A 72,089-nucleotide genomic window follows, 5' to 3' on the forward strand; every position below is an offset into this window, starting at 1 on the left:
ATGTTGTGTTGTAAACTCGAGGGGAAGGTGTAAGAACTTGGGGAAGGCACAACCGCACAGCTCAAAAATGATCATTTTTGAATTATTGGCAAAAAGGAGAACGGTGAATCGAACTCTAGAATCCAAAATGGGAAAGATTCACAAGACTAATGAACACGTAACCATTCTAACAGTTATTTCAAAAAATAAAGAGAAAATAAATATAGATTTTAATCCGTACACTTTATAACTTGTAATTTAAATAAGGGAAATGTTTTTAGAAACATTTTATGAGAAAATGATAAAGTAATTAATTTTTCTATCGATTTTTTATATTTTTCATAAAAGTTGTGTAATACTTTTCTAATATAGTTTATTAAAAATTGCCCTGAGGGTATCTGTTAACATGATCATTTAAATAAAGAGACTTAAATTTTATATTATTGTTTATTTTTTTATTTTTTTAGTAATTAGATGGCTGTTGATTAAAGATTTATGGTTAAAAAAATCAAATCATTTTACCCATATATATTGGCACAATTTGACAATCACTCTTATTGATTAATTTATTGTCCTGTGTTTGCTGCAAAATATACATAAATATACAGCATGTTCGACCAGTGGACTGTTGTACGGGTTGATCGCCATGTTCATTGGAATACCCTGCATTATGTCATGCACATATCGTACAAAGTTAAGGGGCAGGTTTGGCCTCACTGAGTCCCCAGCGCCGGACTGGATCACCCACTTCTTCTGCGAGCCTTGTGCACTATGCCAAGAGTATAGGGAACTCCAAGCCAGAGGCATAGACCCTTCTCTAGGTAACCATGCTTGCACTTAGATGCAATACAAAATAGATCATTTTTTGATGTGTTACAGTTTAAAGAACTCAAAGAATGATTCTGGGTTTTCTTGGAACCATCTTTAATACTGCAAAAATAAGGAAAATCCAAATTCTTAAGAATTCGAAACTGCAAAAAATAATAATAATAATTTTGCAATGATGATTGATGATATTGCACTTATGTCATCTTTAGAGATGACAGTCATTTTGCCTTCTTTAGAGATGTTTTGAGGGATTGAGATATTACTTCTGATGCAATAGCTTTTATTAGTTGAGATTAAGAGTTAAAATAGTAAATTTTAATTTCAACTATTGAGTAAAAAAAATTTTTAATTTAAATTTAAAAGTAAAAGTGGTAAAAAAAAAAAAATATTTTGCGAGTGGGGTAATTGCGCTAGGTGCACTCAATCTAAATCCATGTTTTGGGTGGAACGTTGAAATTTCAGTTTCATGTCCATTAAAAAAGTAATTTATCTACAATAGCTCAGCCATGTTAGTTTTGGTTACACTGCTAGTAAATGACTTTGCGAGTATCAAAAGGAATAATGTTATTTGCACAAAGCATCATGCATGTGAGTGTGATCTCTTATATCCAGAATTAATTATGATAATAAAGTATAATTTTGACAATTTTGTTTGGATAAGAAGGGCTAGAAAGGTGAATATGTCCAGAAGAATTGTATGATACTTTTGCAAGACTAAATGTCAAAAGAAGTGTTAGAGATATATAGTAGACATATTAGTCCAATGTAATAGGCCCAAGTCCAGTCTTGCTTGTACTAGTAGTTTAGGGTTTAGTCGCCTATATATACTCATGTTATGGTTCATTGTAACACAGATTATTATACTACACTCTTATACACAATAAAGATGTAACCCTTAAGGGATTCCTCCGTGAATGTAGGCCGACAAAGCTGAACCACGTAACTCTCGTGTTCTTGATATTTCTATTCTATGCTTCTTCTTCCACATCCACTCTAGCATACACAACATGGTATAACACATTGCGTCGTTGCTAATAATTACATTTAACATGGTATCAGAGCCAAACTCCGTTCTTGGCATCAAACAAAACATCTCTAGCAAGCAAAGAAGAATATCACATGCACACCACTATCAGAAGTCACGCATGCTTCTCTGCTGGATCTAGACGACACGACATCTCACAGCCACCGTGGCTCAGTGCTGTGTCCAAAATCTCAAGCCCAAGCAATCTGTGCCTCTCCCTAAAAGATCTGTGCACATTAAGCCTTCGCCTGATGAAACCAACAAGACAGAAGTGCTCCATGGCATATCGCAACCAAAACCCAAGAACCCGACCTCCAATGGCAGCCGCACGCGCCACCACGCGCGAACAACGGCTCCTGGAACTCTCACACGCGCCGCCGAAGATTCTCGACTCCCAGCTTGGATCTCAGTCACACGCACCGCCAAGACGGCCTTGTCGTCCCCCAATCCACTTGGCTTGAGAATCTGGTAATCACCTGATGACGTCATCTCTCCACGTCAGCATGACATGTCATCAGACACGCAAGCCCTAGTACACGTCAGCGACACATCAAAGATGACGTCATCGGCTCTACTGCTTAATCCGTGACCCGACCTGGAAACCCGGAACCGACCCAGACTAGTATTTGTTGACTTTACCTGGACTAGTTAACTTTGACTTTTTGCGTTGACCTTTGATCAAAAGTCAAAATTTTCGAAAGGGCCTATCTTGCTCAGTTTTTGGCGTAGATTCCAATTTCAGACTCCATTTCTTCATTTGAAACTCTGAAATTGGTCAATTGGCACATTCTTCATTGTGGTTTCTTCAAAGGCATTCTTCACGGTATCTTCAAGTGATCTTCTCATGCCTATCCAACCTCAAGCCTTCATCGAGCTTCCGCCTTGAGTTTGAGGGAGAGTGTTAGAAATATATAGTAGACATATTAGCCCAATGTAATAGGCCCAAGCCCAGTCTTGCTTGTACTAGTAGTCTAGGGTTTAGTCGTCTATATATACTCATGTTATGGTTCATTATAACACAAGTTATTGTACTACACTCTTATACACAATAAAGATGTAATCCTTAAGGGATTCCTCCGTGGATGTAGGCTGATAAGGCTGAACCATGTAACTCTCATGTTCTCGATGTTCCTATTCTATGCTTCTCCTTTCGCATCCACTCTAGCATACACAACATGGTATAACACATTGCGTTGTTGCTAATAATTACATTTAACAAGAAGCAAAGCATTAACATGCATCATATTTTGTTAAAATTCCCATATTGTTAACAAAGTTGATCGGTTCTTTGGGTTACTCTTTTTTATAGGATGGATGGGAAACGTGACATCGAATCCAACTTACCAGCAGCAACAAGTTTCTATGATGCATCCAATGAATCAAAAAAATGATGGGTTGATTAGAAATCAACTCAAACGAATGGTTGTGAATTGTGACGTGTGCCTTTGAACTTTTACAGTTTTGTTCATCCATTAATGCTCCAATGGCTATTGAAAGAAAGAAAGAAAAAGCTAAACTGTTTTATTTCTTATGACTTTTAATTAAATTTAAAGTATTTTCATTTGCTGAGGTGCAGATGTATGCTCTTGTAATTTGCTCTTTCAAGAAATTATATCAACAGTAAAAAGAATCATTGTATGAAGTTTTTTAAGACCTCACTAATCAGCCTTACACTTTTTAGTTCATAATGAATGAAGTGAACCCCCGGATGAAGAGAAAATCTCCCCTCCCTTTTACTAAACCATGGGGAGCCCCGAGTAGTTTACCGAGCAAATTTGGTTGTCGTGACGATACCTTTCTTAGTGGAAGATCGGAAAAGACTTCTCTTCATCACGAGACTGATAGGGTCTGCCGTAGACACCCGAGAGACCTTCCTTTCTTGAAGGGTGATATTAGAGATTGATAATTAGCTTCCTTCACATAGGATGGCAAGTACATGTGATGTCGTATTACATATGAGAAAAGCAATAAAGAAACAAGAATGATGAAGAAACTCAAGAAAGTATACCGCAAGACATAATAACAGTACAATTTAATAATCTAAAAACTTACTTGAAGCTATCTTGATTATTATTTCAAACTATGAAATTCATTTAAATATTTCAAAATATTACAATGGAAGATTGAGGTTAGGGATACAAAGAATGAAAGAAAGATTTAGGTTACAGAAGATGATTGCATAGGAAAAAGTTTTGAAACTAAGGAAAACTTTGAGCTGAAATTAAATTAGGCGATGCTTAATACAAATGGGGAGAGACCTTATATAGCCTTCAAAAGCAGGGATACAATAACAATAAAGATTTCTGATATTGTCAAAAACAGAGTGAAACACTCCGTGTGACCAGCAAAATAATTCAGATTTCTCTAACAAATATCAGAAATCTTTATTGTTATTGTATAGTGAAAGTCTTAACAAATTTTGGATGCTTTAACAAAAGAGTCATATTCATTTTCACATGTTGTTGGATTTCAAAAGATTCTGATAATTCAATAATTCAGCCGAAATGATATCCTTAATATGAATTGAGAGAATCTTGAAAGTAACGCGAAAGAAGGGAGCCAGTTTGATCTTTCTCTTCTTCATATGACAGTTGTGTAGCTGAATCTAACAATAGTTTTGCCACTATTTCTAAATTCTAGCAAATTAAAACCCTACGTTGCAACAATGGTATTTGTTTGACAAAAACTTTTAGCTTTTAGCTTTCTCTCTTTTTAAAATTTTAAATGTAAAAAATCTGAAAACTCAGAAATGAAGTAGCGCTAAACAAAAAAACTTAAAATACTAATTTTATGTGATGAATTTATTTTTAAAAGTAAATACAATTCATTATGTTTTCTACCCATTAATATAATTGTTTTGTGTAATTAATTATATTAATGATGGGTCTGGCTTCAAAAAAAAAAAAAAAAAATTGATGGCGTTAACCTCCATTTATCTTGGAGATAAGATTTTATTTACTCCGGTTAGAATTAGAGTAGAAAGCAAAAAGTTAGGCTTTCTAATGTGGAAAAGTTCATAAGAACAAGTAGGCTTTTATTTTTTATCTAAAACATTGCAGCAATTTTAACTAAGCCTAATTTTTATTATATGGTATATGAATTTGTTAAAATTTTGGGTTACTCTTTTTATAGGAGGGATGGCAACATGACGTCAAATCCAACTTCATAGGAGAAGAAATTTGGTTTGGTGCACCAAATGAATCAAACTAGAATTTATTGTACTGCTTAATGTTTCATTCTTGAAGGGTGATCAGCATTAGAGATAGATAATTAGCTTGATTCACGAGGGATGACAAGTAAATCTGTAAATGTGATGTTGTATTACATATGGGAAATGTTGATGAAGATAAGAAACTTCACCATTCGCTTTTAAGAGATCTTATAATGGTATACATGATAAGATGTCTTTACAATCTCATTTTACCAAATAATATATATAATTAATGTAGTGACAACATTAGGAATATGTCTTTGGGACCAAACGAAATAAAAATATGATAATTAAGTTTTTTTTTTTTTTTTTTTTCGTTGTGTATACTATACTCATATTATACATACTAGTATAATAAATTACTATAAAACAATTTAAAATGTAAAGTAAGCATTTTATAATGTACTACAAAACATATATTTACAAAGTTTGTCAAATTTTCTTGATATGGACTAAAAGATTTGATATTTTTAGGAAAAATTACACTTGACCACCATAAACTATACCTCATATTACACTTTGCATCTAAAACTTTTTGAATACATGTTTTGCATCCTAAATTATAACTATGTTACACTTTGTACCCCAATGTTAAGTTTGCTGTTAATTTGAATGAAAATTTAAAATTTAGAGTACAAAGTGTAATTAAGGTATAGTTTAAAATAATAAAGTGTAATTTCCCCATATTATTAACTTATCTTTAATAAAATTTTAAGCACTAAATAAGATAAAAAAAAATCAGCAATAATATAAAATCTAAGCATATCTTTATTTAAATTATAAGTCATAACTCGTACTTTCTTTTCTCTATTTCTTATGAAAATTCCAAACAAGCCCTTAATCCTCTATAGGCTGCCTACTAGAGCTCAAATAAAATGCAATGATAATTCAAACATCGCTAAAATAGACAATTTGTAAATATAACTATATAAGTCTCAAAAATATAAATATAAAAATTAAATAGTTAATGTTCAAGTCCTTGTCCTTTTTTGGTTAATCACGTTGTATCATGTCATTTGCTCAAAAAATAAAATAAAAATTGTATCAGATCAACTGCTATTAGGCTTGGGCCAATCCAAAGTCTACCCAAAAATAATTATGGGCCTTCAAGCATCATAGTGAATCCAGCATAACTATAACATGGGGTTGAGGTAGCTCAATTAATCTATACAACCAAAGCAACGCGAAAAAGAACACTTTCTTTTTTGTTTTTTTAGTTAAATTATATATTAATTTGATTCATCAACTATTAATTGTTTTGATTTAGTTTCTTAAACATTAATTTTGTTAATTTAGGTTGCATTTGTTTTGATGTAGAATGCTTTTTGAATGGAAAATATTTTATGTAGAACAATTTTATTTTTCCCAATGTTTGGTTGGGTTCCTAAAAATGTTTTCGAAAATATTTTCAGGTGTTTGATTAGTACAAAAAACGAATTTAGATAATCTCAAAAATCTAACATAATGAATTCAAAATACACAACACTAACAACAATCTAACCAACACCAGATCCAATTTGTCACTCCAAAAAACAAAATATTAAAATAATTTTTATATTTTACATATCTAAATGTCAGTGTCACAAGATCCAATGAATCCAATCGACACCATATCCACATTTTCAAAACCAAAATTTTCCAAATCTAATACAAACTTGCAAGAATTAAAAAAATAAAATAAAACATTGATTGTCTAGGAGAAGATGATCATTTGCATGAGAGAGAGAGAGAGAGAGAGAGAGAGAGAAATGTTTGTGTGAGGATGGAGGGGCGATGGTGGCATGAGTTGTTCAAAGGAGGATGGGCAATAGTAATGCTTCGAGGTTTTTTTGGGTTGTGATGATAACAATGGTATTATGTAGTGGACAATCATGAATACAAAATTAAATTTGGTTCCTGATAATGAGAGATCGCATAGGTGGGGGGTGATGGGTGGGTGTATTAATTTGTTTTAGTGTAAATTGTTTTACAACCTTTGAGATATGTAAATCAATTTATACCTTAGGGGCTCATGTTTCCAACATTTTCAATTGGCCCAAACACCTAAAAATACGAAAAATTTTATTTGGAAAATATTTTACGTCAAAATAAATGCAACCTTGAATTCAACAAGCACTAGCTAACCTTATTGGTCTTTTGCAACAAACCTAATTGACAAAAAAAGGCAAAAAATATATGCAATATTTATGGTTTTTTGTGTGGAGAGACAAGCTAGCACATAACTTTAGTTGTTATATGTGGCATGCTAATTGTGGTGAGAGAGAGCTCTTAAGGTGTATTTAAGATTGAATTTATGAGTGTGTCTCTATGCCACTTTTGTAATTTCTCTATTTTCTTAGTGAAACATTATTCTAGATGCACTCTTGAACAAAGGAATAAGTTCAAACCTTGAAATTCCTAGAGTTTCTAGTTTGATTGTTCTTCTATTTTTCTCTTTCTATTTTGCATAAACCTAATATCATTGGATACACTCACAACACCTAGGCATTTAATTTTTCTGCTAAGCTTACTCACATCACATGTACACTGGTGGAGACTAGAGTAAGAAGTTTTTAAAATGTTGGGTACAAATTTGTTTTTTGTTAGTTTAATTTGTTTAAAATGTTTATAGTGTAAAAATATAGCTACAGGTAAAAGAAATGAGACTTGGTGTCTATTTGGAAACAACTTATATAGTTTTTTGCTAAAAAATATACTTTTACTATGAAAAAGTAAAAAAATATGAGAAAAAGTAAAGTTTTAAAAAGTTATACATAATAGCTAAAAACTGAGCTTATAAGCTCAAGCCAAATGGACACTTAAAATTTTACCTCAAAAAAATAAAGTAGTCGGTGGGACTGGGTTGAGCTGGAGATGACAAATTTGTGGATGGTGGAGCTCGTGGGTTGACTTGGTTCTTGTGGTGGAGCTTGTGAGTTTTGTTGGTAGAGCTCGGACCACTGTGTAGATTTTGATTTTGATATTGATTTTTTTATGAGGTTATTTGGCAAAGAGAGAAACAAGAAAGAAAGAAAATAATATTTGAATGGATCATAGATAGATTATAAAAACTGATGTAGTTGTGTGTAAATAGTAGATTAGTTAAAGTAACAAAAATGACCAAATTTGACTAAAATTGACTAAAATTGTAGTGAGTCTGTGAATGCTCTAAGAAATCTAATTCAGAGCATGGACTGCATTATGTCAATGGACTGTTGTACGAGTTGATCTCCATCATCATTAGAATGGCCTGCATTATGTCAGGCACATATCGTACAAAGTTAATGGCAGGTTTGGCCTTACTGAGTCCCCAGCACCGGACTGGATCACCCACTTCTTCCGCGAGCCTTGTGCACTATGCCAAGAGTACAGGGAACTCCAAGCCTGAGGCATAGACCCTTCTCTAGGTAACCATGCATGCACATAGATGCAATATAAAATAGATCACTTCTTGATGTGTTACAGTTTAAAGAACTCAAAGCATGATTCTGACTCTTCTTGGAACCATCTTTATACTTGCATTATATGATCATGCATAAATAGTGCAATATCTTGTTCTAATCAGATACAAATTCTTTAAATTCATGATTTTTTTTTTTTTTTTTTTTGAAATCTACTAGAAATAAAGAATTTGAAATTCTCAGGAATTTAATTGATGAATGTTGTTTTCATCTCCATAAAACCAAATACCAAAAAAAAAAATTCTAAATACTTTCTATTTAATAAACTACCATCAAATGACTCTTATTAAATAGGAAAGTTAAAACTTTAAAGTGCCTAAAATATAAGGAAAATCCAAATTCTTAAGTATTTGAAACTGCATCAATATGGATCTTTACTTAATGGAAAAGTAATCTCCTTTTGATTTTAACAATTTAGTGATCTTTACTTCAGCAGTCATTTTGCCATCTTTTGAGATGTTTTGGGTTAATGATGAAGCCATTTCCATAATGAAAGGAATGTTGAAATTTCAGTTTTACGTCCATTAAAAAGTTTTTTTTTTCTACAATATAATAGCTAATCCCATGCAGCCATGTTAGTTTTGGTTGCACTAGTAAATGACTTTGCGAGTAACAAAAGGAATAATGTTATTTGCACAAAGCATTATGCATGTGAATGTGATCTCTTATATCCAAAATTAATTTTGATACTAAAGTATAATTTTGACAATATTGATTAGATAAGAAAGGAGATTTTGTACAGAAGTACTGTGTGATACTTTTGCAAGACTACATGTCAAAAAAAGCAAAACATTAACGTCAAATTTTGTAAAAATTCCCATATTGTTAACAAAGTTGATCGGTTCTTTGGGTTACTCTTTTTTATAGGATGGATGGGAAACGTGACATTGAATCCAACTTTAATTCCAGCCGCAGCAGCAAGTTGCTATGATGCATCCAATGAATCAAGAAATGAGGGGTTGATTAGAAATCAACTCATACGAATGGTTGTGAATTGTGATGTGTGACTTTGAACTTTTCACATTTTTGTTCATCTCCAATGCCTATTGAAAGATAAAATAATAAGCTAAACTGTTTTTATTTTTATGACTTATATTAAATTTAAAGTATTTTCATTTGCTGAGGTGCAGATGTGCTCATGTAATTTGTTCTTTCAAGAAATGATATCAATGGTGAAAAGAATAAATTGTGCTGCCTAATGTTTCTTTCTTGAAGAGTGAAAGTGCATTAGAGTTGATAATTAGCTTCCTTCACGAGGGATGGCAATTGGCAAGTACATGTGATATTGTATTACATATGTGAAAAGCAATAAAGAGGATTTCAAAAGAAATAAGATTGATGAAGAAAGTATGCGGAGAAAGAATAAAAGTGATCTCCAACTTTACAATATTTTTATAATGATTTTGCCCAAACTTTACTTTTATTATATAGTGATTTTGCATTTTTTTTTATATATATATAGTATATAATTCTGTTAAAATTCCCATCATCTTGTTACTAAATTTGATAGGTTCTTTGGGTTACTCTTTTTTATAGGATGGATGGGAAATGTGACCTCGAATCCAACTTTCCAGGAGCAGCAAGTTGATCTGATGCATCCAGATCGAACCGGACAATCAAATCGGGTTAATCGGAAACCGATCACTAATCCGGTTTTTTAAACACAAATAACCGAAAATTTCACTTTTGTAGGAAACTGCTCGAACCGCGATCTACCCGTCCGGTTTGATAGACCATGCACGGGTTTTCCGATCAAACCTGGGCTTTTTGTTTGAAAATATTCACTGAAAACTTGCCTGAAGTTTTGAATCTTTCATCGTCGAGAGGGTCATCTTGTTCGCTAGAAGCCAAAAGTAGCAGATCTTGTTCACTAAATTGATATTTTAGGGGAGATTTTGCTCAGATCTGTTTTGGGAGGGGGAAGAGTTTACTTAGATTAGTTCTGGAAGAGAGAGGGGCAAGAGAGAAACAAAACAAGAAGCGTGTGAGGAAAAGAAAGAAAAGACTAACTTAGTGGTAGTGTTCTAGTGGGCAAGGGTCTGATAGTTTTATGAGGATGGGAAATACTAACGCATGGGGAAGACAGTTTGTTTGGGAGAAGGGTAAATTAAATGCATGAGTGGACATTTTCTTTAATGCATTTATTTTTATATTTAATTTTAAATGTTAAAATTTTTAAACGTTAAATTTTTTAAACGTTAAACTTTTTAATTTAATATATTAAGATAAACTTTAAAGTAATATTTTAAACTTGAAAGTGCTGCATCTATATATTTATTTGTACTATTTTAATAAAATACTCTATTTGTAATAATTTTATATTTATTTATATTTAAAATAATTAATAATTTAATTATGATACCATCACAATTTGACTCCAGTCAACCTCGGTTCGACCTCAAAAACCTTAAACCTCTCCTTTTTATGGTTCAATGAACGGTCCGGGTTTTAAAACTATGGATGCATCCAATGAATCAAAATAGAATTTATTGTGCTACTTAATGTCTCGTTTCTTGAAGGGTGATCTGCATTAGAGATAGACAATTAGCTTAATTCACGATCTATGCCAAGTAAATGTGATTTTGTATTACATATGGGATATGTTGATGAAGATAAGAAACTTCACCATTCGCTTTTAAGATCAACAGACACGGTGGAGATTTATAATGGTATACCGTATACTTGATAAGATGTCTTTAATGTAGCGACAACGTTGGGAATGTCTTTGGGACCAAATGAAATAAAAATTTGACAATTAAGCCTTTTTTTTTTCTTTTCTTTTTTTCTTTTTGTAAAATAGCTTCTTCTTTTTTCTTTTTTCTTTTTCATTGTATATACTATTCTAATATTATATATAATAGTATAAGAAATTACTATAAAACAATTTAAAATGTGAAGTATTTTATAATGTACCACAAAACATATATTTATTTTGTCAAATTGTCCTGATATGAACAAAAAATATTTGATATTTTTAACTTATCTTTAATCAATGTTTAGGCACAAAATAAGAACAAAAATAAACAATCTAAGCATCTTTATTTAAATTATAAGTCATAACTCGTACTTGTTTTTTCTCTATTTCTTACAACAAAATTTCAAACAAGCCCTTAATCCTCTACACCTCCACTTAGCTTCTTGGGATTTTGTTTATTTATTTTTAAAGGACAATAGCTTAATGGGGGCTAACTAGAAATAACTCCACCAATAGCCATAAACCACCACGTTGCTACCCTCACTTTTGACTTGTACTGAACCACATATCATGTTTAAGTTAGCTGTATTAAGTGAATCGTCCATTTAAGCCATGGAAGTATAAAAAAAAAGAATGAAGAAGACAATCTCTTATTAAATGATACACTCGACTACATCATATTTTATTTCACTTCCTGAAGTTTTTATATTACAATACAAACACTTGTATAGATTGATGAACCAAACAAATAAAAACAGTAGGGTGAAAGCACAGCCAGCAAGCAAAATTAGGATTTAGCCATCTTACATATTTCACAGAAACACCAGGCAAAAAATAGACAATCGCCATCACAACCCTTACCCCTTAACCTTTTGAACTACATCGCAGAAAATGTACATAAAATACAACAAAAACTTAGATGTTGATAGTGGCTTCCCATAGTCTAAGAAGTCCATTACGACCACCACTGCATATCCTTTTCCTCTCAAGGTCCGAAGCTACACATCTTACCTGGATACCACAGAAGAGGCCAAAGTCAAACAGTGAATCAAGTAACCATGAATCTGTATGTAAGGCATCACACATTGTAAGATTTCAATTTGTGACATTTATTGCTTTAATTTTAGCATTTGTATCTTTTGTGTCATGCATAAACCATGTATTAAGAGAAACCAATCACTATGATCATATTAAATCTGCATCCCTTGTTTATGCCCATGCATATTCTCGCTCTATGCTTTATTTAGCAAATAGCTTACAAAATGACTTGTCATCAAGCAAGCTCCATTTATGTTAGTTTGATTTTTGTTCTAATTGAGTTAATTCTCAACAACTAGAAGAATAACCACCACCAGTTGGGTGAGTTGGTAAGCAGGGGGGGTGACAGTTTGAGCTGTCAGGTTCGCAGCATATACACAACTAGATGAATAAGATAAATACACAAATTACAATAATAAAATAAAAAACAAAAATTTGTAATTGGAGCAATATGATCCCACACCAGAAGTAATGAACTTCCTGAGATAAATATGTGCTCTAGGTTTAATAAGTTTCTCAAACGTTAACTTGCACACATATATTACATATTCATATACATATAGGGAATAAAGGAAAACTTGAATTTACAAGGACAATCCAAACATGAATTCCCCTTCCCCCTCCACTCAGGGCCAAATCTTATCCAACCCCCCCCCCCCCCCCCCCCCCCCAAAAAAAAAAAAAAAAAAATAAGAAGAAGAAGAAGACAATCTAAGCATAAAAAAGGGCTGGGGGAGAGTCTAACAGAACGGCTGAGAAATATGAGATAAACTATGTACGATTACACCAGCATACAACACAATTTTGGATAAGAGCAGAGCCAAGATTTGAATCTACATACCACATGAACAGTATCATGCATCACTAGATGTACTCTAATAAAACATATATACTATATTCAGTTGCCTTTTAGCATTTTTAAGTAGATAAAAGAAGCTTCGCATTTATTGATTGTGTATATAAAACAACAAAAATTCATCCATTTCTTGATTAAAATATCTTTTTGAAACTTTGAAATACTAAAATTTTGAGTAATGAAATCTCAAAATATTATGACACAACTTTAGTGTGGCTCCACCCCTGAATGAGGGATCAAATAGCCATAATACAAGCAGAAAGTAAAGACATACAACACATACCATGGCAACCGTCCTTGGTGGGGTTCGATAGAGTTGCCAACCAGCAATTTTTGAACCTGTACTAGAGAAGCCACCAAGTCTCTCTTGAGGCCGTTGAAAGAGAGACATAGAATTATCAGCTGCTCCAATACCTAACCAGTGTTCCCCAGCACTGATAGATAATATAGCAGCATTATGAATGGTAACATTCTTCATGCACCTTATACCACCTGCACAAATTGCAAAGTTAATCTTAATGAAAGAAGAAACATCTAAATCTTGGCTCTTACCCTCATCTTGTGATGCATGATACTGTTCATTTGGTATGTAGATTCAAATCTTGGCTAGATAAAGTCAAGCACTAAAAAAGTACTATAATGAACAGTGTCATGCATCTGTTTAGATAAGGTCAAGCACTAAAAGAAGCTGATCATCCAAGGAATGGAAAGAAAGAATTTTCACTAATAAAGAGATCATCAATGCTCTTACCCTCCTCATTTTCCCAAAACCGCAACAGTCCATCAGTTGAACCTGAAAAAGGACATCATATTTAATTTCACAAAAGCATTGCTACCCTAAAATTCTTGGAGTAACCAAGGAAGACATGGAAAGAACATGGCATACAGAATGGGTGATGAGGTTCAACCTGTTATTATTCCTTTGTCCAATGGGGAATACTCAACACATAATATTGGACCAGCATGGCATGCCAAAACAGCATCACAAGTTCCCCGTGAAACAGACCATGCTCTTGCTGTCCAATCATCACTACCAGTAATTAGAGTATCTTCAACCATTCTTATTGACCTGCATATTTTACACACAAAATCGTGGAGTCTTTAAACCCATCCCTAGAAAATATAAAAGCAACAAAAAAAATATTATATGATCCTTTCTCTTACCGAATCCATTTTGTATGCCCTAACAGCTTGTGCATCTGCCTACCTGCACGGATGTCCCAAATATTGGCAACCCTGTAACGCAAGTATTACCAAGTTGGCTTCCAGGTAACAAGCCAGATATGAATATCCAAATTTGATAATAATTGTGACTTTCAATAAACATACGCATCTCTGCCAGCAGCAGCAAGGATTCCTGTTGAGTCATCGTACTCCATGCATAGAACTGCACTAGAACAACGACCTACTGTTGCCACACACATATCAGTTCTAACATCCCACATCTTTACAGTACCATCATGGGCTGCAGTGAGGACACGTTCACCAGACAGCATGCGCACACAGCTAACCTACAAAGACAGACATACACATTAATTCAGTTACAATCATCAACTAGATATATCGTTACTACTGCTCTCCATAATGTCTTCATTGCTTAGCAGGAAAGAAAAGGAAGAAAAAGAAGCTAGCAATTTTGCATATAAGATGTTATCATATATTTATACACATGTATGGGTCAGATTCAAGTTACACCAAGTACAACTCTTTTACTGTTACATTGCATTGGTTGTTCTTCCACTTATACCCTCTGCACACACCTTTCTAGTTCCATAACCAGTCATTTATCAAAGAAAAGATGTGTTGAGCACACAAACCTGTCCATCATGGCCTTTTAGCTCTTCTAGAAGCTGAGTTGTTTGTTTGTCCCATACTAAAACAGACTGATCATCTGATCCTGATACCACCTTTCCTCGATCAGAACTTATTGCACGGACAGTCCTTCATATGAAGCAAGAAAGGAAAGACATTAATTGAAGGTGAATCAAAGAGACAAAGGGAGTACTGCAGATTGGCTTCAATAAATCCACCAAAAAGGAAAAAGGGAAAAGAAAACCTGGTATGTCCTTTCAGAGTTGCCCGCAGTTCAGAACCACGAAGACTAGGATCCCAGATCTTAACCTGCATGATTGTAGAAAAAGAATATACATTGCATCTTTAAAACCTTCACAACATAATACAAAGCCACTCCAGTGAAGAAACTGTAAGATAGAAGAAAACACCTAAATATGTACACTTACACAGCAGTCTGTGCTTCCACTGATAAAGAAACCTGCATCTTCACGGTCACCCACCAAATCCCAAACTTCTCTTCTTGTCACACAATGTAGAGCAGTAATGGCACCGCTATGACCCCTAAGTATGCGAACGTTGGTTTGAATATTTTTCTGACCAGCAGCAGATACATCTTGTTTGCGAGGAGTCCCATTCTCATTTGTGGCTGAACTCAGAAGACAGCAAATCACATTGATACGGTGATAGATTAACTGAAAACAACAAATAATAATACAAGTGTGTAATGTTAATAAAAGGGCTACCTGAACTGCTGCCGTCAGAAGCCCATTTACGAACACGACTAAAAGAGTTTGTTCTGGTTGCTGTATCCCTGCTGAACATGCTCTGAACCCAGTTCCTTCCAATACCAGAAGCCTCGGCAGGCTGCTGATACTCATCTGTGGCATCTTTTGAACGTGGGGATGGCAATCCAGGAGACAACATGGATTGGGCCTTAATAGAAGTGATTCCCCAGTAACCAACACGGAGTTGCTGAATATGTGATAAGAATCCTCTGAGTTTTATCTGCAACAAACAGGTGATAGAAAACTTTTAGCAACAGTACCCATAATCAGAGCAAAACTTCGGTTTAATAAAATCAACAGGAAAGGGGAAGAAAAAATCAAAACACAAAATAAACAATGAGATGAAAAGAAAGTCGAAAAACAAATATTAACCTTCCAGCTCAACACAAAATGACCAATGAGATGAAAATGTGAGAAAAATTAATTACTCCTTATGAATTTGATTTAATGACCATCAACCCAAGAACTGGTGAAATGAAAAAACAAAAAATCATTAAGACAAACATTGGATTGCAGAAAACGGAAGCATCATTAGACAATGCATTAACCAAAACAAGAGTAACAGATTGTTTTAGAAGACCCCCACCTACCCCACTCCCCTCAACCACTCAAACTCAAGATCTCCCCCCCCCCCCCCCTTGGCTAGCCATAGGCCCACTCTCTCTTTTCTTTTCTTTCACACAAACAAAAAAAATGCACACACCCCCTCAATCTCTCTCAAACTCCCACTGGTGCACCACTCCACCACCACCTCCAACATCATTTTTCCAGCGGGATGCACTGGAAAAATCCATTGGAACTTCTTGGGCTCTTTCATCTCAAAATTTTAAGGTAAAACTCTAAACTTTTGGTAGATTTTCATGTTATTGCTAGACTTACTTCTAATCTAAGCTTTTTGAGTGATATTCATGTAAGTATATGATTTTTGATTTGGTGGAATTGTTTGATTAATGGTTTATGGTTTTTATGCAAATGATGGCCATTTGAGGTTTCTGCTTAGCTAAAATTTGGGGGTTTTGGGTTTCTAATATGAAATAGTTGGTAAATCTAATTTTTCATTGCTATTGAGTTTATTTGGAGCTAGTTAAGGGTTTAGATTGGTTATTGTCTTGGTGGATATTGTGATATATCTTGTTTCATGAGTCTCTCTTGAAAATGTTGTATAAATCTTGTGGAAACAACTTATAAAGTTTAGGATCTTAAGGCCAAAAAGGAATTTAAACAAAAACAAATAGGAAAGGCTTTGAATGGCTTATAATTATAAGTTGGAGTTTATGACTAGCAAATCTATTGTTTAGTGGCTTTGTAAGTCAAATACATGTGAGATTAAGATCTTTGGGCATGACTAAAGGGAATTCTATGAATGTGGGAGAATTTGCTTAAGGGGCTTAATCTTTTCAACTTAAATTATCGTGTGGATCTAATGACTTTTGACTCATTTTGATGAGATTTTTTTAAGCTAGGCCTTGCCAACTTGATGGAAGACTTATAGCTAACTGGGTAGAACGATGTCCACTGAGGATTTTTGGAAGAGTTTGGGTATAGCTGATTTATCCATGCGAATAAGAGTTTTGTCTTAAAATGAGGTGGGTAGGATGACACCCAAATTCTAAATATTTAAGTTTGCCTAAATTAGTCACTTGTTTAGCAATTTTCTATTTCATAGGTAGGTGCAATTTCAAGCTTTATATGTATCTTGGTAGGTTTGCTTGGCATTCTTTAGGTTTTAGCTAACCACTTTTGGAGCTTTGGAAATTAGGCTTTTTGCAGGTTGCAAGGTAAGTAGCTTCTTAATAGGATTTTAGAAAAATAATCATATTGCATGAAATGTTGTTTTGAGGTTGAACACATTTTTGGAAAATTGATTGTGGAACTATATTTTCCTAGAAAGTTTTGTTCTGTAACCCTTAATATATATATATATATATATATATATATGTGTGTGTGTGATTATATATGAAAAGTGCATCTTATTTGATATTGCATATGGGGAAATGCATGAATTGTTGGTATAGAAAATAATATGAGCATCTTTGATTTAATCCTTTGATTATGGATTTTATGAATTTATGGTATTATTTGGAAATTCTAAAGAGTAATGATGCTTATCTTGACATGTGTTATTGGGGAAATTAATGCAAACACTTTTGACAAGGAATGATTTTGAAGACTTCAAGAACTTTGTGGATATCTTGGGCATTTAAAGATTTTATGAAACTACTTGGAAATAAACTATGTATTTTGAGTACATGTAATTTGTGAGCTCTTTATGTCGTTTTTCCCTTGTTGCGTGACATGCCTTTGTGACGACGTTTCTGTGATGACTCATCATGTGGCATTGGGTGAGGTTTTCTAGCTTTAAAATGATATTGAACATAGTTATAACTCACAGTGATATTATGTAGATTTATGTAGTTTGATGGTGGTTATTTTGAGAAACTTTGTGTTGCATTATTTCAATCATTCTTGTCATATTATTACTGAAAAGGATTTTGCAGAATTCAAATAGAAATTCTCAAATTATAACATGTTTTGTAATATTATCATCATTATGAAACTTGCATTTTCCCCACCAATTAATTATGCTACTAATTGGACTTTGTCTCATTCCATTCTTTTTGAAGCAGGTTTTGTTACTAGCAATAGTTAGGCAACTACAATTGGAGGCTGGACTTTTGAGGTGGGACTCAAGAATTTCCATCAGCGTTGTACATCCCAGAGGAGACTTGACTCATTTATTTTGTATCTAACAATGTTGATAACATTTATCCCCATTGGACAAGTTATTGATATATAATTATTATTCAGATGGCATGCCCAATCATTAACACAGACGTTTCCTGCCTAAGCCTCAACCACTTCCCAATTTTGAAGTCTCCGTGAAACACAGCCCCGAGTCTAGCAATGAGTATCAAACTCACCAGAAAATCTATCCTCTGGAAATCTATTTATCATCAATTATGTTAGTGTAAAGAGCATGCTTCAGTATTCCATCAATCAACATAAAAATAACTGGAGAGAGAAGGCATTCTTTAAAGAAAATTGGAGCTAGTCAAAAATACTGGTTTTCATTTCCTCCTTTACATCGGTATGGGTGGATTTCGCAGTTTTTTTATTGAGTCTAAGTTGTTTCAATTGGTAGTTGAGGAGGGAGGGAACTTTTTCTCCCTTTAGATTTTTGATTGGGGAAAATATTTCATGCAATCAGTTTGTATGGGTAAGAATGCACTTTGGTTAATGCATAACATAGAACATACTGTGATTGGGGCCAATCCTAAGCATTTTTTCACGATTAGAGAAGGAGATAGTGCTTACACTTTGCAAAGGGGTTCCAATTCGTTTGGTCAGTACTTAACAGTGACAGAACTAAAAGTATGAGGCCTTAGGAGATCTATCATTATTCGAGCAGGCAAGGTACAACATGGTTGGGGGGCTTTTGGGATTGAATTAAGAAGAATGTTGGAACCTACCCATTATGCGTTGGGTGGTGCGAAATTTATACCTCATAGGCCTAAGCAATTTTCAGAGATTCAATTTTCTCGGACCTTTGTAGAAACTGTGAAAGGTCCTATACAGGAAAGGGACATGAAGCAATTTCAGCAGCCCATCATCAAAGAGAAGGGGAGGAATAGATTAGCGGAGAAAAAAGCAGAGTATCCAAGAGACAAACCATGTGCACAGGTTGTGGTTTTTGAATCTCAAGCTGGAAAATCTTTACCAACTGCCGTGGATGGTGTTGAGGGGAGAGATCGTTGTATTAATGTGGAGCATAAATTCGAGGCGAAAAATCTGGAAGGAAATAAACACAGATTTCCCTTGAGGTTTAATTTGAATTCAAAATATGGTGTTGTTGGGAAAGAGCGTGAAATTAGGACTTCATGTTGGTTACGGAAGGGGCTGATTGTGGAGTTGAATGAGAATGGAAAGAGGAAGGTTATGTGGGAGCATAATAAAGGGGCTGATAAATCTGCCAGTTGGGTAGCAAAGGGGAACAAGGATTCTGTTTTAGTTGCTGAGGGATTGGGCCCATATATTTCACAAGCCCACCCATTAATGGGCAGTACAAAAAGCATATTAGGCCCGTGTGGTTTTGAGGATGGGGAATGTTCCAAATCTTCCCAAGCTAACTGTGGCCCAAATACAATAGTGGGACTGGGCCCATACAAGCAAACTGCTCAAGATCTGTTGGGTAATAAAAACTTTAAGGCTAGCGAGAGTTCCATTAGTGGAATAAATGCTCTGGAGCCTTCTATTCAGAATGGTATCTCTATTCAGAGTTCAGGTAGGAGTGAACTCACTGCCACGAAGGAGCTTGAGAGCTCAATGGCATCGGCTAACACAACAGAGCAACCAGCGATGTCGCCGAAGGTACAGCACAGCCCGACGCCACTCACTCAGCCACCCACTGTGCCGACAGGAGCATTGGTGGTGGCCCAAGCCTCCCACGTACCATTATTGGCGATCAATGCTCCAAGTGGGTCGAGGTTGGTGCCGGTGGTGTCCTCGGCCATGATTTCGGAACCAGTAATGACCTTTATTGACCCGATAGTGTCGGCGCTGGTGTCTTTGAATTCTCAAGTGGCATCTGATGATGGGGATGAGGATTTTGTGGGTTCAGAAGGATCGGCTCCTACTAATAGTGATTCTAATTTTGAGGGAGCTCATCTACCTGGTCCAACTATTAAGGAATTGGTCGGAGATTTGGATAAGTCTTGGGGTAATTCCAAAGACTGAATACTACAATTGCATGATGCAAGGCAAATAGTGCTTCCATTGTCACTATATCGATCTCCAGATTGTATGTCGGTCTGCTTAAGCTTGGAGGGAGACGGTGTACCAGGTAATGTTTCTACCATTAATGAAGGGCAAAGGGGTAGTTGGGCAAATGAGGGTGAGGGGCTAGTAGAATCTTCATCCATGGTTCCTAGGTTAGAGAATGAGATGTGGGAATCTGATGAAAGGTTGAGGTTTTGTGAGAAAGGTGATGAGCCATTGGTTGTGGTACCTTTGGCCACTGAAGGTCCTTTGGAGTTGGTGTCTAGTCATGTGAAAGAGTTTGGATGTAAGGAGAGTGGGGATAATTGTCAGATATCACAATGGATAACCAATAGGATAAAGGCTTTCAAGAAATCTGTGGGCACTTCGTTGGAAGGTTTTGAGTAGCAAATTACGGGATTGTTATTAGCTATAGAGGCCAAAAAAAATATAAACAGAAAATTGTGGTGGGTGATCAGACGAAGATGGTAAAGTCAGGCCAAAAAGGTCAACGGGAGTTGAAAAATTTGTTGTCATCTTTGAATGTTGAGCATGATCCAAGTAAACCAAGGAGTGCAAGTATTGAGCGGGCTACTGTGCCTTATTAATGAGTGTGAAGATTATTTCTTGGAACGTTAGAGGGTTGAATGAGCAGGATAAGAGGCTCAGGGTTAGAAATTTGATTGGGAAATGAGAGCTAGATGTGGTTTGTCTTCAAGAAACCAAAATGGGGCTGATTAATAGAGCGGTAATTCGTAGCTTGTGGGGTGGCCAACATGTAGACTAGTCGGTCTTAGGTTCTTGTGAAGCTTCTGGAGGGGTGTTAGTGATGTGGGACACTCAGGTAGTGAATAAAATGGAGGAAGCAGTGGGGAGATTTTCGGTCTCTTGTAAGTTTACAAGTGTGTCAAATCAGTTTGTTTAGGTGTTTACTGGTATTTATGGTCCTAATTTACACCGTGATAGGAGGTTTTTATGGGAAGAACTCCGTGGCTTGAATAGCTAGTGTGTGGGTAGTGACTTTAATGTGGTTAGGTTCCCTTCCGAACGATTGGAGTCTAATTCTTTCACTGCTACCATGCGGGAGTTTTCCAATTTTATTTCGAAACAGGGTCTCATTGATCTGCCATTGCAAGGGGGTACTTTTAGTTGGTCAAATTCTCGAGAAGTTGCTTCAAAGGCTAAGCTGGATAGATTCTTGTTTTCTGCAGATTGGGAGGATAAGTTTTCTACAGTTTCTCAAAGACGAATGTCTAGGTTGTGCTCGGATCATTTTCCAATTGTCCTTAAGAGTGGATCTTTCTAGAGAGGGAGTAGGCCATTTAGATTTGAGAATATGTGGCTTAAGGATGAGGGTTTTGTGGATAGGGTTCGGTCTTGGTAGGAATCCTATCAATTTCATGGTGCACCGAGTTTTGTTCTAGCCAATAAATTAAAGCTCTTAAAAAATGATTTGAATAGATGGAATGTGGAGGTGTTTGGATTAAAAAATTGTGGAAGGAACTAAGTGTTCTAAAGAATAAGGAGGATAGTCGAAGTTTGTCAGTGGAGGAAATGGTAGAAGTGGGAAGAATTCGTGATGAGTTAGAAAAAGCTACTCTGTTGGAAGAAATATGCTGGAGGCAGAAATCTAGAGTTTTCTGTGTTAGGAAAGGAGACAAGGATACTAAAATTTTCCACCGTATAGCTAACTCTCACAGGAGGGTTAATTCTACTGATAGACTTATGGTGGATAGGGAGTTGTCTTCGGACCCGATAGCCATAGCATATTGTATCTCTCAGTTCTATAGGTAACTTTATTTTGAGGATGTGGCTCATAGACCTGTTTTAGATGATGTGGATTTTTCTAGTATTTCGATGGAAGATGCAAGTTGGCTAGATAGGCCTTTTGAGGAGGAAGAGGTTTGGGGTGATCAATGATTTTAATGGTGAGAAGGCACCTAGCTCGGATGGCTTTTCCATGGCATTCTTCCAGTCTTGTTGGTGTGTTTTGAAAACAGAAATTATGGTTGTATTCCACAATTTTCATACTCAGGCAGTATTTGAGAAGAGTCTTAATGCTTCATTTCTTGCCCTTATTCCCAAGAAAGTGGATGCTGTGGAGGTAAAGGACTTTCGGCCTATTAGATTAGTTGGTGGGATTTATAAGATTATTTCTGAGGTGTTGACAAATCGGCTACGTAGGGTGGCACATGGGCTTATTTCGGATTCACAAAATGCCTTTGTGAAGGGTAGACAAATTTTGGATTCCGTCTTGATTGTTTCTGAATATATTGATAGTAGAGTAAAAAGGTCAGGAGTTCCAGGTGTGTTGTGTAAATTGGATGTGGAGAAGGCGTATGATCATGTGAGTTAAGACTTTTTAATGTACATCCTTCAGCGTTGTGGTGTCTCAGAGAAATGGAGAAATTGGATAAGGTATTGCATTTCAACTGTAAAGTTTTCCATTCTGATCAATGGTTGTCCGTCTGATTTCTTTGGAAGTTCTAAGGGGCTGCAACAAGGGGACCCATTATCTCCATTGTTGTTTGATATTGTGATGGAGGCATTAAGTCGTATGTTAGATGTGGCTGCCTCCGCTGGGCAATTCTCAATCTTTTCTGTGGGTAGTACAACTAATCCATCAATGATGGTGTCTCATCTTTTATTTGCAGATGACACTCTGATTTTTTGTGATGCTGAACCTTATCAGATTGCTAATTTAAGGGCGATTCTTGCTAGATTTGAGGAGGTGTTAGGGCTTCGTATTAATTTGGGGAAATCTGAGTTGGTACCTGATGGTGAGGTGCACAATTTGGAGGCTTTGGTGGGTCTGTTGGGGTGTGGGCAATCTTCTCTACCTTTGAAATATTTGGGTTTCCATTAGGTGCTAAGTTTAAGGACTTATATGTTTGGAATCCTATCCTAGAGAGAATGGAGAGGAGATTAGCAGGTTGGAAGAGAATGTATTTATCTAAAAGGGGTAAGGTGACACTCATTAAAAGCTCACTCTCGTCTTTACCTACATATTTCCTTTCCCTCCTTCCTTTATCGGGTAAGATGGCAAAGCGCATGGAGAAATTACAGAGAGATTTTCTGTGGAATGGGATTGGTGGTGAACCTAAAATTCATTCAATTAATTAGGCCAAGGTCTGTAAGCCTTTGCAGGCTGGGGGGCTGGGTATAAGACATTTGGGAAACTTTAATTCTGCCTTGTTAGGAAAATAGTTGTGGAGGTATGGCATGGAGACTAATGTTTTATGGAGGAGGGTTATAAAGGCAAAATATGGGAATAGTTGGGGTGGTTGGTGTACGAAAAAGGTGACAAGTCCCTATGGGGTCAACCTGTGGAGATACATTAGAAGTGGCTAGTTGAACTTCTCTAAACTCCTAGTATATGATGTGGGGGATGGTACTAGAGTGAAATTTTAGAAGCATGTGTGGTGCAGGGATTGTACTCTCCAAGAGGCCTTTCCGGAGCTTTATTGTATTAGTAGGTCGAAGGATTCCTCAGTGGCTGAAATTATGAGTTGGTCTACCGGGAGGTTTCACTGGAATGTGCAATTTCGTCGTCCACCACAAGATTGGGAAGAAGAAGCCTTTGATCAGTTTATGGGGTTGGTCTATTCTTCGACAGTACAAGGGTTTGGCCCAAATAAGGTTTGTTGGAAGCCTGCAAGGAATAGAAGTTTTGAGGTTAGAGGATATTATAGCTCCTTCTATCCTCCTATTGTTGTTTCCTTCCCATGGAGAATGATATGGCAATCGAAAGTTCCTCCACGGGTGGCTTTCTTTTCTTGGTCTGCTTCTTTAGGTAAGATCTTAACAACAGACAACCTTCATAAAAGATGTGTGATAGTGCTTGATTGGTGTTATATGTGTAAGAGATGTGGGGAGTCAGTGGATCATCTTCTACTTCATTGCTCCATAGCTTGGGAGTTGTGGTCTTTGGCTTTTTGCTTGTTTGGTATTCAATGGGTTATGCCTCATATTGTTCTTGAGTTATTTGAGGCTTGGCAAGAAAAGTTTGTGCGACATCGTCACATTGATAGAGATTAAGTCTTTTTTCTTGCACACTCTCTTTGAATGGAGTGGTATTTTCTCATTTTTCTTGTTCTTCTTTTCCTATTTTTCTTAATCGTTGTACTTTTGTTTCCTAATTTGTGCCCCCATAGTACATCTCCAATGTACTCGGCTTGGCACTTTTTCTTTTATTAATAATATTCTTACGTTACTTATCAAAAAAAAATTATTATTATTATTATTCAGACCTCCATTCTTTTGTGGCCAATGGTCCATGTAATTATTTATAGAGTTCTGACTTACTTTGGGAGCATATGGGGGGTTTAATGTACAAACTTTGTCGATCAATGTTAACACTTGATGTTTGGGAATCATTGAAAGGAATTGTCATAGAAAAAAAAAAAATTTGTAGGTGCTTTTATGTTGTGGATTTCTCCTGCACTAGACCTTCACCGGGTTTGGGGCATGACAAAAATAAGTACATGAAGACAACAAAATAATTTTTTTTTTTTTTTTTTGATAGGTAGAAAAAATTTTATTAAGAAAAAAATAATCAACCCGAGTACATTGGGGATGTACTGTGGGGGAAGAAAGCAAGAACCAAAATTACAATGATCAAGTAAAGCAAGAAGAGAAAAACAAGAACAATGCGACAAAGCCACACTCCAAATAGGGAGAGTATGCAAGAAGAAAGACTTGATCTCTAGTAAGGAGCACTCACATCCCTCAAAGCATCTAGCATTCCTCTCTCTCCAAATATACCACATCAAGCAATGCGGCACACGTCTCCAAAAAACTATATTGCGATGTCGTCTGAATTTACCTTGCCAAGGCTCAAACACCTCAAGTACCTTAAGTGGCATAACACAATGGAGTCCAAACAAACAAAACACCAAAGACCACAACTCAGAAGCTATGGAGCAATGAAGTAGAAGATGATCCACCGACTCCCCACACCTCTTACACAAATAGCACTAGTCAAGAACAATAATACTCCTTTTGAGAAGATTATCAGTTATAAGAATCTTACCTAATTAGGTTGACCATAAAAAGAAAGCCACCCTTGGAAGGACCTTCGATTGCCACACCAACCTCCAAGGGAAGGAGATAGTAGGGGGGGTAGAAAGAAAGATAGAAACTTCTAACCTCAAAACCTCTACTCCTTGTTAGCTTCCAATTGCCATAAACCGATCAAAAGAGACTTTCTCCCAATCCTACGGCGAACGAGAAAATTGAAAATTCCAATGAATTCTCCCAATAGTCCAACACATAACCTCAGCCACTAAAGAATCCCTTGCCCTACTAAGGCAGTAAAGATCTAGAAAGTCTCTTTAAGGGTACAATCCCCACACCACACATGCTTCCAAAACTTCACCCTAGTACCATCCCATACATCAAACCATCGGAGTTCAGAGAAGTTCAGCCAGCCACTTCTAATAAACCTCCAAAGGCTAACACCATACACTCTTGTCACCTTTTTTGTGCACCAACCACCCCATTCATTCCCATATTTCGCCTTTATAACCCTCCTCCATAACACATCTGTCTCTAACCCATATATCCACAACCACTTGCCCAACAAGGCAGAGTTAAAGCTTCTCAACCGTCTTATGCCTAGCCCTCCAACTTGAATTAGCTTACAAACTTTAGCCCATTTCACCAGGTGTAACTTAGAATCATCACTAATTCCACTCCAAAGAAAATCTATTTGTAATTTCTCCATGCGATTGGCAACCTTCCTAGGTATAGGAAGAATGGAAAGGAAATAAGTAGGTCAGGAGGAAAGTGTATTTTTATTAAGAGTTACCTTCCCCCCTTTAGATAAATAAAGCCTTTTCCACCCTGCTAGTCTTCGTTCCACCTTCTCTAATATTGGATTCCAGATTGATGACTCTTTGAATTTAGCTCTCAAAGGAAGTCCCAAATATTTCAAAGGAAGGGAAAAATGCCTACAACCAAACAGCCCCACCAACACATCCAGATTACATACCTCACCAACTAGTACCAACTCTAATTTCCCCAAATTAATTCTTAACCTTGAAACCTCCTCAAATCTATTCAGAATCTCCCTCAAAGTAACCAATTGATTAGGGTTAGCATTACAAAAAAAAAGGGTGTCATCTGCAAATAAAAGATCAGACACCATCATCGAAGTACTAGGTGCAGAATCTACAGAGAAGCCCGAAAACTATCCCTGAAAACTGTCCAGCAGCTGTAGCCATATCCAACATACGGCTCAAAGCCTCCATAACAATATCAAAGAGCAACGAAGATAGAGGATCCCCTTGCCTAATCCCCCTAGAGCTTCCAAAAAAATCCGAAGGACTCCCATTAATCAAAATGGAAAATTTAATAGTAGAAATGCAACACAAAATCCATTTCCTCCACTTTTCTGAAAACCCACAACGCTGCAACATATAAATTAGAAAGCCCCAATTCACATGATCATACGCCTTCTCCACACCCAACTTACACAACACCCCTGAAATCCCTGTCTTCAATTTACTATCAATACATTCAGAAGAAATTAACACAGAGTCCAAAACTTGTCTACCTTTAACAAATGCATTCTGAGAATCTGAAATAAGCTCATGTGCCACCCTTCGAAACCAATTAGCCATTACCTTCAAAATAATCTTGTATATCCCACCAACTAAATTGATTGGCCTGAAATCCTTGATCTCCCCAACATCTGCCTTTTTAGGAGTAAGGGTAAGAAATGCAGTATTAAGACTCTTCTCAAATACAACTTGAGTATGAAAGTTCAAAAAAACTTCTATAATTTCTTTTTTCAACACTCCAACAAGATTGAAAAACAAACCATAGAAAATTCATCCGGGCCAGGAGTCTTATCGCCATTAAAACCATGGATCACCCCATACACCTCATCCTTATCAAATGGCCTATCTAACCAAATAGCATCCTCCTCAAAAATCCTAGAGAATTCCACGTCATCAAGGACAGGTCTATTAACCACATCTTCGGAATAAAGCTACCTATAGAAGAAAGAAATACACTCAGCTATGATCTTTGGAACTGATGACAACTCTCCATCCACCATAAGCCTATCTATGGAGTTAAATCTTTTGTGGGAATTGGCTATATGATGGAAGAATTTAGTATTCCTATCTCCTTCTCTAATACAAAGTACTCTAGAGAAGCCTTTTCAAGCTCCACCTGAATTCTTTCCAAGTCTAGCTTCTCCTCCATTAAATCACAACTCTCCTCAATAGTTTCAAACTTACTAAGATCCTTCCACAACTGTTTTTCTCATTCTTCTACATTTCCAAAACACCTCCCCATTCCAATTTTTCAAATCATTTTTCCACAGCTTCAATTTATTTGCCAACAAAAAACTCGGAACACCTTGAAAATAATAGGAATCCCACCAAGAACGCACCCTTTCCACAAAGCCTTCATCCTTAAGCCACATGTTCTCAAATCTAAACAACCTCCTACCCCTATGCTAGAAGGATCCACCCTCTAAGACAATTGGAACGTGGTCTGATAAAAGCCTAGACATTCTTCTCTGACACATAGTAGGAAACTTAGCCCCCTAGTCTGCAATGAACAAAAATCTGTCCAATCGTGCCTTCGACTCAACTTACCTAGAATTAGAACAAGTAAAGTTTCCTCCTTCCATGTGTAAAGTTTCCTCCTTCCTGGTAAAGTATCTTTGTCAGTGAAGTAAATCATTGGATTACAAAGTCTAATCTAGTTCCATGGAAGATGGAAACATTTTTAGGAAAAGAATTGGAAAACTATTCATAAATTATTTCCACCAATCTTCTTCTCTATAAGCATATGCCAGAGATTTAGAAACATTAGTGATCACTTCTACAATTTAGGTCAGCACCTTCTCTTTGTTATCATCATAAAGAATAGGAATATAAGTGATAAATTACCAAATGCCCCAAAAGTTTAAGCTATTAGGGAATAGTAAATTTAATCATTTAACCATAATTCTGACCCTCCCCTTCACTTGTGAGCCTAAACTTACTCTTAATAATGGAGGCCTAACATGTTAGATTTTTAACATTTTAAATGAGAGGTAGTGTGGAGATAAGGATCGAATTTAGAATCTCTTACTCTGATACCATGATAAATTATCAAATGTCCTAAAAGCTTAAGCTATTAGGAAATGGTGTATTTAATCGTTTAACCATAATTCTAACAATCAGTAGGAGTGTCAAATGGGTGAGTTTGGGTGAGTTTGGGGTGAGCATAATTGGGTTGGGTATATAAAACTCAGTTACTCATTAAAAACCATTTAACTAATTGCTTCTAACCCAAACCCAACCCAACTCAATTATTATGAGTAAACCCCAACCCACCCAATTATCAAAATTACCAAAATGCCCTTAATTGAAAAACTCAAATCTCACAGCTCCACCCAGCCTTATCCTTCTCTGCTTCAAAAATTATTCACAATTAAACAAAAAAAAGCATGAATTGTAAACTCGTAAAGTTTTAATTTTTAGCTTCCGTTATGACCAATCGACCTAAAACGTTATACTACCGTACTTTTTTTTCTCAGCAACCAAACAAAGGAATAACAAATTCTCTTCAAGGATACCACTTTCTCTTCCACCAAAAAAAAAAAAAACTTTTTACACATTGTGGAAAACAAAACAATTGCCTAAGAGAATCCCTTTACTAAGGTAGGGAAGCAGATACTTTTCATTCCAACTTCCGAGCTATTTCCTCAACTGCCAAAAAGAGCATTAAACCAATTGAAATAGGAAGAAGAAAAATAAAAGGGACATTGTTAAAAGAAAATTTTAACCTTTTACCCTCAGATCTTCAAGAAGCTTATACACACACACACACAAATAGAGAATGAATGAAACGGTGTCATTTTAAGGCGCTTAGAGCAGAAGGAAAACCTAGAAAAAACAAATTGAAGAAGAAAGAGTGTGGGTAAGAGAAAACGTCTTCTTCGATGGTTCCGACTCCGACTCCCAACTCTCCTCCAACCTCGCTGTCCTCCGCCTCCGCTTCATCACCACCAGCCATGCGCAGGAGTTGGAAGAACCCATGGACCCCACTCTTGGTCGCGCCTGCATAGCCGAGCCATGGCAGCTCTTGTTAGTCACTAACTCCGCCATTGTTGAGAGAGTGAAGCAAGATTTTGGTGTTTCTGGGTTGGTTGCTTAGGTGGGTTTAGGAATTTGAATATGTGATTGGAGGCTGAGAAAATGAAAGAAAATTTTAAAATTTGAAAAACCTAGTGACATGATTAGAGAGGCTGAAAGAGGGGTAGGGCTGAGTTTTTTTTTTTTTTTTTAATTTTTATTTTGGATGGAAAGGGCTGTGTTGGATTTGGGTTAATTGTTTTTGGGTTAAATGGGTCTCAATGGGTTTTTAGTTAAAACCCAATAATTATTGGGTCTAATTGGGTTGATGTCCATTTAACCCAAATAATAATCAAGTGGGTTTGGGTTCAATTAGAGTGGGTGAGTTTAGGCGGGCAAATGGGTTTGGGCTTATTTTGCCACCCCTAACAATCAGCATCCTACATTTCAATTTTTGACTAAAATACAATGCATTATGTTGCATCTCCAGACATTCCCTACACCACATCTATTCTTCCTGCAGAAACATCTTAATTCTTATAGAATTGAGTAAAACAACAAAGATAAAATCACACAATACAAGAAATCCCAAGTACATAAAGGTGTCTGGCCATGATGAATACCTCATCACAAACACATACGCTCAGGGGAAAGGGAAATCAGTACGCCACAAATATCAGAAAATTTAACATTCAAATGTAACCCAGCCTCCAAAAGAAATGTAACTTACAAACTGCTTATATCCAATGTTGTTCTTCTCTGCTATTGTTTCAATCATGTACCAAGCATTAGTATCAGGAAGTCCCAGCCCAGCCTTTATGAAGAAATAAAAGAAATTCAGAACTCAAAAGAAGTCACTCATGTATATGTATATGGTGAGGGTATGGAAAAAGGTAAAAAGGAATAAAATAAGTGAATAAAGAGAATGCACTACCATGTGTGATGCCACCATAATTAGCTGCACTGCCACAATAGATGCATAATTCGCTGACCTGAGATAAAATCAGATAAAAGCAATATCAAGGAATTACATCACACAATCACTATTTTGTGGGTAAAATCAAATTCGAAAGAAAGAAAGAATTTCAGTGGATAGTATTTGGAATTTTAGTAATACTCTTTCCATCGTTGTCTTGAAAGGATTTGATTCTTGAATCCACCTATATCTTAAGCAGGGTGTGGCTTGGACGCAGCTGCACACGCGTCCCACAATTTTTTTTTTTTTTTTTTTTTAAAAAAGCCTGAACCTGTAAAAGAGGTACGAAATCCTTACTTGTTTGAAGACTGCTCCATTAGATATTCAAAGTATCCTTCCCAGAACCTGTAAAAGAATTATAAATGCCATGAAAATTCCAAATTTAAATTAGTAAAAAACTCATTAGACCCCAAAACATTTTAAGGTTATTTAATGTGAAAGAAGGTTTAACTCTATTTTTAACCATGATCAATCCTGATAATAAAAATTCCTGACTATGGAAAATCAGAGGAGGAAAACATTGGGTAGTGAAGAGAAGTGGACACTATCTCCTTTTCTCACACAAGTTCAACATCTCATTTCACAAACAAGTAAACAAGAGTACTTTAAGGAGTTAATTATAGACAAAGATTGACCCATAGCCTTTCCTACTTCCTAAGCATAATGAGTCTTCCCACATGTCAAAGCACAAGAACTAATACAGTCCCAAAGATAGCACTTCATTACAAACTTAAGCTCCCTAAGACTCCAACCTGAATTGGCAAAGCTGAAGTTCTTATTCCTAAAAACTTTATGATTGCACCTCGATTCCTTATACATTCTAAAGTACCCGGACACCCTAAGCTCCAATTAATCATTTTTACTACTTTCATTTATTATGCCTTCTCTTTTTTTATTTTTTTGGGCATTCCTTTGTATACCCCTTGTGTACTAGTGTTGCGCCCCTTTTTTTGAGGAATCATATTACCTTTTTGAGTTTCGATTTTAATAAATCATATTACTTTCAAGAAAAAAGAAAAAAGAAAAGAAAAAAAAAACTACCTAACACTCCCACCATTTAGAACAATCTGTGACTAAGGAAACAATGATCTCTACTATCAACAGTGAACAAGTTAGGTTCAAGGCAGTAGCTAGCAAAAAACAAAGCACAATAGAAGTTTTATGAAGTTAAATTAAATAATAAATCAGCCAAAGGGATTTAATAAGAAATAATATGTATTGAAAGCCAGATAAGAAATAGAGATTTCAGGTTCATGGTTACTATCGTCTTTTGATTGGTCCTAGTGATCAGTCATTCCCTTGGAAAAGCATTCGGAAACCAAAAGTTCCTCCTAGAGTTGCTTTCTTTATATGAACAGCAGCTTTGGGATAAAATTTGATGATTGATAATTTAAGGAAAAAGGTTTGGATTTTAGATTGGTATTATACGTGCCAATGTGATGGGGAATCAATCGATCAGTTGTTACTTCATTGCTCTATTGCCACTGATTTTTGGTCCATGGTAGTGGGTTTGTTTTGGAGTGTGTTGGGTTATGCCGAGGTCTGTTATTGAGTTGTTAGCTGGTTGGCAGGGTTGATTTGGTTGCTGTAGAAAAGGTGATATATGGATGGTTGTACCCCATTGTTTGATGTGGTGTCTTTGGAGGGAAAGATATAATGGAAGCTTTGAAGATACAATAAGAACTATCCTTGATCTTAAGTTATTCTGTTTTAGAACCCTATTGGATTGGTTGTCAGCTAGATCGAGTCACTCTTTAATTTCTGTTGCAGACTTAATAGATTTATGTAATTTATGTGATAGATTGTATAATCCCTCTATAGTTGGGTGACCCCCTTTTGGTATCAATAATACTTTATTACTTATCCCAAAAAAAAAAAAAAGATATTAGGCTGAACAGGAATTTCCACTACATTGGTTAATCAGTAACAGGATACATTCTCAGGCTTCAAACTTATTATATACTTTGTTTATTTTTATATATTCAATCCGCATCATCAAAATTTCTTAATATCATGATTGGATGGCTGCTATATGTGGTCATTCATTCTCTAATTTGCTTGAGTTTCTGGGTGGTTGTAATTTTCGTTGATTTGTAGTGCTATTTGCACAATATTTCATCTCCATTTAATTTTTAAAATATTACATGGGGAAAAAAGTAAATTCACACATCCAATTGAATTGCGCACTGTGTGGATAAGATTTTGCAAATAGCATCAATATTGTTAGTATGTCAAAGTCCTACTTGTAAACAGGCAAAAAGGTGGGAAGTGTGATGAATAAATTACTCTAAAAATATGGTCTGCAACACTTACCGTAACTCCTCCCAGATTGACAGAGATATAAGGTGGCGTTGGATATAATCTGAAACATTATTAGCATCTTTCTTATACATTTCTGCAGAGACTTCAAGGGCATCTCTAATGGTCATCACATCATTTTGAGATGTTGCACGACTGATTGCCGTTTTGAGCTGAATTAACATATTAATTAAATTTAGGAAAAAATTTTACTATCACAAACATTTAGATTCCATGGAAAGTGTATAGAGGAAACCAGAAGTAAAGGAAAACAAGACAGAGAGAGAGAGAGAGAGAGAGAGAGAGAGAGAGAACTGGTGCATAAGCATAATGTAAATTTGGGGATGCATCTGGATAATTTACCTTTTCATAAGATTTTTTTATTAGTGTAATTTACCTTTTCAAAATTAAAAAAATTATCAAAAATTAAATTAAAGAAAAAAATCGGAGGAATTTGATTGCTTGTACTCTGAAAACTTGATATAATCATAATTGAGAGGATATCAAAAAACTAATTGAAAAAAATCAAATGATGAAACATCATCATAAAAGCATAAAGTAAAATCAATGCAACATGGAGCTTTCTAACTCTTAAAATTTATAACCGATGATGCTTGCTCGGGTACATACCAATTCTTTCACTGCAATAAACTGTTCCTCAGTCAGCTGACAATTCCACCCCTGAGAGCATAAATCCAGTGCATAGGTTAGCTTATGCTGCAAAATAGTAATAGTAGTGGCAGTGGTAATTGAAATAGCAATAATAATAACAATGCATTTTAAAGCTACATACTGAATGTATATGCTCCCTAATACATTCAACAAACCCGCTACCGCCAATTCCCTCTGCATCAGATTCAATCAAAGCTACAAAAAGCCAACAAATAGACATTGTCATGGGATGAAAGCAGATTGAATTAGTGAGTGATAGAAGTAAAATTTTTTCCTAAAAATGTCAATGAGAGAGTAGAACTCTACTAGATGCATACCAAGAATTGTGCCATATTCAAAAGACGCAAGAGGGTCTTCAGTTGCTCCCAATTTCAGAAGACGAAGCCACAAACCCTATTTAAAGAAAACCACAATACTTAAAACAAGAAGTGTGAAGGACAATGAAAACAACAATAGCTAAAATTCCACCAAAATATATCATTTAACTTAAATAGAAAGGAATTAATATGCATTTTATGCCTATGTAGACGAACTAGACTAGCAGTATAAATACTTCACATTAGCAATGTAGTTTGTCACATTTCTTTCAGACCCATGTATTCAATTGGTTTCACTTAGATCACTTGTAACACATGGGTGCACACACATTCATACAGAAAAGCAAAGTAAAAATGGGAAAAAAAATTCAAAGGTTCTGCTTGTTTACCAGAAAAATTATTTGAAAGGGGGAGAGGGGAGGGAATCATGAAGCTGGATATCATCTCAAAAAAATCAGAGGAAGTTCATTTCCTTAAAACCTATCCATTTATTATATGGTTGTAGGGAGTAGGGACAGCAATTTGTATCCACCCCATGGATTCCCAACCTGACAAAGGGATGGGGCAGCAATTTGAAATACGGTTTTTTTTTTTTTTTTTTCTGATAAGTAAAGAAAATTTTATTCAATGACATAATAATGAGTCGCCCAAGCATACAGGAAGTATACAACAAGGGAACAAAATAATCAAATACATAAATTACAAGCATCCATCAATTCATAGACCGAAAAAATAGAATGACTTCCTATGATAGACATCCAATCCAATAGAGTTTTAAAGAAGAAAATTTTTAAATCAATTATAGTCCTTTCAGAATTTCAAAACACTGGTTGTTTCTCTCCCGCCAAATGCACCACACCAAATAATGAGAGACAACCATCCAAATAACACCATTATGATGATGACCAAAATTTCCTTGCCAGCATGCAAGGAGCTTAACCATAGTCTTCGGCATCGCCCAATAGATACCAAACAAGGTGAACACCATAAACCACAACTCATAAACAATAGGACAATGTAGTAAAAGATGGTCTACCAATTCTCCATTCCTCTTGCACATATAACACCAATATAGAATTAACACCTTCTTCTTATGTAAATTATCAATAGTCATGATAGTTCCTAAAGCTACAATCCAAACAAAAAACGCAACTCTAGAAGGAACCTTCTGCTTCCAAATACTTCTCCAAGGGAAGGACTAAGTACATACACCCAACAAAGCCTGATAATAACTGCTTATCTCAAAACCCTTGCTATTAGCAGGTGTCCAACACATCTTATTCTCACCAATAACACTCAAAGAGACTCCATAGTCCATATATAACATCCCAAAAAACATACAAAGAATCCGATTTCCTTTCATGAATTTCTCGCAAGAATTCCAAGTCCCAACAAAGAACGCTATGAAGCACGGACGCTGCTGGGAGGGTGCCGCACCGGAGTCCGATGTGGCCCAACGTAAGGTGTGGTGTCCGACGCGGCTACTCGCACGTCAGTGCTACGTCTAAGCTTTTTTTTTTTTTTTTTTTTCCACAGATTCATGCCGACCCCGCTTTATCAGCACTAACTCGGCATCGATTCACACCGAATCAGGTCGTACCGGCCGGCAATCGAAACGGCCGAAACGGACTAAAATGACCGAAACAAGTCGAAATCAGCCTTGAATCATGCCGGAACAGCCAAAATCGGCTTTGAATGAGGCCCAAACATCCTAAATCTGTCCTTCCTCAATTTTATTGATTTGTTGCTTCTTTTGTGTTTTCTTTTTTGTTTTGTGTTTCTTGTCTTCTTTTTTCTTTGTTTTGTGAATCAAGGCATAGTAATGTGTTTTTTAAGAATATTTTAATAGTAAAAATATATAGAAAATATAAATATTTTTAATAATTTTTTAATCACCGCACCCCGCTGCACCCGCACCTTACTTTTTCAAAAATTGCCGAGTCCCGCACCCACACCCGAATCCAGAAACGCACCCGTGCTTCATAGAAAGAACCCCGTTAGGAAACTGCATGAGATCAGCCACATAAGCCTCCTTATCATTACTGATTCTAAATAAATCTGGAAAACACATACTCAAATGATTATCCCCACACCAAACATCATGCCAGAATTTCACTCTAGTCCCATCTCCAATCTGAAACTAAATATAGCAAGAAAAAGTAGACCAACCACTACTAATAGTTTTCCATAAACTCACCCCATAGGTGCTTGGATCAGAATTAGAGCACCAATCTCCCTCCTCAACTCCATATTTAACCCTTATAACCCGTCTTCATAAAACTTCTCTCATGATCAAATCTCCACAACCATTTTCCCAATAGCGCTTCATTAAAGAATCTCAAATTTCAAATTGATAAGACCCCCAGACTAGATAGGAGAGCATACCTTGAACCAATTCACCAAGTGACATTTAGAGTCATCTCCCAAACCACCCCAAAGAAAATTTCATTGAAGTTGTTCTATACGGTATCTACTGAAATGGGGAAAAGGGAGAGGAGATAAGTAGGTAAATTGGATAAAGTACTTTTTATGAGAGTAAGTCTCCCCCCTTTGGATAGATACAATTTTTCCCATCCCACTAACCTCCTTTCCATCTTCTCAATGATGGGATTCCAAACTGCTCTATCTTCCATTTTGCACCTAATGGAAGGCCTAAATATTTCATAGGAAGTGAGCCCCGCTTACAACCTAATGCATCTACTAGCATCTCAACATTTGGAACCACTCCCACACGAACTAGTTTAGACTTATCCAAATTAATTTTCAATCCTGATACATTCTCAAGCCATGACAAAATTAGGCACAAAAACAACATCTAGTCGATATTAGCATTGCACGTAACCAATGTGTATCATCTGCAAAGAGAAGATGAGTTACCCGTAAGTGATTACCTATGGAGGTACCCACACTAAATCCAGAAAATCGACCTTCCGTCACTACCTTATCCATCATTTTGCTAACTGCCTCCATAACAACAAAAAATAACAATGAAGACAAAGGGTCACCTTGTTGTAAGCCTCTATAATTCTCAAAAAAACCACATGGAGCTCCATTAATCAAAACTGAAAATTTAACTATAGAAATACAGTAATAAAACTATTTTCTCCATTTTTTGGGAAACCAAACCGCTCAAGCATATACATTAGAAAACCCCATTTCACATATGATCATAAGCCTTCTCTACATCCAACTTGCACAACACCCCTAGAACTCCTAATCTCAGCCTACTGTACAAACACTCATTTGCAATGAGACATGAGTCTAGAATCTACCTATTTTTAATGAAGGCATTTTGAGAATCCGAAATAACATCCTCAATCACCTCTTTCAACCTATTAGCCCATACTTTAGCGATAATTTTCTAAACCCCCCCCCCCCCCCAATCAAACTAACAGGTCAAAAATCTTTCACCTCTACTGCATCTGACTTTTTGGGAATCAAGGAGAAAAATGTTGCATTTAAACTTTTCTCGAACTGACCTCTCTTAAAAAAAAAAAAAAAAACCTGAAAAATCTCCATGAGATCTGCTTTGATAACATCCCAGCAAGTTTGGAAAAATGCCATAGGGAAACCATCTGGGCCAGGAGCTTTATCCCCCTCAAAATCTTTAACTACCCCAAAAACTTCTGCTTCATCAAAAGGCCTCACCAACCAGCCAGCCTTGTCATCAAAGATTTTAGGAAAATTCAACACATCCGGATGTGGGTGATAAACTCTATGTTCCGTAAATAAATTTTTATAAAACTGAATAATACAATCCTCTATACTTTTTTGATCAGAAGTCAGGACCCCGTCAACCTTGAGATTAGTAATTTTATTGTTCCTTCCATGTGAGTTACCCATCTGATGAAAGAACTTTGTGTTGCTATCCCCCTCCTTCAAGTAGAGCATTCTTGATTTTTGCCTCCAACTAATCTCTTCCAAAAGACTGATTTTTTTAAATTCTGTTTGAAGCCTTGCCTTCTCTAACTTCTCCTTTTCTGATAAAACTATTGCTTCCTCTTTTGCATCCGAAGCGTTCAAATCACTCCAAAGTTGTATTTTTTTTACAACCACATTTCCAAACTCCAATTCGTTCCTCTTCTTCAAGTCTACCTTCAGGGCTTTTAATTTCATAGCCATTCTATAGCTAGGTGTACCTTGGAATTGATAAGAATCCCACCAATCTTCCACCTTCCCCACAAAACCTTCCACCTGAAGCCACATATTCTCAAAACGAAAAGGTCTTCGTCCCTTCTAAATTGCACCACCCTCTATGTTTTTAAATTTTTATAAACATAATAAAATACGTATTAAAGCTATATATATGCATAATAGTAAAACCTTAATCCCCTTATCTTTTGAACTGCCGCCACCCCTGCTCTCTCTCTCTCTCTCTCTCTCTCTCTCTCTCTCTCTCTCTCTCTCTCTCTCTCTCTCTCTCTCAATTGAACATATTACATACATTCTAATAGGCAGACCATCAAGGTGGTGGTGCACTGTTGGGATTTGTTGTGGCTGACTGGTGAGATCTTCTAAGGATTCATGGATTGGCTATGATTGGTAGTGTGGGTGTGTATTTAGTGGTGTTTTGAAGTTGTTGCTTGCTTTAAATGAAATTTATAGTGGGTTTCAACAGAATTTTTGGGTTATTTGTCCATATGGCTGGTGTACAAAAGAGGTGTTGGAACCAATGGTGTTAAGTCTTTAGAGAACCATAAGACAAGGTTGGCCTACTTTCTCTAAATTCATCCAATTTGATGTAGGGGTTGGTAATAGAGTAAAATTTTGGCATGATCTGCGGTGTGGTGATTGTACCCTTCAAGAAACCTTCCTAGAACTTTATTGGTTAGTTTGAGGGAGGCACCAATTTCCAACCAACTCTACTTTACTACCCCTCCCCCTCAATCCAAACTAACCCTATAGCATTAGTCATAATAAGGAGTCTTCTATAGCAAAAGTCATGCATTTTCCTAACCAGATGCAGCATTGGGATATTCTTTTTTCTACAGCAATCCAAGATTGGGAGTTGGAACCTTTGACTGTCTTTATGGACCTAATATATTCTATGCCACATACGGGTGAGGGACATGACAAACTTTGTTGGAAGTCAGCAAAGACTAAGGGTTGTAAGGTGCGTGAGTACTATTTCTCCCTTTCCTTGACTCCTAGCATTCTTTTTCAATGGAATCCTATATGGTGTTCAAAGATTCCTCCTAGGGTAGCTTTCTTTTCTTGGACTACAACCTTAGGAAAAATTTTGACCATTGCAACTTATGGAATAAAGGTGTTAATGTTGTGGATTGGTGCTATATGTGCAAAAGAAGTGGGGAGTTAGTGGATCATCTTTTTCTTCATTATCCCGTAGCTTTTGAGTTATGGACAATGGTGTGGAATTTGTTTGGTCTTCTATGGGTTATGCCACAGAGTGTCACTGATTTATTCTCAGCTTGGCAAGGTCCTTTGGGCAAACATCGAAATATAGTTTTCTGGAGTGTTGTGCCGCATTGCCTTGTGGTGTCTTTGGTGGGAACGGAATGTGAGATGCTTTGAGGGAAATGAATTGTCCATACTCAAGATTAAATCTCTTCTTCACCCTTTTCTGGATTGGAATACTGCTTTTAACTCTCTTCCCTGTTCTAATTTATTTGATATGTTAGAGCATTGTAATTTGAGAGATTGATGTACTGCTACTCAAGGACACCGTGTACCTGGGTATTCTCTTTTTTTATTAACAAACTTTCGTTACTCATAAAATAAAATAAAGACGACGGGTTTCTTGACGTACGTTGTGGAGTGGAGATTCATTCTGTAAATTTGAGGATGTGGGCTTGTGAAGTTCAGGTCCGGGTTTGGAAACATGAGACATTGATGCCTGCTAGGGTTTGCCATGGGTCAAGGCCAGTGGTCTTTGGGGTTTGACATGTGGATGGTGATTCAAATGACCCACCCACACCATCAAGGTGGCAAGCCCCCAAACGAATGTGCAGCAGCAGATTCTTCAAAAAAAAGGGATAAGATATGATCAGCACCAATGGTTCGATATTATGAGCATGAGGCAGTGGGGAATGGGGCCAGTGCAAGGGAGATAAAGGATGGGACGTGGGACTGCATGAGTGGTGGTGATCAAAACAAAATGATAGTGGGAGGGATAGCATAATCCAACTTATATTCATCTTGCTTCAAGAGTCAAGCATCATTAGCTAGTCAATGCTCCCCCATTATTAGATATCTAAACATGCATGATATTAAATCCTCATTATAAATTTAACAAATAGAACAAATAGCAGCTCAAAGCTAGATGTAAAATCTCATTTACACTGGTGAAAATGAGCAATACCATTATGACTGAGAAAGGTAGACTTTCAAAGCCCAGCATATGAACATTTTAAACAGTAAGTGTCAAGTTCAGAAATAAGATAACTGGGCAAGTTAGCGATTAAACGCTTATGGGATAAAAATATGTTTAATTCTGAGCATCAACCAACAATTGCTGCATGTTTATCAATCAATACACACAGTGAATTCAAAGTACCAGTAACATATGAAATTAACATGGAAAATCTCCAATATAAATACTACTGAAAATGTGGATTTGTCAAACTATATAGAGAAACATGACAAAGTAGACAAAACAAATGATAAAAAGATCTCACCTGCAGCTTAACTTTTATGTCCAAAACCATGAGTTCCCTTTCTGCCTGAAATAATAAATAAATAAATAGTCAGTTTAGTTCAAGACAATTTGAAAGTTCAAACAGAAAAAACAATCAGGGCATCTTGGTGATGGTGTAAAGAACTTACAGCCCTCTCCATTGGACTGAGACTTCCTGCTTTGGAATCCTTACCCACTATCATAGAAGGTGAACTGATAAAAAGAAAGACAAAATGAGGGGTGCACTAACTCTCTAACAGGCATGACAATAAGTATACAACACTGGAACCAACAGAACATTTTAAAGTTGTCACAAATAAATATATACCTAGCAGTATGCTTTTCAGAGATATCAAAAGCTCCACTTGCTGCTGCAAGAATCTGCCTCCTCTTTTCCTCTTGCTCCTCTGTTCTAATGTTTGAAGGAAACCTGTCATAAGTATATTTGGCACCTGATCCAGGAGAACCAAAGAAAATGAAAAAAATGAATTTTTTTTTTTTTTTTGTTGATAAATAACGTGGAAATATTATTAATAATAAAAAGATTGCCAAACCAAGTACATTGAGGATCTACTATGGGGGCACAAATCAAGAAACAAAAGAACAACGGTCAAGAAAAAAAGAAAAGGAAGAACAAGAAAAATGAGAAAAGACCACACTCCATTCAAAGAGAGTGTTTAAGAAAAAAGACTTAATCTCCAGCAAAGAACATTCACAACCCTCAAAGTTTCTAGCATTCCTTTCACACCAAATGCACCAAAACAAGCAATGAGGCACTAATCTCCAATTTGAAATATCTTTGTCTTTTTATAATTGATGTATATAACTGGCAATCTCAAAAAAGAGAAACATCAAATATACCTGATATTCCTACATCAGGATCTGATATTGTTATAATCTCGGGCTCTACCAAAGATGAGGGAAGTATTGAAGTAGGATTCTGACCCCTTCCAATTGCATCTTGTAACTTGTCAAGGAGATTGTTATTATTATTTTCACCAGAACCCAGACCTCTCTCCAGATAATCCAAGAAACCATGCGAGTCTAGAAACTGTGCTATCTGTAAAAACCAACAAAGAGAAAAGTACAGTCAAGGGCACTAAATTTTAAAGTGGAATGAGGAATAATTTCAAATCAAAAGAGAAAATTCACGTCATTTATACAAAGTCCAAAAATAATGATGATGATAATAACAGTAGTAATTTTTAACATCATTCATAATTAACCAAAAAAAAAAAGCAATGAAATGAATTGGAAAATGTAATATAAAGATGAGTGGAATGACATAACATCACCATGGGCTCAGGTGGTTGGTTGGTTGACCGAGAGCGCTTCTTTAGAAATGCTTGAGTGTTGAAGGCATTGTTTGCTGAATTTTCCTGAAAGAGATAATTTTACTCCCCAAAAAAAAAAAAAAAAAAAAAAAAAAAAAAAAAAAAAAAAAAAAAAAAAAGAGGGGAAATGACTATGAATGATTAAAAACTAAATCCATATTAAAAGATATAAGATAAAAGTTCATACAATGAAATTACGGTAGCCACTTAAAAGTGAAGCAAAGAACTTTAGGAATATTAGCCTGCACATAAACATTCACAGAATATAAAATCAGATTTTTCATGTAGTAATGCAGGCTTTTACATGATCAAGCAATTCACATTGGCATATTAAAGCATCACTGGTCATACAAGATAAGCATACTTAGTAACGTTAAAATGAAAAGTAAGCATAATAGATCTTAAAAAAGACAAACTACTTAGAGAGTTTTATAATGTAAAATTCAACCACAAAAGGCATTGCTTTAGAACTCACACTATGGATCAGTTTGTAGATTCAGAATATCTAGTGCGCACATGCAAGTTGCCTAGAAGATCCACTCATACTCAAATAGGAATATCAAAAAAGAAAAATCAAATAATTCTTTTAATAAGTAGACAAGTACAAAACAAAAACATTGACTCACAAGTGAGAACAAACAGACAAGTGTTTGAGATTGGGAACTGAGTCAAGAATCAATAAAGCATACATTTAATATAATATCCAAGAAATTAATGCTAACTGCGGAGTTCCCGTATCATCTGCTAACAATCACTAAGCCTATAGAGTAATGGATCCAATATATAAAAACATGCAACAATCCAATTCTCATATAGATCATATCTTAAAAATGCAAATGGTGAGGTTAGCCTTATGCAACATAGCTGCATGTGTACATAAGATTGATAGTTTAACATTAGAAAATGCATATTCTCTACTTGCTCACACAGTAGAATTGTCAAGAAATTTACCACTTCAACCACAAAATAGTGTTGGAAGAATTAAGAGTTAAACCAGGAATAGAAATGAGTAACTTGACAGCCTCCTAAACTAGAGTTAGGCTTCAAGAACAACCATCACGCTAGAATTTCGGCGGCAGGCATAGATCCAAAACAGGAATATGGTGACTCAATTAAGGTAATTGTTACACAATCTCCCTTTTCTCTGCTGAATAAATAAGCATGAAAAACTTTAAATCATGTTCCGTTGAAAACTAGGACACAAAGCACCCTCTAGAATTGAAGTGTACCACATATCATAATTTTCTAAAGACAGGAATGCAAAAGCCATCCAAAACAGTATATTTATTTAAATGCAGTAAACTGAATTGGCTCTAGGAAAGCAAGAGTACTTCATAAATATTTCACATGACGTCCAAGTATCACCTAAGTTGAAGGTCATGATCCTCTCCCCAAGGCTTGTTGCCCCATATAGTTTGCTCAGATAAATTGCAAAAATCAGCCTTCATCTGATCTAGACCCACAACATTGGGATACAATAACTTCATGATTTCACCACGCAAAGAGCTTAATTCTGGCCCTGGAATAGGGGGAATGTCCTCTGTTGTAGTAATACGATTATACTCAAGGTCTACCACAACCACCTATAAAGGGAAACATATAACAGTATGTCAAGTGCAACCAACAAAAGACCATGAGCAGCAATAGGTAATATCTTCATTCATAGTAATGAAGAAAAAAATATTCTAACAAGAAAAATATTAAGCAAGAACTCACATATTATGTTGTTTAGCAATGCCTCACTAACAATTGCGAAAGCTATCCTAGGTAATACTAGAAACCACCAGTCCCAAAAATTTAATCCATCAAACACAAGTCAGTAATATAGTGTCCGTTTGGGAACAACTTATCTAGCTTTTTGTTGAAAACTTTTTGCTAAAAGTATGCTAAACTATACTTGTACTTTGAATTGGCACCAATCCATTAGAAAATTTTCAATAGAAAATTTTATTAATCAAGCAAACTCATTTCCATTGGAGTACAATGGTGCACTTATATAGACTACTAGAATAACAAAACTCTAATCCTAATTGACTTGGGTCAAAGACCAATTTTTGAATTACAAAAAACTCGCACTTGACTTTATGAAATTAAATAATAATAAAAACTATTAACCTAATTAGATAATAAGACCTAGAATAACATTCATTTCAATAATTCAATAGTTAGGGGAGGAGGGATTTGAACCCTAGACATCTCATTTGGAAACACCAAGACGTGCTAATTGAGTTACAATGCTCTTGGCAAGACCTAGAATAACATTCAATGGACCAATAGTAAAACACAATTGACTTCTAAGATTAGACAAAACTAGATTAAAATAAAATTGTCTTCATGCTTCCGTCATCAATTTCTTAAACAACTCCTTATAGGAAATTTTGAAATGTTATACCAAAACGGGTAGTATAGATCACTTATGAGAGCTAGTTGTGGTAATTCATACATTGAAATGTGTGCTTCCTTGAAAAATGGGAACCCCTATAACGGACCAACAAAATGGTATAGGAGTATATAAAACACACAAAAAGACAGTAACAACTGTCCCCCTCATGCAAGACCAAAACTGCATGTAAACCCAAAAAGGAAACAGAAATAGAAAACACCAAAGCAGAAACTGAAATAGGTAAAGGTTCTTAAAACAAGAGAACAATACCTTTTAGACCAACTCACCCCCCCCCCCCCCCCAAAAAAAGGCCTCTCTCCATTTAAAATTTTTTTCCCTTCTCTATTTTATTTTATAATGTTATTATCTTATATATATATATATACATATACATACATATATATGCGTGTGTGTGTGTTTTTCTTTTTTTATTTATCATTTTGCACACACATTTGCATGCACAATGACTAGTTTGAAAAATAAAAAACATGGATTAACAAACAATAGTCTGAAAGCATATGTCAGGGCGTATCATTGCCAAAAAAGAGGCTGAAGGATATAGAAAGACACTTGTCATTGACCCTCATCTATCTAGAGAATGGATTGACAAAATAATAACACTCTCCACCAACTAAACTAGAGAACCAAGGGCAGAGATTGAAGTAATGAACTACTACAAAACGCTTCAAATTTTGGAAGTTGGAATTTGGAACTAGACCAACATCTATATGTTTGAACCCCACTTTCCCTCCCCATTATCTACCAATCAAAAAAAAAAAAAAAAAAAAAAAAACACAAATTCTTAGTGTGTTAGAAACGGTAATTTACCATTTCCTAATAACTTAAATTTTTGGGACAATCAGTAATTTATCATAGTATTAGAGGAAGGGGGCTTGAGTTTGATCCCTGACTCCATTCTACCTCCCATTTAAAATGTTAAAAATCACACATGTTACGCTCCACTTATTAAGGAGGAGTTTGGGCCCTCACATAAGAAGGAGTGTTAGAATTACGGTTATGAAATTAAATTCACCATTTCCTATTAGTTTAAGCTTTTGAGATAATTAGTAAATTGTTAGCGTCTCAATCCTCTTTTTCTGCTAATCCTAAGGTTGCAATACCTACACTATGGAAGTTCTTTTAAGATATGACAAAATAGACCATTAAATCAATAACACTTAATATGAGAAGTTATTGTTTACAGAATATTCATATAGATGAAACTTCAAAAGGGTACTTGCAGTTTACCCAATGGCACAACTTATTTGGAAAGTAGTGAAAGAACTTAAGTGAAATCTTTCTTTTTCTTTGACTTATCATGTACAATCCATAAGTCCAATGAGAGATTAAATAAGTGTTGCCTACTGCAGCGAAATTAAGTGGGCTGTTTCTTGGGAGGGGATTGGGGAGGGGAAGATATACTGCCACCTTCAAGTAGAACACCAAGTGATAAAAACCAGAAAATGGTAATGAATAAGAAATCACAAGGGTAAATTAAACACTGAAGTTTATATATAACAACTTACGCCATCCATTGCCAAACCAGATGTATCAACACCTGAATGGAGGCCCATCATATACGGCGTAGGAGCATCAATATAGTCGACTCCACTGAAAAATAGTAACGGAATGTAGACATGCTTCAGCACAACAAACATACCAAGATTAGATGAGAATCTTTATAAAAATCACAAAAAAGGTATCAGTATGTTATGTGATTATCTTGTATTAACTGAATAACAGGTTAAAACTGCCATTTCCATCAATAATATAACCATAAAAAATAAAAAATAAAAATGATGCTGGCAGAATTGCAGAAATCTGCAAGGCATATGTAAGGGAAACATTGTTTCCTAATCCAACAAAAGAGAAGTTGACTTTAAAATATGAAACCTTACCTGCCACCGAAATGGATAAATTAAATGACAAATGGCCTCTGATACAAGACTTAAAAGTGAGTACCTGGCAAAGACAGGAGGACAACTTATTGACATAGGTATGATAACAACAATCTAATTTTTTATTAATGAAATTGGTCAAGCTAAGTACAAAATATTATACAATTTGGACATAAAACTGTGCTTTATTAGGTGATGAGAAACAATTATAATCAAAATAGACATTAATTCTATACTGCACAAATAGCTGCTATGATTCAAACACAAGGATACACAAGCATAACATACTTTTTAGGGGGCAAGAAAAAGAGTAGAATACCTGAAAACATGATTTTTTTTTTTTTAATAAGTAACAAAACTTTATTAATTAATAAAAAAAGAACCCAAGTATACAGGAAGTTTACTGAGGGCACACAATCAAGCTTTCAAGGTACAATGATCCATCCTATCTAAGAGATAAGTAAAGGAAAAGGACCCAAAGCTAGCTACCAATCTAACAACGATTTAAAGAAAAACAACTTAAGATCGAGAGTTCACATCCCTTGAAGCTTCTAGCATTTCACTCCCACCAAATGTACCACATGAATGAAAATATTAATTGGTAAAACCATCATTCGCTTGCATATATTGATTAACCATGTTAAACAAACATGGACAAAAGAAAATATTCAACAAAATATGGCGTACACCAAAATTGTATTATAAATACTCTATAGTTTGTAATTGATAAGTTGTATTGCCACTACATATTGGCATCTTCAAGCACAGACAGGCAATATAACCTAACAGGCAAACCCCTTGCTCTTCAAATGAATGCATTCATAATGGATAACTAAACGCATATGGCAATTCACACTATTTTTACAAGATATCAAGGAAAAGCTGATGATCTAAATGCATTTAGTCAATCTTATCAATACATGCCAAAATGGAAAACTGGATTGTACTTGTATGCATGTACCATTTCCTAAAATTGAAAAGAAAGATAAAGGGGACCGGAGTGAACCGGCCAAATACCCTCCAATGACTAAGTTAGTTTCTCACATGAATAGAGTTCCAACTTTATTAAGGAGTAAAATCTCAAAATGCACTTCCCTTGATTTGATTCAGACCGGTCCTTATATAGAGAACCTTGGAGCGGTTATTGGCCTTGTAACTTCCCCAAAATTCGTGGAAATCAGTGAGTCCAAACATAACTTCCTCAACGGCTATAGGAGTTACAACCGCTGGTGGAATTGAAGTACTAATGAGGAATTTGTGGCAACGAACTTGGGTTTGGTAACCGCTCCAAGATTGTAGCTCGAATCCTCCACACACATGAATAAGTCTACACCTGAAGATTTCTCAAGTGTTATGTGATCGTCCTTGTGCTTTGCCCATGGACGACCCTTTTGCTCATAGACAATTTATTTGAACATTTAGCTCAAGGCTCATGGACGAACCATATGGACGAACATGAGATGTAATTTTCACTATCCCATCAGTTGCCCCCTCGTCCAATGGTCGTCCAAAGACATAATTGAGATTTAATGCGCACCTTTGTGGTTCTGACCAAAAAAAATTTTTTTTTTTGAATCTGGGCTATGTGTCACAACTTTGTTGGTTGACCTGTAACGTCGATTGCGTTTTCCAAAGGGACCGCAACGCGTCTTCTTCTGAATGGTTGGTGTCGCTTCATTGACCCCATTTCTGGGCCCTATAAATAAGTACATTCTCTTTCTTGCCCTTCACCTTTTTCATAATCTCCCCTCTACCATCTCGTCCAAAGGCCTCATCTAGCTCTCATCTTAGTTCTGTCAGGTATTTCCTCTTCCTTTTTAGGTTTTTGTCTTAATCTTTCTTTATTTTAGTCATGTCTTCATCTAGTAATAGTTTAGAGAGAGAGATAGAGGAGTACAAAGACGTTTCTTCTAGGAGTTATGAGAGTGGTGAAGGTAGCACGATCTATGGTAGTAGTTCCTCAGACAAGGACTATTTATCTGGGGTTCCTGGTATTCGTTTAGAGGAATTCCAGGAGATGCTATGCAAGATGGCCTCTGGAGCTGGGACTAGCTCGTCCAGAGGACCACCTAGCCCTCAAGATGAGGAGGAAGAAGACGTGATCTATAGCTGTGCCCCCAAGGTAGCGTCCACCTTAGACGCCCTCAAATTGAAAACCCTTGTAGATAGATACCAAATCCCTAGGGAGTTCAACCCTCGTCTACCCATGGAAGGTGAATGGTATTGTTCCCCTTCTTCTGGTTTAGGAGTATATACGTCTTACCTTTTAGCTGGCCTTAGATTTCCCCTAAATTCATTTTGTAGAGGTCTTCTCCATACGAGTTCTAACTCCAATGGCACTTCTTCACCCATTGTAAGAGCAATATGGAGGGCAATTTCATCAAAACCAATCAAGTGCATGTGCAACTTACCAATAAAAAATATTTTAAATCCAGGACCAACGTGATCAGCCTATAATGTACTACATTTTTCCAAACCCCGCCCAAATTTTAAAAATAATAAAATAAAAATAAACTACTGCAGAATATTAGTTTCATATTAATCACAGGTATCATCCATAAATCACTTGTGACCTGAACAAAACCATATGACAGCAGAGGCAACAGCTTATTGCCATCAACAAAAGCAACATTGGATAAAAAAAGAATAATTACAACTTAGCTTTTACTAGAAACAAGATCAAATGTCTTAAGTAAAGAGTGGTACTTGTTTGATCGTAGCAAAATTCTCCTTTCAAGCAACACTGCTGTAAAAAGTTTAATTAAGTTGTCAACATCCAAGCACTGTACCAGTGGCTGAAATGATATCTGCATCCATGAAATAAAGGATGATTAACAAATAAAAAGGTTATTTTTCAACAACTGCTGAATCACACTATCAGCAAAAGGAAGCCCCAAATAGCTAAAGAACCAGAAAGAACTAGAGGATCATACATCAGCATGAGGGAGACCATCCTTGGGTGGAGCCTCCACAGAAAGCAGACAGTTATCTATCGCAAACAAAACTCGATCCCTTCCAGGGGTAGGCAAAGGTACATTGGACACCATATGTGCTATTACATCCCACAATGGCTTGCTGAAATTATTGCAAAGCTAAGAGCATTAAATACACTGGAAAAGAATACCATAGAGTTTCATTTTACAATTGCCAAATTTTCTAACTTAAATTCATAATATATACATGTGTGTGTGATTAAGTTCCCTTCTCCAATGGCTTTCTTTGTATGGACTGCTGTCTTGGGGAAAAGTTGACGATTAACAATTTACAGGAAAAAGAATAGAACAAAAAGGTATGTACTACGGATTAGTGTTATATCTGCAAGTGTAATGGTGAATCAGTTGATTATGCCAAACCTCAAGAGGAATTGTCATTCATCCACAAACCTAAAGGGAGAGGTGTCATGTGCCAAATTAACACTTGGGTGTTAGAATTGACTTTGGAATGCTTTTTATAGGTCTTTAATGGTTACTACCATGGTCCCCCATCATAAAGAGCTGCACCACATATAACTTAAACCCAACCCTTCTAGGTATATATATCATCTAGAGAAACAAAGTTGTAGATAAAACATCTAGATCCCACTTAAATGCCAACTGTAAAACACAACCAAGATTTTAGCACTGAAGGACACATACCTACTTCCATTTGGGGAAAAGCAAAGTGTAAATAGTTCCTCAAGTGCACTTCTAAGAACATGGAAACTGGGCGACCGTGAAACAATACAAATACATTTGTCAGCAAAAGAATTTGCTTGTATATGGTAAGCTTCGGCAATATCTTCATTGACTGGATCTCGAAAAGCAATGCAACTAACGTAAATTTTTGATCCATCTCCCTCTGCAGCAAGTTTAGACAAATAAAAATATAAATAACAATTTCATGATAAGTCTTAATAACATACAATAATAAAAAAGAATTTACACAAAATATTCACAGTTTAATAAACAAATACAATAAATTTAACTCAAATGGATAAATATAAATAAAATTTAAAAAAATAAAAATAAAAAATTATACTAAACCATGTTAACACCAAACAGTAGTCACCATTTAAAATCAGCTTTTAAACATTTCATGACTCATCCCTGAAAGATAAAAGCTCAGCCACTAAAGCATCCCTATTACAAACAATACCTAAAGTTCTAGAAGTTATTCTTTCACGAAAGCCCCCCACACCACAGATCATGTAAACTGCATATTGAGAAGGCATATGATCATGTAAATATTGTATATGTTAGATCATTATGATTTTGGGGAGAGGTGAAGGAAGTCAATAGCCTTCTATGTGTCTATTGTGCATTTTTCAATATCAGTTAACAGTTCTCTATTGGGCAACTCAAGGGCGTTGAGACAAGGGGGTCCATTATCTCTAATCTCCAATACCCTTTTATCTTAGTCATGGAAGCAATTAGTGCCATACTAGCGCGGACCGTGAAGGGTGGGAGTGAATGGGTTCAAAGTGAGAAGAGGTTTCACAAAAAAGATGTGTATCTCGCATATGTTAGTTGAAGATGACACTAGGTTGTTTTGCAAGGCATTTGTTGAGATTTGCCACATATTCGTCTAATCCTTATGTGCTTTGGGGCAATGAAAATCTAAGATGCACATATGCACCAAAAATGGCAAAGTACCTATGTTAGACACGGGTACAAGTCGGATATGAGTACAACTATCTCTAATGCTTACCCGGGCAAGAATAAATAGTTTTTTATAAGGGTACAGCTAGGACAAGGTCTGGGTACAACCGGATATGAGAGAGGGGGAAAAAAAAGAAGGGTTTTTGACCAGAAAATAAAAATCAGGCCGGTACAAATCCATCACCATCTTCCACATCGCAAATCATACCCACCACATCGAAAGCCCACTCGTCGTTTATCATCCTTCTTCAGAGGAAAAAAAAAAAATTGCAGCATAAATAGATTATATGCAGGATATGCACAAATATAGCAACAAACAAAAGGCCATCTACACAAGTCCTACATCAACAATCGAATTCTAAGCTTGGCATAGTGTATGAGGGATATACAAACTTGCACTACCAGATGGCTAGAAAATAATGCTTATAAAGTCAATGGCAAGGCCAACTTGCATTGGGTGGGAAGTTACTTGAGTTTCTAATGATCTAAGTTGTCAAGCAGGACAGACATAGTTACTAGAAACAATGTTATACTTCAAAAAAAATTACAAATATAACCATTTGCACAACTACAGAGAGTTGCTCCTAATATTTAACTCTAGGGCCTAGGCTCCAGCAACTATAATTGCTGGAGCTCTATGTTATTTATGGCTGAAAGAAAAATAAGTCTAACAAGATTAAACAACACTAACGGGAAACAAGAAAAATTTGTCTAGGGAGAGTAATAACCTATCAACTCAAAGAAGTTCAAAGCCATTACAACTTTGGATCTCAACTCAAACATACATGGGCCAAAAGAAGTATTGGAACGAGCACTTCTCACTAGCAAAAAAGACAGAGGAAAAATGATGGTGAAGAAAGACAGGGAATTGGGAAATTTAGTAATGTATGTGAAGTAAATGTGAGGAAAGACACAAAAGAAAGTCCCCTAATGAAAGACTTAGCAAAAAGGGGAAAGGTACCGCATAGAGGGCAAATAAACCGTGCCAAAACAACTATTTTCATTAGAATAGGCTTGATAGCTCTAGCTTAAATTGCACTTCCTCCTTCTACAATTATTAGTGGAAGGTGAGGTGACAAGTTCAAAATCCACAGGATGCGTGTAACTAACCAAAAATAAAATAAAAGAGAGAGAACAAGCATTATAGCCCATAATCCGCTAAGAAATACGGCTAAAGCAAAGCAAACCATGGAACTCATGCACACAGCTAATCAGATTACATTGCCTTCTTCTTCTTCTTTTTAAAATAGTTACAACAAGGGGGGGGATTCGAACCTTGATCGTCCCATTTAGAAACATCAGGAGCTACCAATTGAACTACATGACTCTTGACTAATAGGATCGCATTGTCCTGGTTTCTTCGCTATGCTAATTACAAATATGGGGTCTTACAATTCCAAAAATATAAAATGCACATCAAGCATAAATCACACATTCTAGAATCTAAAATTCATATAAATAAGGTTTAAATAAGTTCTAATAAATAAATGAATAAGATTTGCACTTAGTTCAAACGCACCAGTTAAAACGATCGGATAGGTTTTTGGAAAAGTTGAAGGATCATTGGAATCAAAACCCGATGAGTAAAACTCCACACCAGCCGGTAGAACAACCTGCCAGAAAGCACATTTTCCCGAAACAACTCAAATTTCTCAGCATTGAAAAAGCACAATAAAATTGAACTCAAAACACGAAAAGCAAAATCAGAAAACTGTGGCAGTAACGATAATACTTACGGTGGGGAGCTGAGGCGGTGGAGGAGGGTAGAGAGTGTGGTTAGGCGGAGGGTACTGATCGAGCAAAGAAGGAAGGTACATCACTTCTGTTCCATGGAACCCTTTGATATTGTCTAGGGTTCGAATCTCTGGACCGATTCCACATACCACAAAGTACTCAAAGATCTGAGCCATTGTTGTTGTGCAATGCGAGATCTAGGATTTGTGTGAATTTGAATCCAATGGATTGATTCGCATTTGGTTGTGAAGACCCAGGTGATGGGATTGAAATTTGAATAGGTAGGAAAAAGAATTTTCACTGGGAAAAAAGGAAGTGGAAAATGATTGATGAAGGAAGCTAATGATTTATTATCATTATAACCTACTTTGCAAAATTATGTCATTTTAACACATCAAAAAATTTACTTTATTATTTTACCACATCATTTTACAATATACTATTCATCACATCTTCTATTCTTCAATTCTATACATTAAAATAATATATACAAATATTAAAAAAACCAACAGTATATAAAAATACAAAATAAAAAACCCACAACCTATGATGCACGGACACGGCAAAATGCGCGCCGCACCCGCATCCGACGCTGCTACCTACATGTCGGTGCCGTGTCCAAATTTTTTTTTTTTTCATTTCCCAATACACGCCGATTTGCGCCGACTCAGGCCAAATCAGTCCATACCGGCCGAAACACACCGATTCAGGCCGTACCGGCGCCGAACCAGCCGATTTAGGCCGAAATTCAAAAAAAAAGGGTGTAAAACACACCATTTGAACTTAATAACAAAACCCTAAACTATCTCAGCTCTCAACCCAATTCATTCTTCAATTTTCAGCTCTCTCTCACTCTCTGTGCTCCCCAGTCCCCTCTCAGCTCTCTACTCTCCGTCTCCCCTCTCTCACAGATGCACTCAGTCACTCCCTAAGACACAATATCTCACTCTCCTATTCTTTGCATGACTCTCAATCTCAAGCTCACCTCAAGTCTCAAGTTTCAAGCTCACCTCACCTCACCTTACCTTACCTTACCTTACCAACCCACTTTCAACGTAGGTATCAAACTAATTAAAGCTTTCAATCTTAGTTTTTCAATCTCAAGCTCATTCAACTCAAGTATCAAACTAATTCGAAGTGAAGCTATTGATCTTGATGATGATACTCTTTGATTGTTTTGTTGATTATCTTTTATTTTGTTTTAGTTTCACACTTCTAAGTTGTATTCTTATTTCTGAACATCATGCAATGTTTTAGTTTCAAACTTATGTGTTTTATTTAATTTATAAACATCATATTTTAGTTATTATTTACTATTACTCTTAAATTCGGTATATGTTTATATAATATGAAAAAATATACTTAGCAATATATTAAAAATATAAATAAAAGTATTTTTAGAAATTTTTTAATCCCCGCACCTGTTATCTACTTTTTCAAAAATTGCTGAATCCCATACCCACACCCACACCCAAACCCACACCCGAATCCAAAAACGCACCCGTGTTTTATAGCCCACCACCCCACCGCCCCACATCCCACCTCACCGGTCAACACCATCCATCACCCCCACAACCCACCATCAAAGACACCAAAACGACCGCATCAGAAACCACATAAACACCCAAAAAAAAAAAAAAAACCCCATCTGAACCCACCCACTGCCGAATCCACCATCAAATCACACCACCACAACCATCCATAACCCAAAACTGTCACCACAACAAAGCCAAGAACAAAGCAAGAAAGAAATCCACCTGAATCTGAACCTCCAATCCCTCTAGATAAACCTGAACCTCACAACCTACCGGCAATAACATTAAAAGCCACCACCACAACCCATGAAAATCAACCAATACCCACAACAATAAAACCCACGGCAAAAAAAAAAAAAAAAAAAAAAAACCACCGGAAAACAAATGAAAAGAAATGTCTCACACGGTGAGAGATCGGCGGCGTGGTGTAGCGTGGTGGATGGTACGGCAAGCTCTGCGGTGAGGCGTGGTGGATGGCACGAAGCTCGGCGGCGTGGCGTGGTGGTCAGATGGTACGGCAGTGTTCTCTCCCCTTTCCTAGAAATAAAGATGGGCTAGTGGCAAACGGGTCATCAGAGTCAAAAATGGGCTGGGCCGAAACTAAAGGATTTTTTATCAAGCTTTTATTTTAGGTAAGTATTTTATTGAAGTAAATTTTAAAAATGTAATCGTTATATTGCATGTTTTTATTAAATCTTTCATATTTATAAAATTTAAAAAAATTACGGATCAATAATTATGTCATCAAATTAAATGTTTAAATTTAAATTTTTTGTGGTTTAAAATATGTTTAAAGAGTAAGTTTATTGATTGAATAATAAATAATGTATAATTTATATATTAAGAACATAAAACTAACAGTTAGATTTTCAAAATTCATATTTAATAAAGAGATATATGAAGAGTTTAAGGATTTCTTTCCAAACTAGTTTAAAGATAAACTTTTTTCTACTTTATCATGTAAAACAAAACTTTTTTTTTTTTGTATTTCTTTCCCAACAAATAAAATCTTAAAAAAAATTTAAAAAAAATATTGAATAATACATATAAGTGTATTAATTTATGGGTTTGGTTATCGAATATCCTTAGAATATTTGTTAATAGACTATTTTAGAAAAAATTTGATACTACTTTTATGGGAAATAAAATAAAATAAAATAAAATAAAAAATATCAAAATAATCAATTTTTTTTTTCTTTTACTATAAAATATTTCTTAAACCAATATCTTTAGGTAGTGGTAGAGCCCAGAATTTAGGTCAAGGGGAGGCAAAATTAAAAGACAAGATTAAAAGTAAAAAATTAATCTAAAAAATAGTAATCGATATTAATATATACTAGGGATTATTACAGCAAACTCACTTGTGGTTTGGCTCATTTTCATTTTGTCTACCCGTGGTTTAAAATTTTACACTTTGCCCACCTGAACTTCAATCCGTTACTCATCCGTTACCCACCTTTGGCTTTTCCGTTAGAAGACAACTTTTACAACCAAAACATAATATAACACAAATCAAAAGGTTAGGGTTTGAATTTTTTTGAAAGAGCATGGAGGGTTTTGTGTCTTTATACAAGGACAAAGACAGCAACACATGTTTCCAGAGTTGAGTTCAAGGGTATGGTTTTGTGTAATGATCTATTTCTTTAACAATTAACATTAATCTTTCTTGTAAAATATTTAGCATTGGAAAAAAACAAAATCATGCGATAAAATTATAAATAATAAAGATATTCTTTGAAGTTAGTACTATACTAGTTGAAAGCTAAAAAAAAATTACTAAATTTATTTCTCTGTTGTGAAATAAATTCTAAATTTTTTTTTCCCAAACACATCAATGGCCCCCATAAAAAAAATTTAAAAAAAAAAAAAAAAAAAAAAAAAAAAAACCTCAATGGCCAAACCAAAATAAATAAATAAAAGAGGTATGAACACTCTTCACTCTCCAAACAAGCAGTGGGAGCAAAAGACAAGGTACAGCGAAAGCCATGGCAGCCAATCAAATCTCTCAGGCCGTTCAGTCCTTGTTTTATTTTGTGCACCGCGTGTTGGCAGCAGCGAGCAACAACTCAAACAGAAACACCAACCTAACACCAATGGCCAGACAACAACGACCCAAACAGCAACGACCAAACACCAACAGCCAATTGGACCACCACGTGATGGCAACAACGAGCAACAACAAGAAGGCTCGAGATATATGGGTCTGGGGTTTGGGCGAAGAAATCCATGGCTAATCCACCTTTCTCTGGCCTTTGCTGGAACTCATTTGAAACCCTTTAATTCTCTCCTGCTACTTTCAATCTGTGAATGAGATTGGGTTGTATGTTGGGTTTGGTTTTAGGGGTTTGTTAATGGTGGGTTTGGGTGAATTTTCCAGAGGGTTTTCTTGTGTTGGATAGTGAATTAAGTTTTGGTTTGATAAAGGGGTCTGATTGAAAGGTTGGGGTATAAAAATCTGAAATGGGTACAAAACCCCCCTCTTCGATCTTGTTTGTTTAACTTTTATGTCATTTTTTGTTTTTAGAGAAGAGAGACATAACAGTGAAAGTAAAATACATTTTTACCCCTAGTTTTAACAGAGGTGGGTAACGGATTAAAGTTTAGGTGGGCAAAGTGTAAAGTTTTAAACCACGAGTAGGTAAAGTGAAAACGGGCCATACCATAGGTGGGTTTGCTGTAATTATCCCTATATACTAATATAATTGTCAAACATAATCTAACATAAAATGTAAAGTTTAATTTATTTTTTCATACCTAGCTTAATTTACTTAATTGCCCTTGACGATTTTTCATATTTTGAAACAACTGGATGATTTCTTCATACCCAATAGTCTTGAATATATCTTTCTCGATGTATGTGATTAAGCAATCACTTATCTATTGATCTTCTATTCGACTGTGTAATTGGTTTTTAATTATGTTCATTGATGAAAAAACTCTTTCAATAGTATTTGTTGCAACTGGTAAGATCAATGTCAAAATCACTAATGAGTAAACCAATGGATATAAAACATTATTTTTCATTTCTACCATCTTTTCAACAAGTTGTCTAATTTCTTTAAGCACTAAAAACTCTACAATGGACCGCATGTCATGGATGTATGTCTTAAGTTTAAATATAAATATATATATATATATATATATATATATTTATTTATTTATTTATTTATTTGGTAGAAGGATGTATTTCTCAAGTTGGTTATCCAAAATAATATGTTGAACTGATGAAAAATCACTTAGATAAAACTAAGCAACCTGAATCAATTTCTCCTTGTTGAATGTTGAAAAAAAGTTATTTGAGTTCAAACATGCGACACAAAGTAACAACCCAAAATACACAAAGTATCAACCCAGAATTTTCAAAATGACTATTAAGTTCTCGAAGCTGCATATCTATAATAATAATAATAATAATAATAATAATAATAATAATAATAATAATAATAATAAAGCTCCACAAAATAATGATGTGAATTTTTCATGTTTTGAGTTTTTCGTCATGACAGAGGTTGATATAAATCATCCATATTAGGGACATCAATATTATTTCTCGCAATAAATGCAAAAACCTCTTCAAGTAAAGAGCTTCACCCATCATCTCTCATGGCCTATAAACGTTACTATGAAATGTTAACCAACTTCATAGCATTCATAATATCTTGATCTTTTCGTTGGAATGCCTTTGACAATTCATTACTTATGACAAGCACACCTTTCATCAAATGTAAATCAAACATGATTCGAATATTTGGAGTAAACCAATTAAGATATTTTCATCTACTCTTGGAACAGAATCTAAAGCATCTTCTATAATAGTTTCAATCACATTAATTATAGAAGAAAACATATGAATAAGATTAACAAGTGCACCATAATGGGAACTCCAACATGTATCTCCAGGTCTTTTTAGACTCATTTCTTGATTCAAACCACAACCAATTGAAATTTCATTATTTTTTAGTGCTTCTATAACTTAACACTATGTTTTTCACAAAGAATATCACAACATTTGCATGATTCTTCAATAGGGATGAATCTAGGATTTCAAGCTAAAGGGGATCGAAGTATAAGAAAAAAAAAACTCCAAATAGGCATCCATATAATATTAATAAATTATAAATACACAAAATACATTAAGATGCAATGCAATCATCTACGAACAAAGACAAAAATAAATAAATAAATAAAACAAAACAAAATAATGTTGTTTTTTAATACTAGGTTGGCTAGATTTTTTTTTTTTTTTTTTTTTTTTTTTTTGAAGTTAGACTACTTTATCTATTTTACAGTTTTACCACCGTACTTTACAATACACTTAATATCAAATGTTCTATTTTTTTACCACTTAATATAAATTAATATAAACAACTCATTAAAATATTAAAGGAAGAGAGATAATTTGAGTTTTTTAATCGAATGAGGAGAGATAATCTTAATAAAATATTATATTTTATTTTTGACAACTTACTGCAGCCAATTGGTACTTATACTAGTTTACTGTAGTTGCAAAAAAATTAACTTTAACTTTTTCAAATAACACATGGTTCTTTGGTTCTTTGGTGGTAAAATAGCTTTTTTGCTAAAATAAAATCACTATTGTGAATACTTATATCGTTTTTGTTAAGTTTTTAGGTTGAATAGTTGTTAGTTAGGCTAAGCTAGCTGATTGGGGAGGAAAGGGGCTTAAGATTTTGGAAGGGACGCCCAAAAACAAAAATGAAAAATATAATAAGTAAAATAAAATAATTGGGTTGGGAGGCCCGAGCCCCTACCTGGGTCTATCCTTCCCTATGCTCCGACAATTGTGGATACCTTTTTAACTAATAGGGGTAAACTTCATGATAGATGGATTGAATTAACAGAGCTAGATTTTGGAGACGGTACAGTTGGTCTAACAAAGCTAGTTGATGGATTCATGACCTGGACGAAAAGGTAAGGGACAGATTGACACTTTTAGGTGAACGGATAGAAAGGAACGGTCCATTGAAGCCACGCGTCACCTTATGGCATCTACATGGCACCCACGTGGCATGGGTAGTCTCCAAGGATTCTGGTATGGAAATGTCTTATGCTCCACGCCCCACCATAATTATGGGAATCTCTGTAAGGAAATCATCTCATAAATTGTGAATATTGATGAAGATCTCCCTTATAAGGAAAGACCCTCTCTGCAAAGAAATTAAGGTTAACTCTACAAAATTATAAAAACCTCAAAACTCTCATAAAATCAAGGTAAGTGTAATTATCCCAACTCTGGCACTCTAGAGTTGTAAAAATTCTCTCTAACTTAACCTACGGAGGGTATTTGGCCAGTACCACATTGGTACTCTCTGCAAGGTCTTCTCTGTTTTCTATTTTGTAGGTTCTGTCTAGAGCACGTGAGGACTGTGTGGCTCACTAACGATTTTTGGCATCATCTGTTGGCGTCATCTATGGGAAAGTATAAGAAAGCAATAGTAGCCATATTAATACTTCCTAGACAAAGAGTTGTATGGTACTCACTCGTTCGATGGCAACCAACAACAATAACAGAGATGAACCATTCACAACTGCCCTTGAAAGACAAGTACAGACCCTAGCCGCAGTTGTGGAACACTTTACTAAGCAAAATCACTACCTGGAGGAATAGCTACACCAAAGGGATGCTAGGCCCAACAGTCACAGAAAGAAGCAAGAGGGCAATAGTGCCTAAAGGAGGGACAGAGAAGGACTAGAAGGCAACAATGCCCCAACTACATTGAAGGGTCCTACAAAGGTGTGGTTCAGCAAATTAACGCCCAACTCCATCGGTGCCTTCAAGGAGCTGAGCGCACAGTTTGCCTCGCACTTTATCTAGGGGCACAGGTATAAGAAGTCCACTGCATGCCTAATGAGCATCAAGAAACAAGAGGACAAGATGCTAAGGTCTTACAAAACCCATTTCAACAAGGAAACCCTCTTAATAGACGAAGTTGATGACAAGATACTTGTTGCTGCATTCACCAATGCTTTGCAAAGGGGAGGTTTTTGTTCTCCTTATATAAGAACGACCTAAAGACCATGTCAGATGTACTTTATTGAGCTACTAAGTACATAAATGCAGAGGACGCACTACTAGCCCGAGAGGAGAAACCCAAGAAGAGAGAAAGGCAAGAAGATACATAGTAAGACAGGGGATGAAAGATGGTTAAGACCGGAGACCGACAGAAGGATAGGCGCTCAAGACCCCCTACTAGAAGGTTCACCAGCTTCACCCCGCTAACCACCCCAATTGATCAGGTATTGATGTAGATTAAGGACGATACGACCTTGACGTGGCCTAGCAAATTAAAGGGAGATCCCAGCAAGAGGTCTAGAGAGAAGTATTGTCATTTTTATCGAGATCATGATTGTGACATATCTGAGTGCTATGATTTGAAACAACAGATTAAAGCCCTAATCAGAGAAGGGAAACTACAACGGTTCATCAGCAAAGAAATGACAGACCCACCACAAGAGCAAGGCAAAAAGGGAGAACGAGCGCCTTATGCCATCCCTAGGGGACATAAGGATGATTATAGGGGGTACCACAGCTTCCGGTTCATCTAGAAAGGCACGTAAAACTTACCTAAGGATAGTTCAGAATGTTCAGATAATGGGTTTCGTTCCAAAGATGTCACGGGTCAACAATCCCATAATTGGGTTATTGGAGGAAGATGTTTGACATCACCACTACCCACACAACGATGCACTCGTTGTTAGCATACGGGTAGGGAATTACAACACCCACCGGGTCCTAGTTGATAATGGAAGCTCTGTTGATATCCTCTATTATCTGGCATTCCAGCAGATGAGGATCGAAAGAGAACGGCTTATACTGGCCAATGCACCGTTCGTCGAGTTTGGAGGAACGAGAGTATACTTCCTTGGGGCAGTCATATTGCTTGTGATGGTTGGTGATTACCCTCAACAAATCACTAAACATATTACATTCCTTGTCATCGACTGTTCGTCTACTTACAATGCCATATTGGGCCGTCCTACCCTCAATTCGTGGAATGCCGTAACTTCAACCTATCACCTGATGATCAAGTTCCCCACCAAGTATAGAGTAAGAGAGGTACGGGGAGACCAAGTGGCAACACGCGAGTGCTACATAGTGATGTTAGAAATAGACAACCACTTGTAGACTATGAGCATAGAAAAGCAACGGATGGTTGCAAAGCCCGTTGAGGGGTTGGAGGAGATACTTCTCGATAACTCCAGACTAGAGCAAACAACTAGGATCGGTACCCTCGCCAGTCCACCAGCCCATCAAGCACTCACAACATTCCTGAGAGAAAACCGAGATGTGTTTGCCTGGAGTCATAAAGACATGCCTGAGATCGACCCGTCAATCATGGTTCACAAGTTGAATTTATCATCCTTTTTTCCCCCTATCCGTTAGAAGAAGAGATTGTTTTCCCAAGAATGAGACAATGCTATAGCGGAGGAAGTCCACAAATTGCAGGATGCAAAATTCATTAGGGAGGTATACTATCCCGACTGGTTGGCCAATGTAGTGATGATCAAGAAAGCCAACGAAAAGTAGAGGATGTGTGTAGACTTCACAAAATTAAATAAGGCATGCCCCAAAGATAGCTACCCACTCCTATGGATCGTCGTCCTGGTAGACTCGACAGCAAGACACTAGCTATTGAGATTCATGGATGCATTTTCTGGTTACAACCAAATTAAGCTGGACAAGGCTAATCAGGAGAAGACTTCGTTCGTCACCAGCCAAGGCCTCTTCTGCAACAAAGTAATGCCACTCGGTCTCAAGAATGTGGACGCAACGTATCAGAGGCTAATGAACAAAATGTTTGCACATCAAATTGGGAGGAATGTCCAAGTCTATATGGACGACACACTAGTGAAAAGTCAACGGGAAGACGACCATTTAGACGACCTCAATGAGACCTTTAATACCCTCTGCTCTTATAACATGAAGCTCAATCCAAGCAAATGCACATTTGGGGTAACAGCTGGAAAATTCCTAGGGTTCATGGTGTCTCAAAGAGGCATTGAAGTCAACCCAGACAAGATCCAGGCCATAATGGAGATGGCGCCACCAAGGAACGTCAAAGAAGTGCAAAGCCTCAACGGCAAGGTAGAGACACAGAATAGGTTTGTGTCAAGGGCAACAAACAAATGTCTGCTTTTCTTTCACACATTAAAGAAATCCTTCGAGTGGACGGTAGATTGTCAACAAGCATTCGAGAACTTAAAGGCATACATCTCCTCCCCATTGTTGTTAAGTCATTCCAGACCTGGGGAAGAATTGTTTCTCTACCTGGTCATCTCCCTAGCTTCTATCAACACGGCTTTGGTAAGAGAAGAAGACAAGGTGCAGAAGCCCGTATACTATACTAGCAAAATGCTTCAAGGTGTAGAGGAGAGGTACCCTCCGACGGAGAAGCTGGCCTTCGCCTTGGTGACTGCAGCCCACAAGCTCAAACCATATTTCCAGGCTCACACGGTGATATTTCTGACAAACAAGCCTCTGCAGAGAGCAATGAGTAATCCTGAAGCCGTTGGACGAATGACATTATAGGCAATTGAGTTGAGTGAATTCAATGTACAGTACCGCCCGCGCACTGCCATGAAAGGACAGGTGGTCGCTGACTTCATTGCAAAGTTCACCATTATGAAAGGACAGGGGGCAGAATAGCATCCTCAGTGGAGTATCCACACGGATAGATCGTCCAACAAGCAAGTTGGCGGAGTAGGAATAGGACTCCACTCTCCAGAAGGGGACGAGATTGAATGCATGGTTCGTCTTGACTTCCTTATGACCAACAATGAGTCGAAGTACGAAACTCTAGTGGCAAGACTAGATCTCGTCAAAGTAGTAGGGGCCACAAGTATGGTTGTTTATTGCGACTCTCAAGTAGTCACAAGCTAATGAATAGTGATTACGAATGCAAAAATGTAAGGATGAAGAAGTACCTAGAGCAAGTAAGGAAACATGTGGACGAACTTCAAGCCAAGTTTGTTCAAATCCTAAGAGGAGAGAACGAGCAAGCCGATCGTCTTACCAAGGCCGCATCAACGGAACACATGCTCATTCCTAGTAAGGTACTTTCTTTTGTTCAGCTTTCACCATTAATAGATGACGTCAATATGCAGGAGATAAGTTCTAAAAGCAACAGGACTACACCATTAGTCTCCTACTTGAAAGACGGCACATTACCTGACAGTAAGAAGGCCGCAAGGAAGCTAAAAGTTCAAGTAGCATGATTCGTCCTGATAAAAGAAGTCCTGTACAAAAGAGGCTTCTCCCGACCATACCTAAGATACCTAAGCCCCGAAAAAGCCGATTATGTCGTAAGGGAAGTTCATGAAGGGATCTACAGGAACGATTCGGGGTCATGATCACTAGTACACAAGTTGATTCGAGCAGGATACTATTAGCTTACCATGCAGAAGGATGCCCAAGTCTATGTCAAAGCTTGCGACAAATGCCAAAAGTTCAACAACATCATCAGATAGCCAACGGAAGAGCTCAACCCGATGACGACCCTATGGCCTTTTACTCAATAGGGATTGGAAATCATGGGCCCATTCCCAATAGCGATGAGACAACTGAAGTTCCTAGTGGTCGGCATAGATTACTTTACCAAATTGGTGGAAGCTGAAGCCCTGGCCACTATCACGGAGAAAAACGTATGAAAATTCGTCTAGAGAAACTTTATCTGCAGATACGGGATCCTTAAAGTCTTGGTCTCAGATAACAAAAAGCAGTTCGACAACGACTCATTCAAGGACTTTGCTTATAGTTGGGGATCAAGAATCACTACTCCTTACCTGCTCACCCTCAGGCTAATAGACAAGTTGAGGTCATGAACTGATCTTTGCTCAAAATTATCAAGACTCGACTCGAGGGGACAAAGGGTATATGGCCGAAAGAGTTGCCAAGCATACTACAGGCATACAGGATGATAACTAGAACACTTACAAGAGAGATGCCATTTCGATTAGCATACGGAAGCAAAGTCGTTATCCTAGCTAAGGTCAGACTCATAAGCTACAGAGTGGAGAATCATGAAGAGAGTAGAAACAATGAAGCCATGCACCTACAACTTGAACTAGTAGACGAAGTTAGAGCAATAACTAAACAAAGGTTAGCACGATATTAGAACCTCATGGTCAGCACTACAACACCAGAGTCAAACATAGAGATTTCCAAGTTAGAGACCTCGTACTGAGGAAGTTGACAGGCGCCACAAGAGATCCTTCCGAGGAAATGCTAGGACCTAATTGGAAGGGACCTTACAAAATCACTTCGTGGTAAAGGAAAGACACCTATCATCTGGAGACACTTGATGAACAGAAGTTGCATCATCCGTGGAACACTAAGCACCTAAAGAAATACTACCAGTAGACGATAGCATGCAGACCACTCCTCATTTCCAGTTTATTTCATTCTAATTGTTTTTATTATCTACAGTTCTTTTCAGCCCAAAGGGCAGCTTTTTATTTTCTTTTTCAAGAACAATTTTACTTATTCACACATTAATCATAATAAGAGGAGTTATTCAGAAATATCATGCGCATGTATACATTTCTACAAAACCATGTCAACGACCAAATCCTTAGGTGAACGGATGCGCCATAAGGACATATTAAAATTTATACAAGTCCATAAATGGATGGGTGCATCCAACGGATGCCTTGCAACTTGTTAAATTCCATAAGTGGACGGGTTCATCCTAAAGGGATGCCTTGAAATTACCAAGTGCCTAAGTGGACAGGTTCATCCTAAAGGGATGCCTTCAAATTGCCAAGTCCCTAAGTGGTCGGGTTCATCCTAAAAAGATGCCTTGAAATTACCAAGTCCCTAAGTGGACGGGTTCATCCCGATGATACCTTAAAATTTACTAAGTCCTCAAGGGGACGGGTACACCCAAGTAAACAGGTTCATCCCAAAAAATTCACCAAGTCCTCAAAAGGACAGGTGCATCCTAACATGTATACTAGTCCTTAGGGTGGACAAACAAACGCGCATATCAAAATGAGAATCCAACATAATGACAAAGTATTCAAGTAAAAAATGCAAACAATGGATATAAAAAGATAATAAGATAAAAGCCCATGGAGGGCAAGTGCTTACATCCAAAACCCAAAAACAATGGGTGACGGTAATAATAACATAAATATTGTTCTCACAGGGATTTTTACAATAAAAAGGAAAAAGAATAAAAAAGTTTACGACAATTCAAAAATTTATGGCTAATCGACAGGGGTCTCCTCGTCCTTCTCCTTATCAACTATCTTGGCTTCTTCAAGAGGACGAGTCTCATCTTCGACAAATTTGACCTGGTTGTTCTGAAGAATGGCCCCTCTGTCACCTTGAGCGTAGGAAATGGGGTCATCCCCAAACAACTCGTTGATGCCTTCAGTGTCAACAGGTCGGGCAAGGGCTTAGGCCGTGGCATCAATTGAAATCTGGGACAAGTCCAGATCTAGGAAGGAGGCCTTGACCTAACAGAGGTAGTCGTTGAAGCTGTCAGTAAAACAACCGCCCAACTCGTATAGAAAGGCGTCGAAGTCACGGAACTCCTTTACCACATCCTCCTTGGCATGGCAAACTTGCTTCTTTAGCGAGGAGACCTCCCTCTCCTTGTCCTTAAGCACGTTCGTCAGCACCTCAGTTTTCTCCTCCGACTCTTCAAAAACTTTCTTTGTCAGGTCAAGTTTCTTGATCTGAACCTCCTTCTAGGTCTCAAGCTCACGAAGCCCCGTCTTTATGGTCTCAGCCCTCTCTTTGAGACGATCCACTGCTGCTCTCGGGCCATGCAACAGTCCATTAGGCCCTTCATCATAAGCACCCCCTGTAAAAAACAAATCACCATTAGAAACAAGGTAACAAAGTGACGGGAAGGAAAGAAGGACGAATACACACCTGTGCCAGACTGAAGAGGCCCGTCTCCCTCATGGCCTCGGTTGCATGGTTGCCTAAGTTCTCATAATCATCAACATTGATGATGGATGAGAGCTACCCAATGGCGTACTACGAATCCTCGCGGAGGAGGATGGGGCGCTTCAAAGAAATAAGACCATCGTTCGTCATTAAACCCTTCCCTTTCCCAGAACGGGGTGAAGGAGGTTGCTAGGTGATTGGAGGCATCTCCCCGATAGTTGAACTGGTCACCACCTTTGGTTTCTTAAGGGGACGATCAACCTTGTCCGTCATTTTTCTTTTCAGGAATGGGTTCAATAGGCCTTTTCCCTTGGAGGGCACACCCTCTTCCTACTGTTTCTTTACCCATGTGGTGGCTTACTAACAAATGAAAGCCCTCTTATATCGTCTTCCATTTCTGCACCAAGGGAGACGAGAGAAAAGGCAAAAATTACAAAATAAACTAAAAAGTTTAAGAATAGGCGACGAACTTACGTTGTCATGCTTGTGCGTCGTAGCGACAGGCTGCGGTCATAGGCTTAGGACCCTAACAGTACCAATGCAGGGTGTTCAGGGTGACAAGTTTCTTCCACATCCTCTCTTGTAAAGGAATGTTGAAGATCTTCTCTAAGAAGCTTCATTGTTCAAAGGTCACCTCTGGACGGTCCTGAGTTGCAAATAAGAGACAATTAAACTAACAGAGATGGTTAGACTAACAAATAAAACAGAAAAAATAAAAAACAAGCAAGCTTAAAACAAACGGACGCCTTCTAGACGAGGGCATTATACCCCAAGTTTTATCAACAACAGGCATGTTCTCCCGTTCATCAGGGTGACACATCCAGTTGTCCCCCTGGATAAAGAAGTACCGGTTCTTTCAATTCCAGTTGGAATCAGGGGTCTCGTACACTAGCCTAAATGTCGGTTTCCTAGGTAGAAAGCTATAAATCCCCATAGATTTCACAATCTCAGAAGGACAGTAGCAATGGAAGAACTCTTCTATGGTCAGTTGGCGCCTCCCTTTGGTTAGAACCCTATACAGAACCTTTGCACAAAGGAAAATTCTCCAAGCATTCGAAGCAATATGGGTGACGGCTAGTCCTAAGTACTGGAGTAGGCGACGCTGGAGAGCACTTAAAGGCAGTCTGAATCCCACCTTGAACATTTGCTCGTACACCTCGACGTCGTCAACACCACGATAATAACACTTCTCAAACTTAAAAGGTAGATGGATGGGGATATCGTCGAGTATCTGATATCTCTCCCATAGGGTATTAAAGTGTTTTCTTTGAATAGTTGAGTTGAAATCATTAACCGTCCACATAAGGGGAAGAACGAACTTCTTAAGGCTGTCAAGGCCAATTACAGATCTAATGGGAGATTCAACGTTCTCGACATTCTCCTCATCATTTGAATCTCCACTTGTGTCACTCTCTGACCTGTCCACGCCCGAATCCTCATCCTCCTCCTCAGAAGGTGAGTTGGCAGACGGAACCCTTTCAATATTACAGGCACTAGGGTCGTCTTAACTTGACAAGTACACCTTATCGTAGCCCACTCCTTCACAGAAACACGCTTGCTCACTCGACGCCTTACTAGACATCTATTATGCCTACACATGACGAATAAACTCCTAAGACTCTACAAGTCTGAATATGCGACGGACATATAGTACTTAAAGAAAACTAGAAAAGAAAAAAAGTAAAATATATGTGTATGGGGTGGAGCACTTACAAGTGTATGACACGAAGAAAGGACATAAATAGTGCAGTGAATAAATGCACTTAGGTGACGGATTAATAGCTTCCTGCATGTGACGATGGCTCTCTGACACTAGGAAATGGTTGCAAAGAGTAGAAATGAAGGGGAAAGGCAACATATATATAAAGGAAATGGCGTAGAATATGAAGCAACGCTTTGATCCAAGTAACTAGCCACTTAAGTTTCGCCACGTGTCCCACGACATTTATGACACTCAACACCCTGTCAATCAAAGCATAATTCCTAAGAATTAGTTGAGGCCATCACCCTACATATCCATCTAGTGGATAAAGCGACAGACCCATGGAGTAGGGGGCAACTGATAGGGGTAAATTCCATGGTAGACGGATTGAATTAATGGAGTTAGATTTTAGAGATGGTACAGTTGGTCTAACAAAGCTAGTTGACGAATTCGCGACCTGGACGAAAAGGTAAGGGGAAGGACAAACACTTTTGGGTGAACGGAAGGAACGGTCCATTAAAGCCAAGTGTCACCTTTATGGCATCTACATGGCACCCACGTGGCATGGGTAGTATCCAAGGATTTTGGTTTGGAAATGTCTTACACTCCACACCCCACCATAATTATGGGAATCCTTGTAAGGAAATCATCCCATAAATTGTGAATATTGATAAAGATCTCCCCTACAAGGAAAGACCCTCTTCGCCAAGAAATTAAGGTCGACTCTACACTACTATAAAAATCTCAAAACCCTCACAAATCAAGGTATGTGTAATTCTCCCAACTTTGGTACTCTAGAGTTGTAGAAATTCTCACTAACTTAACTTTCGGAGGGTATTTGACTAGTACCACTCCAATACTCTCTATAAGGTCTTCTCTATTATATGTTTCGCAAGTTCTGTCTAGATCATGTGAAGACTAAGCGGTTCACTGATGATTTTTAGTATCATCAGTAACCAAGCTTAAAAACGTTGCAATCTGGATGTGAGTTTTTGCTACTGCAACTAATGTTAGTTGAATTTTTTTTTTTTTTTTTTTTTTTCCAGAGAGAGATAGTTTCAACATATGACATTCACTCCTAATATATCAATTGATTTTTTAAGGAAGCCAATGTGCTAAGCAATGGACATAACAAGCAGATGGATTATCTTTCAAAATAAGAGTTTTTAGTCCAATTAGGGTGAGTTTGGTTTAGCTTTTTGTAAAAGTGCATAATGAAAATGTGGAGTTTTCAAAAAGTGCATAATAAAAAAGTGGAGTTTCAAAAAACTAAATGTTTGGTAAAAACTGTTAAAAAGTGTTTTTTGAAAAAGTTGAGTATTTGGCTAGCATTTATAAAAGTGACAGTTTGAGGGATAAATTACCAAAAAGGACAATGTATATAAGTGAATTTATTTCATACTTTTTTTTTTTTTTTTTGGATGTGAGTTTATTTCATACTTATTAAATCATCTATTTCATATACTTACTAAATAATAATAATAATAGTAATAATAATAATAATAATAATAAATATATATTATTGGTATTATTTTAATAATGTTTGGGCAATTTTTCTTTTTTAGTGTCATAATTATTTGTTATTACCCTTAATGACTTCTTATTAATATTAATTTAATCTAAATAATTTTCATCATCATGAAACACGAAATAAAAATGCAAAAAGATGATAAAATATACACCAATAATCCAAGTTTAAATTGTACTACATAAAAATGTAAAAAGATATAAACTACATATCAATAACCCAAGTTTAAATTGTACAACACAAAAATGTAAAAAAGATGATAAAATACATAACAATAACCCAAGTTTAAATTGTACTACATGATATTATATATAAATTAAAAAAAAAAAAAAAAAAAAAAAAAAACAACTACTAATTATTATCCCCCCAAATGGAATTAGCAATAGAATCACAAAGAACCACCATCGCAGGGTCTATTAAAGATCCTGAGTTTTGCTCATAACTGCTACCTGCTTCACTATTATGTTCTTTTCTAGAAATTGAATCTCAATTGGCGTTTATGAAGTCTCTATCATCCCTATCATTTAGTCTAACAAAATTATGAAGAGTCATAGTAGTAGATACAATAAGTATTTGGATATGGAATGGAAAAGATGGCATGTTTCTGACAATTCTCCATTTATTCTTCCACACACCAAAAGTGCGCTCAATCGTACATCAAAGAGATGAGTGAGCATGATTAAATTTTTCATGTCTAGTTCTAGGGCTTCCACCTCTCCTTCGAAAGTCTTGAAGATGGTATGATATCCCCTTATATGGTGCCAAATAGCCTTTCATCATTGGGTATCCAGAATCAACTACATAATATTTCCCTAGAAAGAAAAATTCAATTGTATTAACACACTCATACAATATGTCATTATAATGAACAATTGATTAACCAATTACAAACTTGGTGGTGGGTGCAGAAAGTTGTTACTTTGTTTATGAATAGTATCAAGAAAAATGTGAGTGTCATGTGCTGCACCTTCCCATCCAGGCAAAACAAATGTAAATAACATATCAAAGTCACATGCAGCCATCACATTTCGGGTTGGATATCCCTTTCTTCCAAAGTATGGAATGGACTTCTCAGTAGGTACAACCGTTGTCACATATGTGCCATCAATCGCACCAATGCAATCCTAATCTCATTCATGAATCCTCCAGTATAAAGCAAAGTGTGCTTGACAAGTGCAAATAGTAAAAAAGAAAAAAAGAGAAGACTGAAATGGTTGGTAGTTACAATAGAAAAAGGCTTTTCTAACAAAACTTAACTAGAACTCCATTGAGCTCATTGTGAATGCCCTAATATGTAAAATATGAATTTGCATTCACAAATATTCATGTATTTGATTAATTTTATTGTAAGACAAGATTATCATTCAAATTACTAAATAACAATATGAAACTCAACTCCTAGCCACAGCAATAATTGTTCATTCTCTAATACAATCAATTTCAGCCAACTAGGATCCGTATATCAAGTTCCAGCTCAAGTTCCAAACAAATACGAATCTAAAAAGTGCCATAGGACACAGCAATACAATGCAAACTTTATGCACTCAATGTTCCTTCATGAACTACACAATCTACTTAAGCATAAAAGGAATAGCATACTTCAAGGAAAACCAATTATGGTGACTACTAAGACCCCCACAATGTAGTTTGCAGAAAGGACAGCATACTTCATCCATGAAAATTACAGATGGCTGTCTGGATTTAGCAACCATGAATAGAGCCCGTACAAGCTTTTTAGCAACAGAGCCCGTACAAGTGCAATTCATGAATCACCATGTTATTACATCAACAGAGACCCCCACATCAATACTTAGCTTTGCCATCAACAATAATCCTCATATTTAAATTAATATGGTAAATCGAACACTACATTCCTCATTACCATTCAATCGTCAGCTCCAAAAACAAATCTCAACGTTTTTAATTCAATTAGATCACTATTAATAAAAGCCCTATGATCACCTTGACAACAACTACATATTTTCTATTTTTCTCCTCTGATTTTCACACCCCAAACCTAAACTTTTTCTTTTTTTCTATTAGAATTATGAGCTACAAGTCTACAAACCATTCATAGCAAGATTCAAACCACTGTAAATTCCAATCAACAAAACAAATAACTAAACAAGTAAAGGAACAATACCCATTAATCTATTTCTGGGTTGCCGAGAAAACAAATCAAAAACTCGGTAAAAAAAAGCATGTACCCACAAAGCATGTACCCACAAAGTTTTTTAGTACCCGGCAAGAGAACAAATAGATCATTAGCAAGAACAAAGCATGCATGGTCTGAAAATTTTTTTCCCACACTCAGTAAAAAAAAAAAAAAAAATTCAGATCAGTGTTGGTACCTGGTGGTTTTTGGTAGCAGATCAGTGTTGCTTGGTGTTTTGTTGATCAAATCTCTACCTTCAAAATTTATTTCTCAGATTAGATTAGAGAGAAATAAAATTAAAAAAATAAAAAATAAAAAGATCAGTGCGCGTTGAAGAAGAGGAAAGAAAGAAGAAGAAGAGGAAGAAGATTCAATGGATGACAGAGCAAAGAGACTTACCACGGAGAGGGCAGAGCAAAGAGAAGAGATGAGAGGCGTGAGAGTGAGCTTCGTGCAAAGGGAGAGCAGAGAGATGAGATGAGAGGCGTGAGAGTCAACTTCAGGCGTGAGAACCGATGACTTTTTATCAGGGTATTTTCGTAATTGACTATCCAACCCAACGGATAGTTCCAATGTGCATGCGTGTTTTGGTTTATGGACTTCCTGCGGTCCATAAGATTTGCGTGTTCTCAGCGCATTTTTGCCTTGGCCCAAAATGCAACTTTTTCCAAAAAGTTGCTTTTTGGGCTGAGCCAAATGCATAAAACTCTCCAGCTTTTGTAAAAACGTGCATTTCAACTCCTAAAAGCTGAAACAAACGCACACTAACTAACCTCGCATGTTGCTTGCTCCGTCATAGCCTTGTAGTGTCGATGTTGCTGTGTTATTAACATTTGTAATGCCTAAAAAACGCTATTTCACATGTCCCAAATTTGTCTACATAA

The 72,089-nt window shown here is 36.5% G+C and overlaps 2 protein-coding genes across 4 annotated transcripts in view; one reads left to right on the forward strand and one right to left on the reverse strand.

Annotated features, from left to right (window-relative positions):
* The window catches only part of LOC115985377 (protein PLANT CADMIUM RESISTANCE 7-like), a 4,139-nt gene extending 859 nt beyond the window's left edge, over positions 1 to 3,280 (forward strand). Inside the window, exons 3-4 of the mRNA XM_031108318.1 lie at positions 588 to 800; positions 3,141 to 3,280. Of these exons, the coding sequence (XP_030964178.1) occupies positions 588 to 800; positions 3,141 to 3,280 (353 nt within the window). The remainder of the gene's footprint in view (positions 1 to 587; positions 801 to 3,140) is intronic.
* Positions 3,281 to 11,827: 8,547 nt separating this feature from the next.
* Positions 11,828 to 54,537, reverse strand: LOC115986785 (DENN domain and WD repeat-containing protein SCD1-like). Of its 3 annotated transcripts, none has more exons than XM_031110091.1 (32): positions 54,304 to 54,536; positions 52,368 to 52,665; positions 52,151 to 52,244; positions 49,630 to 49,831; positions 48,928 to 49,069; positions 48,701 to 48,801; positions 45,995 to 46,058; positions 45,623 to 45,736; positions 43,079 to 43,296; positions 41,901 to 41,955; positions 41,675 to 41,758; positions 41,241 to 41,439; positions 40,708 to 40,831; positions 40,529 to 40,592; positions 40,381 to 40,425; positions 33,746 to 33,821; positions 33,550 to 33,623; positions 33,387 to 33,437; positions 32,772 to 32,929; positions 30,756 to 30,803; positions 30,417 to 30,474; positions 30,213 to 30,296; positions 15,609 to 15,870; positions 15,312 to 15,511; positions 15,128 to 15,192; positions 14,889 to 15,012; positions 14,401 to 14,582; positions 14,236 to 14,307; positions 13,980 to 14,140; positions 13,823 to 13,864; positions 13,355 to 13,563; positions 11,828 to 12,188 (listed from the first exon to the last, which is right to left on the reverse strand). In XM_031110091.1, the coding sequence occupies exons 2-32, from the start codon at positions 52,539 to 52,541 to the stop codon at positions 12,093 to 12,095; spliced, it is 3,642 nt and encodes a 1,213-aa protein (XP_030965951.1). In that variant the 5' UTR covers positions 52,542 to 52,665; positions 54,304 to 54,536; the 3' UTR covers positions 11,828 to 12,092. The 3 variants fall into 3 exon arrangements, with proteins under 3 accessions (XP_030965951.1, XP_030965950.1, XP_030965952.1); XM_031110090.1 differs by having other exon boundaries at positions 40,708 to 40,837; positions 54,304 to 54,535; XM_031110092.1 differs by lacking the exons at positions 11,828 to 12,188; positions 13,355 to 13,563; positions 13,823 to 13,864 and having other exon boundaries at positions 14,120 to 14,140; positions 14,236 to 14,278; positions 40,708 to 40,837; positions 54,304 to 54,537.
* Between the last annotated feature and the right edge of the window lie 17,552 nt (positions 54,538 to 72,089).

The sequence above is a fragment of the Quercus lobata genome, chromosome 4 (assembly GCF_001633185.2).
Source record: "Quercus lobata isolate SW786 chromosome 4, ValleyOak3.0 Primary Assembly, whole genome shotgun sequence".
Classification (NCBI taxonomy): Eukaryota; Viridiplantae; Streptophyta; class Magnoliopsida; order Fagales; family Fagaceae; genus Quercus; species Quercus lobata.

What these genes read in the sequence shown, in the direction of transcription:
- LOC115986785 (XM_031110090.1), bottom strand. Translation starts at nt 52,541, where the DNA reads ATGGCTCAGATCTTTGAGTACTTTGTGGTATGTGGAATCGGTCCAGAG. An exon ending in ACTCTGAAAGGACATACCAG is followed by an intron (nt 15,013 to 15,127) that starts GTTTTCTTTTCC and finishes CTTCATATGAAG; the next exon opens with GACTGTCCGTGCAATAAGTT. An exon ending in GTTTTGGGAAAATGAGGAGG is followed by an intron (nt 13,564 to 13,822) that starts GTAAGAGCATTG and finishes CAATTTGTGCAG; the next exon opens with GTGGTATAAGGTGCATGAAG.